The 54,460-nt window shown below is 41.0% G+C and overlaps 4 protein-coding genes across 4 annotated transcripts; all 4 read right to left on the reverse strand.

Annotated features, from left to right (window-relative positions):
• Positions 1-302: 302 nt before the first annotated feature.
• On the reverse strand, positions 303-11,116 carry LOC128399177 (vomeronasal type-2 receptor 26-like). Its single transcript, XM_053360425.1, has 9 exons — positions 11,008-11,116; positions 10,565-10,703; positions 8,866-8,970; positions 7,539-7,679; positions 6,061-6,352; positions 4,774-5,637; positions 3,345-3,572; positions 2,312-2,438; positions 303-1,204 (listed from the first exon to the last, which is right to left on the reverse strand). The coding sequence occupies exons 1-9, from the start codon at positions 11,114-11,116 to the stop codon at positions 303-305; spliced, it is 2,907 nt and encodes a 968-aa protein (XP_053216400.1).
• Positions 11,117-12,986: 1,870 nt separating this feature from the next.
• LOC128399178 (vomeronasal type-2 receptor 26-like) lies at positions 12,987-17,361 on the reverse strand. The gene is made up of 5 exons (XM_053360426.1): positions 17,071-17,361; positions 15,663-16,523; positions 15,257-15,484; positions 14,924-15,050; positions 12,987-13,888 (listed from the first exon to the last, which is right to left on the reverse strand). Exons 1-5 carry the CDS (start codon positions 17,359-17,361, stop codon positions 12,987-12,989), a joined length of 2,409 nt encoding a protein of 802 aa, XP_053216401.1.
• A 4,059-nt stretch (positions 17,362-21,420) lies between these two features.
• Positions 21,421-26,954, reverse strand: LOC128399179 (vomeronasal type-2 receptor 26-like). Its single transcript, XM_053360427.1, has 5 exons — positions 26,664-26,954; positions 25,494-26,357; positions 24,879-25,106; positions 23,582-23,708; positions 21,421-22,322 (listed from the first exon to the last, which is right to left on the reverse strand). Exons 1-5 carry the CDS (start codon positions 26,952-26,954, stop codon positions 21,421-21,423), a joined length of 2,412 nt encoding a protein of 803 aa, XP_053216402.1.
• A 7,192-nt stretch (positions 26,955-34,146) lies between these two features.
• On the reverse strand, positions 34,147-40,554 carry LOC128399180 (vomeronasal type-2 receptor 26-like). Its single transcript, XM_053360428.1, has 5 exons — positions 40,264-40,554; positions 38,708-39,571; positions 38,180-38,407; positions 35,388-35,514; positions 34,147-35,048 (listed from the first exon to the last, which is right to left on the reverse strand). The coding sequence occupies exons 1-5, from the start codon at positions 40,552-40,554 to the stop codon at positions 34,147-34,149; spliced, it is 2,412 nt and encodes an 803-aa protein (XP_053216403.1).
• Between the last annotated feature and the right edge of the window lie 13,906 nt (positions 40,555-54,460).

Here is a 54,460-nt window from a genome sequence, read left to right on the forward strand (position 1 = left end):
CTTCAGCTCCTGATTGTTCCTATGAAGTCCCCTATGATGTCATCTGAGAATAAGTTGGGTGTGGTTTGCCAGGAATGGCCTGAGAATTGAAAACTCAGCTGGTCAAAACAGGGCCCACCACCAAGTCGTTCCTCACTCCTGAGGTGAGAGAGGATTTTAATCTGCTTTAATTTCAAAAACCTAAATATCCCAAATTGATCCAACAAAACTGTATCACCTCAGAAGATGTATTCAAGGTAACCACTCTTACACATAAAGCCCTTATATATAAAAATACAATAGAATGTAGAAAGAAAATAAATTTACATCCTTCTCCTTATCAATTGCTCCCTGTTGTTCAAATCTGGCTTCAGAATAATGATGTAGCATTTAGGGGCAAAGATGCAGCCCAACAATCCAGCACTGGAGGACAAGATGGAGAAGATCTCCACTACCACCATAGATTTTCCTTTGGTGCTCAGATACGTTGGGACAAAAGACAACCAAACACTGCAGAACAGCAACATGCTGAAGGTAATGAACTTGGCTTCATTAAAAGTGTCTGGCAATTTGCGAGCTGCAAATGCCACAATGAAGCTGGCAATAGCCAGGAGGCCCATGTAGCCCAGGACACAGTAAAACATGGTCACCGAGCCTTCATTACATTGCACAATGGTTTCTTCTGTAAGTAAGTGCATGTCTTGATCTGGAAATGGTGGAGAGGTCATCAACCACCCAGTACAAATAATCACTTGAATGAGGGAGCAGGAAAGGACAACGGAGTTGGATAGTTTTTTCCCTACCCACTTCCTCATACTGGATCCAGGCTTGGTGGCCATGAAAGCTACAACTACAGTGACCGTCTTTGCCAACACACAGGAAACAGCCACAGAGAAGACAATGCCGAAAGTTGGTGGGCGAAGAAGGCAGGTCACTTTCCCAGGGTGTCCAATGAATAGAAAGGATGAGAGGAAGCAGAATAGGAGGGCAATGAGGAGAGCGTAGGTGAGATCCCTGTTGTTGGCTTTGACAATGGGAGTGTTTTTGTGCTGAATAAACATTGCAAGCACCAAAGTTGTGATCAGGGAAAAAGGAAGAGCAAGTGAGGCCAAGCTGATCCCTAAAGGTTCTTCATAAGAAAGAAAGTTGATAGTTTTGGGGATGCATCCATCTTTCTTCTTGTTTGCATACTGATCTTCAGGGCATCTGAAGCAGTCAGCCATATCTGACAAACAGAAGAAAGTTAAACTCCATTTGCAATTCATCTGTGTTTTATGTTGACTATGTAGCCATTATTTATCCTGTTGATCTATTTGGAGCCTTCTAGATTGTCAGAGAGCAGGTTGTGTATTTGAATTACTCATTACATTCCTGCTGAATCTGACACAGTTGTGTGTGTGTTTTTTTTTGTTTTGTCTTTTGCATCTTTTTAAGTGGCCATGCTGTGGCCCCAAGATGGCATAGTGAGTGGAACCTTGGTTTTTTGGGTGGACAGTTAACAGAGCCAAAAAAAAGGGGGGGGGATTTTGCTCCCATATTTAATTGTCTCCAATTTAGGATGTTTTTGCCTTTCCTTCAGTAAGTGCTGGTAGCCATTGTTAGGCATTCTAAAGCCTTTGTCAAAATGATGGGCAGAAATAGGGTGGATTGTAAACGGTCTATAAAGTGATAAGTGCAAGGCATGCCACTAGGTCAGATGGGGCCCAATGTTGCCTATCCCCCCCCCCACATATACAGTTCCCTGCTTGCCAAATACAAAGCTCCAACCTTGTTCAACTCTGAAGGGTGTCGTGTACAGCTACACCATCAAGTGGAATGCCATTTAAACAGCACATGCTGGTTGGAATTTCCTCTTCCTTGAAGCATAATGAATAATGTTCTGGCCTAATCACCCTGGATGATGTCTAGCATGTTTCATTCCGACTACACACATCATTTGCAAATCTACAACTTCTGTACCATTTTACCACTTTATAGGTTCACTCAGTGCTTTTTTTTCCTAAACCAAGGTTTAGGGGTACTCTCCTTTTCCTATGCATATTTAAATACTCCTCCTCAATGAGGCCAAACTTGGATTCACAAAATGTTTAGGGGTATGCACACTTGGAAAATAACCACTGGGTTCACTTAAATTATGTGTACAATGAAATCTTTTTTGGGAGTCTTACTTTCATATCCACCTGCTTGGGATTTCACCAGGCTCTGTTGTTTTTTTACATAATGATGACGTGTTACTGGAAAGTAGCAATAAAATATTCATACCACTCCAAGCAGGATAGTGTGGTTTTCAAAAGAGACTTGCTAATCTTGTACAATGAAAACTGTCACATACCATTTTGGTTTGAAATCTTCCCTTCTGGACATGGAGTACAATCATAGCAGCAAAATTTCTGCCCTTCCTTCCTTTTCTTCTGATAGCCCGCACGGCAGTAGTCATTGCACACAGAAACTGGCATCACCTATTAATAAACAGGAAATCATTTCAGAAGGGATTAATATTTGAAAGAATGTTTCAGCTTCTGAAGTTCAAATAAGAAAGGGGATCTCTCATCTCAGAAACATTGGTACATATATTGTCCAGCATTTCCGCCATATTAAGCAGTTGGTCCCTTACCTTTCTCGCCCTGATCTGGCCACATTGATCCATGTGACGGTCACCTCCAGGCTTGATTATTGAAACTCGCTCTACATGGGGCTGCCCTTGAAGTTGACCGAGAAACTCCAGCGGGTGCAGAATGCCACGGCAAGGCTCCTTATGGGGTCCTTGCCATGGGATCACATTCATCCAGTGCTTTACCAACTGCACTGGCTCCCGGTGGAGTACAGGGTCAGGTTTAGACCTTTAAAGCCCTAAGCAGCCTAGGACCACGTACCTACGGGACCGCCTCTCCTGCTATGCCCTGCAGAGGACCTTAAGGTCCACAAATGACAACATTTTGGAGGTCCCAAGTCGCAAGGTGGTTAGATTGGTCTCAGCTAGGGCCTTTTCAGTACTGAACCTGACTTGGTGGAATGCTCTGTCACAAGAAGCCAGGGCCCTGCGGGACTTGACATCTTTCCGCAGGGCCTGCAAGACAGAGCTGTTCCGAATTGAGTGGAGGAGTATATCACAATGCTCATAAGTAGGCGAATGTGGGACCTACAAGTAAACTCTAGAGTCTTAGGAGCCAACTTCTAGGGGCCAAAGTCACTTCACATACACCCTCAGTAAAATAATTGGGGGGCCAACCCTCTCCCAGAGGTGATGGGCATTGTCATTCAAAAGGTGTGCATGAGCCACGTCTTGAATTGATTAATTGGGGCAGGGCTTACCTCCCCCCCCCCCATATTTTATTCAAGTTGGAACCCCTGCATAGATTCCACACCTTGTTAAAATCATTGTGCCATAAAATCATGTCCTCATTAATGATGAATTCTTTTCCATCATCTGCATCAGAATCAACCCATCCAATCTTCAATCGAAGGAAGGACCTATTCGGGAACGTGACTATGTTCATGATGTCAAATCCCCCTCCCACTTCTCTTTGATCAGTAAAGGACATGGTTTCTCCAGCTGAGTTGTTAAATGAAATGTCCTGAAGAACAAGGTGCAGCTAATAGAAAGAGAAAATGGAGTTGAATGGGAAATAGCACAAATGAGATTTTGAATAAAATGCCATGGTTTACAGAAACATTTCTTCATGAAGCTTATTTAGGTATAGCAACATAGTTTCAGTTCACAAAGAACATGTGAGAAATATCTGTGATTTTGACACAACAGATGGAGACTTTATTATGCATTGGAAGCCCTTTTTATTTATCTCTAATATTTCTTTCTGTTTATTTTCTCCTTTCCCTCTTTTCTTCTTTTTTTCTTTTGAGGTCCTAGATTTGGGGCCCTTGTTAAGGTCCAGGGATTAACTATTCATAGGGTTGGTCATGGCGGGCGCTTGGCGGGAGACAGGGAAGCATAAGCCCCCCCCAAAGTAAGAGGTAGGGAGGAAATAAGAGGGTTCTCAGGTGAGAGCTGTGAATTGCCTCTAGGAAAGGACTCAGTATTCTTCCTGTTTTCACTGTAGTTTTTGTAGCTGTTATATTATTGTATGGTGAAAAACTCTAAGAAAAATATTATTTGGCAAAAAGAAGCACACAATTTAAGATGCAAAGATTAATTTTTTTCAGTGAATACAATTTGCAATGCCATTTAAACAGCACTTCTGAATCCTAATGTGATAAAGTCCTTTTTTTAAAAAAAATCTTTTAACAATAAATAAAAGAAATTAAAGGCAGCCTAAATAAATACTATTACTACAAGTTGAAAGCAGCATAAGCTTGGGCATTATAACTGAACTTGTTATGCCAAAACATAACAAAAAATTATGATTTTTTTCCCCATAGAGCTGTTAGGCTGGTTTATATGTATTCTTTTATAAGTTGGTTTAATCATAGTTACTATGAACCAAATTTGCTCAATTCATTCAGATATTCTTAGCTACTGTAGTCTTAGGAGCTGTTTCTGAGTCTGAATTAAATTTCTTGATAATTTTCTGGAATACTATCTTATAATCATAATCATCATTTATTATATATACCCCAACCATCTGGCAAAGTCGCCCCATCCACTCTGGGAGGCTACTAACACATATTAAAATATAATCAAACATTAATAACTTCCCGATACAGGGCTGCCTTCAGATGACTTCTAAATAATAATAGTTTTATTAGATAACCAAGCAGAAATGTCTTAAGTTCCAGTGGTAGATAAAGTCATGCAGATAATGATAATATTATTTCTCTTCATTCTCAGAATGATACCTGCCAAGGCTCCAGATCCTGAAGTTTTAATCGTTCACTTTTTCCCATTGCTCTCTGCTTGGATCTAGGGGAGTAAATGTTATGCAAGGCATGAGCCACAGCATAGACACCATTATAGATGCTGTAGCTGTGACCAGTCATGCTCATTTCAAACAGAGACCTTGGAAGACTCTGCAACCTCTCCTCTCCAGAACACATGCCACTGAACTCCATTGGCACATCAAGATTTGGAAATACACAGTCAAATGCTTGCTCCCAGAAGACTTTGATGAAACCATCTCCTTGTGTCAAGGAAGGCTTTATGTTGTGAAGAAATTCCTTGAATGCTGGAAGATTTTGTGAGTGGATTGTGAAGGAAAGGGAACCCTGGAAGAGCAGGACACCCCAAACCTTACTAAAACCCATAGTTATGAAATCAGTCTGTGCTGTAAAGATCCATACCTTTTTAAATGATGTGTTTTTCTTATTTGTAGGATCTGGCAGAAATATAATAATTCTCAGTGCTATAATTGCCAGAGATTCTCCATAAACAATAAATGTAGTGACTTTATTATTTCTGATTTGTGCATAGATATTCAAAGCTATATCATGCATTTCGTCCACATTATCATAGTGGACTTGTTTTGGGATTTTTTGTGTGAAGGCTGAGCAAATTCCATTTTCAGAAAGCAATGGTTCGAGGATCTGCAAGAAATGTTCCCCACTGTTGTCATTCAGAGCAAAGAGTCCGATCCATGTCCATCCAAAATGCTTAAGCAAGCGGATAATCCCAAGAAACTGGTGGGCTTCATTGGGCACCATGCGATAAAAAGAAGGAACCTGTCTTGTATCACTCTCTGCTGGGGGAAATGAACCATATGCAAACTGAAAGAAAATGTGAATATAATCTCAAATCGTATGGAAAACATTCTCTCTGTACCATTTGGCTTTTTATTCCACAAATTCTAAGCTTTCTTTTTTCTAATTGCACATTTTGATTTGAGCTGTGCGCAGTTCAATCTCACATCCCTAGATATAAAACAGAAAAGGCAATCTACAAGGAATATGGGATAAAGATGCAGGCTTGTATAGATCTAAATTTTAAATTAAGGATCATGACTAAGCTAGATGCATTAATTTTGATAAGTCTGTTCTGAGTAGAACTACTGGCTAGAATACTTCCCAATAGGTCTGCCCTGTGTAAAACAAACATGGAAGCAACCCATAGAGGCAGGAAGAAAAAATTCTCATTCGCCCCTTCATACCTCTTACCTGTGGTATCTTCATATCCTCATTTATGCATCTTACCTGTGGTATCTTGTAGAGACCTAATGTGTCTGCCATATGGAAGGTGGTATCATGGCCAAGTCCCCCAATGGTGGATATGAGGGTTTTCTGGGTGTCACATTTGTAGTTGGGGACAAATGTCCTCATTTTGTAGAGGAGGTCTAGAGTCGTGCGGTAGGTCATCCTTGCATCATAATAGCTGTCATAGATGTGGAAGCCAAGTGTGATATTGGGCAAGATGTTGGGATTCTCATTGACTTCTTTCACAGCAAATGCCAATGCAAGGACGTGCTGATAAAATTTAGGCACCATACTGCAAATAAAGTAAATTAGTTACAGATATGAACATACTACAATATTGGACATCTTCTGTTTCAAACTGAAATGAAAAGATTGCATTTGTAATTAACACATCTAAACTAATAAAATCCATACTGTCCAATGATCGGGGCATTACTGTTTTGCATGACACTTTCACACACCTGCTGTTCTTCTACTGCTTGCCATTTCCGTCACAGTTCATCAAGGAAAAAAATAAAATTCATCTGTTTCTCCTTAAGTAGGCGACAACTTCATTTAACTGAAAGCTGCAATGTTATACAGACTTACATGAAAGTCCCATTGAATTCAGATAGCTTTTTTTCTCAGTATACAGCTGCGGTTGGGGCAGGAAGGTTGCTTGCACAATAGAAGCAGTCATTGATCCTGCGGTGCATCAGATGGAAAGGGGAGTCAGGTGGCAATGGACTTACCTTCACACTGGAAGACACAGCCGGTGGCAAAATTAGTCTCCTATTTCTTTAGGTTTTCCAGCCCAATGTCAGCCTCTCTGGGCTAATACCCCATTCTGACAATCTCAGGTTTCCCTGTGCTATCTAACCTGAACTGTCTCAATCCCTGTCTGTCTCGACACAATTCAACCAATTTCCATATCCATCTGCATAGGATAACTTTCACCATGATGTAACTCCTCCCATGGAAGTTTTTCAGATCAGGAGCCATGAAAGAAATATTTAATGGAAAGACAAATATACTCATGAATGTCAGCGGCAATACAATTTACCTAAGCAATCATTTCAAGTCAACACACACTGAAACTTTAAAAGACCTAGAATATGTGGTAGTAAAATCTAATACTCTTTCAAATGGCAAGGAAGCTTTGGGGATATTGAAGGATGGTGTATGGTTTTATGTTTTGAATTCATCTGTAATGTAACCTTATCTATTTATTTACATTTTCACCCTTCTCTTCCCCACTCCTCACAATAAGTATACTGCAGAACAATTGTAAATACACCTTTTTATTCAAATCATTTTTTGAGAGCTGGTAGGCTTTAATTTTTTTTTAAAATTGAAATAACATTTTTTTCCAGGAAAATGTAGCTCCAATTGCAGCTTGAAAATGCCAGTGATAAAATTATCCCTCTCTTTAGGATTCATGTCTGTAAAACATGAGACAAAGGGAAAGGCAATTCAAAGGGGCAATGAAAAAGTCTTACTATGAAACATCAAACAGGTTCTTTGATGGGTGTTCCTTAAAGAAAACTTCATAGAAAATGTAATAGCTCTGAGAAACAACTCCCCCAATGATGACTTCACCTGGCTGGTACCACTCGTGTGGAACAGGAAAAGGATTATTCCTAGGGCAGCGGATAGAATTAGAGGTATTAGCAACAGGAGTTATTAGATTCAGCAACAGCCATAGCAGCACCATCCTGACAGCCTAGCTTATGGTATACATTTAATTGAAAGGTTGCAAATACATTCCTTGATAAGTAACAGAAATTATATTGTGCTAAATTGAACTGATAGAGCCCTGTCTGTCTCTCCCACTACACTAGCTCTCCATAACATATGAGCTTATTTTTAAGTACTTTCAGGCTTGCTTGTTGATTGTTTTCTTCCCTTCAGGAAGCCATCTGGGGATTTGACCTGGTGAAGAAATTGCAGTGATTTGAGTAATTGCAGAATAGGAATATTATTTGCTTATTCAGATTTTAGAGTTTGAGTTTTACTCCCAATCCTGATGCTTAGATGAAAGAAAAAAGTGGTAGAAGGATTTTTCCTCGGTATGCTAAGAACAACAGGAAACTCTGAGTGAAGACACTGTCATCAGGATATAAAGTAGCAGTTCTAAATTTTGAGATTTAGACCACTTTTCAACTCCAGTTCTCTGCAAGGAAATGGGACTCAGCACTTCTCAATAAGATAAAGCTATAGTTTAAAAATTAATAGCACAATTCATTTGCAAGAAACAGCAGAAGGCAGTGCTTTTTTTCTGGGGGGATGCAGTGGTACGCATACCCCTATATTTTTTGTGAATCTAACAGAAGAAGAAACTATTTTATTTTTTTCTAGCATGGTGAATCATCAGTTCCATTGCTACCCCCGATGGTAGCCTTTTGTCCATTTACTGTATTTATTTTCCCCGATTTGAACTATAAAATGATGGTTTTCTTGAGTCAAAATGAGAGGACCCTAAACTGGGAGAAGGTATTGGTATATTGGGAGGGGTGGGAATTCATTTTCAGCCTGAGTAATGAATTATCTTCTTGCTAACCTTAAATAAGCTATATGCCATTGGTGAGTGGGACCAGAAATGAAAGAGCACAGAACACCTTATCTAAACCTTAACAGTGTATCATGTCTACTTTATACTCTCTCACACATTCCCATGGCTCTGTTCCCCATTCAGAGTTTCACGAGACATTATCAGAGGTCATGTTCTGGGTAAGCAGAATATGAAGTGGAGCATGGGAGGGATATCTAGCTGTTGGTGGTGTTATTATTTATGATAATGATTAATCATAATCATAGCCATAATACATCATGGATGTTGAACCCACATTCAGCAAGATCGTGTGGTTCTCATTGATCTCTTTCACAGCAAATGCCAAGGCAAGTCTGTGCTGGTAGAATTTTGTCACCATACTGCAAATGAAGTTAATCAATTTACAGTTTCAGAGGAGAATTCTATAATGAATTATATCAGCATATCAAAATATTGTGCATTTCTGTCTCAAACTGTTTGCGATTTAAATGTCAATGTTTTATTCTTAATGGATGTCTCCAAGCGAAGAAGAAGAAGAAGAAGAAGAAGAAGAAGAAGAAGAAGAAGAAGAAGAAGAAGATCAGGAAAATGTATGATTTACTAGGGAAAAAATGACAACCGCATATCAGTATGAGAAACACAGGACAAATTAGGGGAACACTCTAATATCCTGGCTGACCCACCACCAACCACAAGCTTTCATAAACAATGCAGTAGCAAAAGCAGTAACCATCAGATCATGAACTAACTTTGAAAAACATCCTAACAACAGAGAGACACAGCAAAGGAGCCATTACCTACAGTATATAAAATGCTACTCCAAAGGCTGGAGCCATAGGAAAATCAGCAGCCATGCCCACCTCCTGTGTGATGTCCGTAGCTGGTGCTTCCTGTGAAACTCATAACTTCATGGGGGGGGGGGAAGGCAGCTTGGGTCCCAGGTTATGGGTGCCCAATGGCACCCGCGACGTAATGTGACAGCATAATGTTGTGACGTCATGATGTCACAGTAACGTACTGCAGTGGTGTTTCTGAGGCCTGGAAGGGCCTAGGATGTGATATCCAAGGTCTTGCAGAGCCTCAAAGTTCATGCCCGAGACCTCACAAGACCTTCAACATGACTTCCAGTTTGTACCGTGCCATGCACGGATGATGATGACTTGGGAGTCGCAATTGCAGCAGGAGCTGATTTCTATAAAGGCACACCAATATAGTCCTCCAGTCTTGCTCTTCATCTTCAGAGGAGGTGGGGTTTGACTGTGCATGCTTCCTCAAGGGTGGCAGGTGCATTTCCTTTGCCCTTAGGGCCCAACTTACACTTGCCTTTACCTGTAGCCATGTTAAAAAAATGCACCCCACATCCAATAATAATTCTGACAACCCAACAATTCCAAGTGTTGGTGGTGACCTTTAAAGCCTAAGGTAGTTTAATAGTTTGCCCTCTGCTTTTGAATTCCTTAGGCTAGATCAGACATGTGGAACCTGAGAGCAGGGCCCAATATGTGTCCCCAGGCTTCTCTACGTGTCCATTAAGACTTTCTCTGGACTATGGCCATCCTAATGCTGCTTCAAGGCAGTTCTGCCTCGAGCTCTTCTTAATGATGGGAATATGTCCTGGAACTGTGACATTTACTCATGTGGATGGGGAAGGAAGGTATGTTTCGGTGAATAAAACTTTGACTTCTTTGTGGCTGGTACCCATAACACAAAATGCTGAAGCTCTGTACAGAATAGCTCATTTAAATGCCCAGAATCCACCATGGCAACCTGGATGGGTGTCAGTTAGTATGGATGTGAGGTAATGAGAGGGAATGAGGGGAGTTGATAGAGAAATGTAACATCTGTCGATATTTTTAAACAAATATTTGTAATAAATGAATTAAAAACATATTTCCTCCTAAAACAATTAATGTTCACATAAAACAGACCAAAAACATAGAGAGAGATTCACTAATTTTTCTTCTAATCAGTTACTCTCTGTTGTTCAGTTCAGGCCTTAGTATAATGATGTAACATTTAGGGACAAAGATATAGCCCAATAACCCAGCACTGGAAGCCAAGGTGGAGAAGATCTCCACAGACACCATGTCTTTCCTTTTTGTGCTCAGATAGGCTGGAAGAAAAGAAAGGCAAACACCTCAAAACAGCAACATGCTGAATGTAATGAACTTGGCTTCGTTAAAACTGTTGGGTAATTTGCAAGCAAGGAATGCCACAATGAAACTGGTGGCAGCCAGGAGGCCTATGTAACTCAGGACACAGTTAAACATGGTGACTGACCCTTCATTACATTGCACTATGATTTCTTTCTGAGAATCGGGGAGAGGTTGACAACCACAGCATACAGATGTCTGCTTGAATAAAGGAGAAAGAAAGAACAACAACAGAGTTGGTCAATCTTTTTCCTACCCACTTACCCAGGTTTTTGGCCACTAAAGCTATAACCACAGTGATGGTTTTGGCCAGCATGCAAGAAAGAGCCACTGAGAAAACAATACCAAAAGTTGATGATCGGAGAAGGCACATCACTTTCCTCTGATGGCTCCAGAAGAGAGACAGATTGCCAAAAGTGGTGAAGTCATTGGCCACTACAGAACTGGACTACAGTGGTACCTCGGGTTAAGAACTTAATTCGTTCTGGAGGTCCATTCTTAACCTGAAACTGTTCTTAACCTGAGGTACCACTTTAGCTAATGGATACCTGCTGAAAACCTATATGTTTTGTGGGCATACCCAGACATTTGATTTGTTCTGTTCTTAAATTTGTGTGACCTATATTGCCCTGCTCAGGGTAAAAATATAAAGACTGCCTTTAAGGCATCGAAATCATTGTTCAGTGATTGAAGTACCATTTTAGATTAACCCAGTAAGAGCCACAACATTGTAGGGAGTATATACTCGTCCGTATTATCCTACAAAGTAGTTAGGAGTCTCAGTCCCTTAATCTTAGGCAATCAATTTATTTACTTAAGCAAATGTAGTTCAGCATTTCTGAAGAGAATGATATAAAATTACTCAATCCCATGAAAGAAATATATATTAATAAGTCAATACAATTGAAGTAATTCATTTGAAAGTGATTCATTCAATAAAATTGAAGTAATTCATCTCACACTGTCCAATGCATTTCCCTATTTCTTGCTTACCCATAAAAACTTAATTTTTATAATTGGGTATGTAGTGCTAGGGCAGAGATTAGAACGTGTTCCACAGCAGTCAGCCTGATTGCTCTTCCTCCTATCCCTTTTGAGCCAAAGGTTGATAAGTGGTTGGGGCCACCAACCTGTCACTCACTGAATGCCAAAATGCAATGAGTCCTTTAAAGGCACATCTACAAGCAGGCTTGCTATAGAAGGTGGAAGACATTTATCCTGCAAAAATGGAGTCCCTCATCTGTTTTTGTAGCAGTTTCAATGAAATCTGCCTCCCCCTCATAAGCAAATTGGGCTCCCATTACCCATCATCATCATCTTATTTGAATGCCAATCCCCCTCCCACAAACTAACAAAAGTGGCTTAAACCAATAGTAAAAGAACATGGGTAGGCAAACTAAGGCCTGGGGGCCAGATCTGGCCCAATTTCCTTCTAAATCCGGCCCACGGATGGTCTGGGAATCAGCGTGTTTTTAAATGAGTAGAATGTGTCCTTTTATTTCAAATGCATCTCTGGGTTATTTGTGGGGCATAGGAATTTGTTAATTTATTTATTTTTCTGAAATATAGTCTGTGCCCCCCGCCAAGGTCTGAGGGACCGTGGACCAGCCCCCTGCTGAAAAAGTTTGCTGACCCCTGTAAAGGAACATATCCCCCCCCCAGTCACAAAAATAAAGTAACAAAACAATGTGATAGCAAATATAAAATATACCCCCCCCCCAAAAAAAACCCATCAGAGTACTATAGATGCAACAAAAACTACATGATCAACATTACACTTCCTGGCAACAGCAAACTTAAGAAGGGAACGCAATGGTTTCACATGATCCCAGAAACAGCTGCCCCATGATCTTTCTTGCATTCTTTTCCTGCAGCAGGTTATTATCAGATATTCAAAAGTATTCGCTGGAATAAATGAGAACATTGCTCCAGGGAAAACTTCCTTCAGCAAGGAAAGAACTGGGAACTCACTTTAACCTCCTGATTGTGTCTTTGTGCCTGTGAGGCAGGTGGATGTGTTTTGTTGGGATTGATCTGCCAGTAAGAATCTTAGTTGGGCAAAATTGAATCCACTAGCCAGATTCCTCACCCCTGAGCTAAGCTAAGAGAGCATTATAACCTGCTTTTAAATCCATAAACTTAAACTTTCCAGTATGTGTTTTACTTCCTACTAGAGGCAACCACTTTTATACTAAAACCCTTAACATACAACATTGCAACAGAATAAAAAAATAAGGTACAATTTACATCTTTCTCTTTATTAGTTGCTCCCTTTTGTTCAGCTCAGGCTTCAGAACAATGATGTAGCATTTAGGGGCAAAGATGCAGACCAACAATCCAGCACTGGAGGACAAGATGGAGAAGATCTCCACCACCACCATGGATTTCCCTTTGGTGCTCAGATAGGTTGGAACAAAAGAAAGCCAAACACTGCAGAAGAGCAACATACTGAAGGTAATGAATTTGGCTTCATTAAAACTGTCTGGTAATTTGCGAGCTGCAAATGCCACAATGAAGCTGGCAATGGCCAGGAGGCCCATGTAGCCCAAGACACAGTAAAACATGGTCACTGAGCCTTCATTACATTGCACAATGGTTTCTTCCATTACTGAGTGCATGTCTAGATCAGGGAATGGGGGAGAGGTCATCAACCACCCAGTACAAATAATCACTTGAACGAGGGAGCAGGAAAGGATAACAGAATTGGTCAGTCTTTTCCCCATCCACTTCCTCATACTGGACCCAGGCTTGGTGGCCATGAAAGCTGCAACTACAGTGATGGTTTTGGCCAACACACAAGAAACAGCCACGGAGAAGATGATGCCAAAAGTTGGTTGTCGAAGAAGACAGGTCACTTTGCCAGGGTGTCCAATGAATAGAAGAGATGAGAGCAAGCAGAGTAGAAGGGCAATGAGGAGAGCATAGGTGAGATCCCTGTTGTTGGCTTTGACAATGGGAGTGTCTTTGTGTTTAATAAAAGTTCCCAGCACCAAAATTGTAATTAGGGAAAAAGCAATTGCAACTGCCATTAAGCTGATCCCTAAAGCTTCCTCATAAGAAAGAAAGGTTATTATTTTGGGAATGCATCCATTTTTGTTCTTATTTGCATACTGATCTTCTGGGCATCTGAAGCAGTCAGCCATATCTGAAAAACAAAAGAATGCCAAATTCCATTGACAATTTGCGTTTGACGTTTGCCCCCCATATAACAGTTTTTGCTGTTTTTCGTGTGAATCGTCTGATTATGTGTCAGCCAATTATCGTATTATCTGAACTACTCTTTGATTTGTCTGCTTAATTTGACATAGTTTTGTTTAAACATTTTAAATTGCCACTTGATGCACCAGAATGGCAGAAGGTATGGAATCTTGAATCTTTGGGTCACCAGTTTATTGGAACAATATATATATATATTACTCCCATACTTAATTTTCTCTGGGTTGAGGGGTTTTCACCTTTCCCTCAGGAAGTGGAATCAACCTTTGTTAGTTGATCTAAAACTTTTGTTGAAAAGCTGGGCCAAAAAGCCATTAGGCAGAAATACATCATTATTGTGGACCATATAGGGCCTAGCAACAGATAGTATCAAGCCATGCCCTGAGGTCAGTTGGAGCCCAGAATTGCCCAAACCCCTCCCACAGTTGTGACTGGGAACCTGAATGCTTGTTTTGCCAAAACAAAAAAGTCCAGCATTATTAAACTCTGAAGGGTGTTGAGTGCATCTGCACATTCAAGTGGAATATCATTTGAACAGCAAGTGCTGGCTGGAATCATGACCCTATCTTCACTCTAGTGTCATGCCATCCCCTCCATCCTGAAATGTAATGAATAAAGTTCTGGGCCAATTTCACCCACAATGGGTGTCTAGTGTGTTTCATTCTTGCCACAGACATGTTTCACACATCTGCAACTTCTGTACAATTGTAGTACTTGACAGGTTCTCTTAAATTATGTGCACAATGAAATCATTAATTCTGTTGTCTGGGGCTTCCTTTCAAATCCAGTTGCATGGGATTTCACCAGGCTTAACAGTCTTTGAATGTTTCACTGAAAATTTACTGGAAAGTAGCAATAAAATATTCACACCACTCCAAGCAGTGTGGTTACAAGCACAAGGTAATGTTTAAATTCCTTTCAACGGATACTTGCTAACCTTGTACAATGAAAAAATGTCATTTACCATTCTGGTTTGAAATCTCCCCTTCTGGACATGGAGTACAATCATAGCAGCAAAATTTATGCCCTTCCTTCTTTTTCTTCCTATTACCTGGGTGACAGTAGTCATTGCACACAGATATGGGCATCACCTTTAAACAAACAGAAACAAACAGGAAATAATTTCAGAAGGTAGAAATAGCCACTGAACTTCAAATACGAAAGGTAATCTTTGATTGGAAAGTTCATCGTTCAACTAGCTATTCAAAAATTTTCAATCAACCTATCCAGGAGAACAGTGATGGTTATTGCCTAATCTGGAGAATATAGCAAGATAATAAACCCCTAGATTCCAGACCTGATTAAAACCATTGTGCCACTGAACCATGTCCTCAAAAAGGATGAATTCTCTTCCATTTATTGCATCAGGATCAATCCATCCAACTTGCACGCGAATGAAGGACCTATTCAGGAACATGATCATATTCATGATGTCAAATCCACCTCCCATTTCTCTTTGATCAGTAAAAGTCACTGATTCTCCAGCTGAGTTGTTAAATGAAATACTATGAAGATAAGAGTGGAGCTAAGGGGAAAAGGGGGGGGGAGAGAGAAATGAAGCGAAAATAACAAATGCCATGATTTACAGAAACCCTTCTTTATGAGCAGACCCAGCCCACCCATGAGATAAAATAAGGCAACCTCCTTTGGTGACAAGATCCATAGGGGCAGCCATAGGGACCAATTCATTTTCAAAACATTACCTGCCAAGGCTGTAGATCTTGAAGTAAACTTTTACTTCTCCCCATAGCTGTTTGCTTGGATTTAGGTGAGTAAATGTTATGCAAGGCGTGAGCCACAGTGTAGACACCATTATAGATACTGTAGCTGTGACCAGTCATGCTCATTTCAAATAGAGACCTTGGAAGACTATGCAACCTCTCCTCTCCAGTACACATACCATTGACCTCCATTGGTGTATTGAAATTGGGAAGAATACAGTCAAATGCTTGCTCCCAGAAGCCCTTGATGAAACCATCTCCCTGGCTCTGGGAAGGCTTTATGCTCTGAAGAAATTCTGGGAATGCTAGAAGATTTTGTGAATGAATTGTGAAGGAAATGGCACCTTGGAAGAGCAGAACATTCCAAGCCTTAAGAAGACCCATAGATATGAAATCAGTCTGTGCTGTAAAAATCCAAACCTTTTTAAATGATGTGTTTTCTTTATTTGTAGGATATTGCAGAAATATAAGAGCTCTCAGTGCTATAATTGTTAGGGATTCTCCATAGACAATAAATGCAGTGACCTTATTATTTGTGAATGGTACATGCATATTTAAGGCTATATCATGCATTTCATCCAAGTCATCAAGATAGACTTGTTTTGGGATTCTTTGTGCAAAGGCTGAACAAATTCCATTCTGAGAAAGCAGTGGCTCCAGGGTTTGCAAAAAATGTTCTCCACTGTTATCATTCAGAGCAAAAATTCCAACCCACATCCATCCAAAATGCTTAAGCAAACTGATAATACCCATGTACTGGTGGGCTTCATTGGGCACCATGTGGTAAAAAGAAGGAACCTGACTTGTATCACTCTCCACTGGGGGAAATGAACCATATGCAAACTAAAAGAAAATTTACAAAAAAAAATCTAATTAAGCAGAAAGCATTCATCCTGCACCATATGACATTTTATTGAACAAATATACGTTGAACGCTTTTTAGTTGTTGTTTTTAAAACTTTTTTTTAGATTTTAAATGATTGTACCACTCCCTCCTTATGCTGGTATATGACCATAACAAAGATTTGTTCTATGTTGAAGTAATATATAAATTAAATCAAGAACCCTTCCAGTCAAGGCTTATTCTCAGCTTTATTTCTGATTGCACATTTTGATTTAATATTTGAACAGATCAGTCTCACATCCCTAAAAATAACAGAGAAAAAGCAATGTGCAGGGAGCATGGTGGAAAGATGTAAGTTGGTATCCAATTTAAGTTTAAATCAAGGATCATAACTAGGTCCATTAATTTTGATGAGTCAGCTCTGAGTAAACTACTGAGTAGAATACTTCCAAACAGATCTACTCTGTGTAGAACAAATATAGGATAAAAACCAAATATAAGGTGGGTGGGGTGAGATATCCCCATATCCTCATTTATGCATCTTACCTGTGGTATCTTGTAGAGACCTAATGTATCTGCCATATGGAAAGTCGTATCATAGCCAAGTCCTCCAATGATGGCTATGAGGTTTTTCTGGGTGTCACATTTGTAGTTGGGGACAAATCTATGCATCTTGAAGAGGAGGTCTAGAGTTGTACGGTAGGTCATCCTAGCATCATAATAGCTGTCATAGATGTGGAAGCCAAGTGTGATATTGGGCAAGATGTTGGGATTCTCATTGACTTCTTTCACAGCAAATGCCAATGCTAGGATGTGCTGATAAAATTTTGGCACCATACTGCAAATAAAGTAAATTAGGTACAAATATGAATATACTACAATATTGGACATCTTCTGTTTCAAACCGAAGGGAAATTGTTTTATTTGTGATTAATGCATCTAAACTAATCAACACCATACCGTCACAGAAAACCCATGGTTGATTAGGACATTACTGCTGTGTATAGTACTTTCAAACTTTACTGTTCATCTATTACTTGTCCTTCTCATCTCAGTTGATAAAGAAAGCAAAAGCAAACTTTCTGTTTCTCCTTACGTAGGTGACCACATCCTATTTCTAAAGAACCACGCTTGTGACACTAATTCTTCCTCATATGAAAGTCCCATTGAATTCAGTGGGGCTTATGTCTCTGTATAAAGTTGGAGTAGGGTTAGGCAAGATGCTTGTAAATCAGAATCACAGATTTGAGGTGTGCAGTCCTCAGTAGTCAAGCACAGTCATTGATCCTGTGAGGCATCAGACGGAAAGGGGAGTCAGGTAGCATTGAATTTATCTTCTCATTGGAAGACACAGCTGGTGGTAAAATTTGTCTCAGGTTTTCCTGCCCAATGCCTGCCTTTCTTTCTGACCTAATGTCCCATCCTGACAGCCTTTGGTCTCTCTGTCCAACCTGAACCTTAGCAATCCCTGTTTTCCTCAGTGCAACTCAACCATCCACAGATAACTCCAATTAGCCCCAGTAATGGAACTTCGATTACAGCCCAGGGAGTTTCACCATCATGTAACTTCTCCCATGGAGAAGAAATGTTTAATAGAAAGAAAAGTACCCTCAGGAATGTCAGCAACATCACACCCAAGACGCAAACTCAACCCAGCACACATTGAAACTTACAATCAACTTGAAAATGAGCTAATAAAACATAATTTCCCCACCATGTAAGCTTTTTAAAATTTATTTTCACTTTCACCCTTCTCTTCCTTGCTCCTCGCAATATTCATGCTGCAGAGCAGTTGTGAATACACCTGGAGTAAATAAAATAAAATATTCATTTACAAAATTGAAAGTATTTATTATGTGAGAAGAAAAATTGTATTTCCTGTCTAGAAGCTGGTAGCTTTTAAACAATGGAAACATCTTTTTTTAATCCACCTTTCAGTCAAAAAGTGACCCCTGTTGCAACTTGCAAATGCAGATGATAAGATAGCCCCTCTCCCCGAGATTCCTGTCAGAAAGGCATGAGACATAGGGAAAGGCAATCCAGAGGGGGAATGGAAGATTCTTACTATGAAACATCAAACAGGTTCTGTGATGGGTGTTCCTTGAATAAAACTTCATAGAAAATGTAATAGCTCTGAGAGGCAATGCCGCCAATTATTAGGTCACCCGGCTGGTACCACTCATGAGGAACAGGGAAAGGATTATTCCTGGGGCACCAGATAGAATTAGAGCTATTAGAAACAGGGGGTATTAGAAACAGCAACAACAATAGCAGCAACATCCTGGCAGCCTAGCTTCTCTCTGAGTGCAGATTCTGCTTTGTGCATCCATAGTAGCTACGTTTGAATAGGCTACAGTGAATGATACATGGCTCAGTCAAGCCACTCTTATGAGAGACATTACGGGCTGTATTTAATCAAAGCATTGCATCTCTTGAGTACTAACAGAGATTATAATGCCAGAAATTACACTGACCAAGCCCTGCCTGCCACTTGCCTCTACCCTTGTTCTCCACAGCACATGAAATTATTTATAACCATTTTCAGGCTTGCTTATTGATCTTTTTCTATTTCCTTCTAGAAAGCACCTGGAGGTTTGACCTGGTGAAGAAATTGAAGTCACTTGAGTAATTTCAGGGTAGGATCGTTAATTACTTCCTCTGAGTTTTGGTGTCTAAGTGGCACTTTGGTTTTTGTTTGTTTTTCAACTCCCAGTTCTAACCACAAGTCTCTTCTGCACCTTAGAGTCAGAAAACATGACAGACCAACAGGAAACTCAGAGTGAAGTCATTACCAAGGAGAAGTGCAGAATTTTGAGATAATGGCCACTTCCCAGCTCCAGTTCTCTCCAAGGGAATGGGGTTCAAGACTTCTCTGACTATAGTTCTTGTAGGGATGATCGCGGAGTGGGGAGTGGGGTCCGGAGGGAGCTCACTTCCCCACCAGCAGGCAGCCACAGTCTGTCTGCATGCGTGACCTTGGGGTGCGGGGTACACCCCCCCCCCAGACAAGCCACAGCTGTCTGTACATTGTTCCCTCTGTCTAACCTTTTGTTGTCTCAGTAGTCTGCGGTGTCCTGTCTGTAACCTTTGTCTCTGACACCTTTTGTCTCCTTCGTCATACACTGTGCAAGGGGGAAATGATGCGATGGAAACAGGTGCCAAAATAACTTTGTACCACCCCACAATCTCGGGACCAGAAGATGTGTAAAGGTCACAGCCTAAAATGTATCTGCTTGGGTTTGCATATTTGTCTCAATAAAAGGAGGCTCCACAGGGCTGGCCGGCAGCTTGCATGCAGCTCACCTGTGCGCAGCTCACCTGCTTTATCAACTCCTGCCTCATGTCCTTCACTTCATGTTCTCAAGACTATAGTTTAAAAACCGGTTGTTTGACTCACTTGCCTGAACTAACAGAGAATATTCCTGTATTGGAGGGTTGAGCAATCTTTTTCAGCCTGAAGACTGAATTCCCTTCTGAGTGAGCTTCTGAAGGCCATATGTCACTTGTGAGTGGGACCGAAGGTGAAAGTGTATAATGTAAATTTTACTACTGCATGGGGGCTAGTTTCTACACTCATACATAGACCCCTCTCTGATCACCAAGAGGCATTATCCAAGTTCAGGGAAATTCCAGGCAACCAAAAAACCCACCCCAAAATCAAGCAGACCTAGGAAACGATATAACCCGTAGGGAGTTCTGAGGTCCAGATATAATCTAATAAGGCAATACAAAATAAAGGCCATCATTCATTCTTTCCAGACTTTCCAATTCACACATTCTCATTCCACAGTTTCCTTATTTCCCAGGTACTGTTCTAACCACAAAAACACATTTTTTAATTTTTTTTTAAATGGGTTGTTGTGCTTGACAGTGCTCAAGAATTGTTCCCCTCCAGTTGGCCACATCTCCATCTGCACTACCCTACATCTTGGAGGTCCTGGGTCACAGGGAGGTTCAGCTGGCCTCAACCAGAACCAGGGCTTTTTTGGCCATGGCCCCAATCTGGTGGAACGCTCTGTCACAAGAGACTAGGGCCCTGTGGGACTTGACATCTTTCCGCAGTGCCTTCAAGACAGAGCTGTTCCACCAGACAAGGCACAGTCTGACCCCCTCCTTTGGTAATCCTCATAGAACTCTAGCCTAATGGTTGCCATTAATTTGATTTTGAATTGATTTTAGAATGTTGTGTTACTTTATTGTTGTTAGCCGCTCTGAGCCCAACTTTGGCTGGGGAGGGCGGAATATAAATAGCATATTATTATTATTATTATTATTATTATTATTATTATTACATGGGCCAAATTATTGATAAGTGAATAGGACCATTAATCTGTCAGCAAATTTTATAGTGATGTGCCTTTTGAAGGGACATATCAAACAAAAGCTTTCATCATAAGCAACTCCTCCCCCATCCATTTTAGCACCTGTTTCAAAGGTAGCAGCTTTCTTCACCTGAAGAAAGATGTGCTCCCATTCCCCATCATCATCATTTCATTTCTATGCCACCTTTCCACAAAATGTAATCATGTGGCTTACAAAAAGAGAGGGGGGATATGTTTCAAAATGAGTTGAGAATAATTTTATTATAACTTAAAAGAACAATGTCGTAATAGCAAATGTAACAACCTACAAAAACAACATTTCTGTACTATAAATGAAATGCTTCATTAGCAACATTACAGAATCTGGAAACAGCAGAGTATCCTTACTCTTAGATACATTGCTCACAGTCCTGCTCCTTCAGCAGCTTCTTCTAAGGCTTCTAAAAGCAGTGGGAGGGGTAGCAGGAAAGATCCCTCCCTTCAGCTATTGGGAAGTGGACATTCCTCCAGCAAAAGAACCATCAGGAAATACATTCAAGCTGCTACTTATTTCTGTGAGGCCATGTCAATACCTTCACTTCATTCTCCTTATTAGTTGCTCCTTTCTGTTAAGCTCAGGCTTTAGAACAATGATGTAGCATTTTGGGGCAAAGATGCAGCCCAGTAACCCAGCACTGGAGGACAAGATGGAGAAGATCTCCACCAACACCATGGATTTCCCTTTGGTGCTCAGATAGGTTGGGAAAAAAGACAGCCAAACACTGCAGAACAGCAACATGCTGAAAGTAATGAACTTGGCTTCATTGAAACTGTCTGGTAATTTGCGAGCTGCAAATGCCACAATGAAGCTGGCAATGGCCAGGAGGCCCATGTAGCCCAGGACACAGTAAAACATGGTCACTGAGCCTTCATTACAGTGTACAATGGTTTCCTCTGTTACTGAGTCCATGTCTAGAGCAGGGAATGGGGGAGACCACTTCAACCACACAGCACAAATGCTTGTTTGAATGAGTGAGCCGGAAAGGACAATGGAGTTGCTCAGTCTTTTTCCCACCCACTTCCTCATACTGGAGCCTGGCTTGGTGGCCATGAAAGCCACAACTACTGTGATGGTTTTGGCCAACACACAGGAAACTGCTACAGAGAAGACGATGCCAAAAGTGGGTTGTCGAAGAAGGCAGGTCACTTTGCCAGGGTGTCCAATGAATAGAAAAGATGAGAGGAAACATAGCAGAAGGGCAATGAGGAGAGCATAGGTGAGATCCCTGTTGTTGGCTTTGACAATGGGAGTGTCTTTGTGCTGAATAAACGTTGCAAGCACCAAAGTTGTGATCAGGGAAAAAGAAAGAGCAAATGAGGCCAGGCTAAGCCCTAAAGGTTCATCATAAGAAAGAAAGCTGATAGTTTTAGGGATGCATCCATCTTTCTTCTTGTTTGCATACTGATCTTCTGGGCATGTGAAGCAGTCATCCATGTCTGAAAAACAGAAGAATGACAAACTCCCTTGACAATTTGTGTGTGTGTTTTGTTCCTGTGAATCTTATGCTTCTGAATATTAGAGAGCATTTTGTATATCTGAATTACCATTTGAGTTTTCTGCCGAATCTGACATAGGTTTGTTTAAACCATTTTAAGTGGGCACGCGGTACTCACTGCAGGCAGCGGGTAGATGGATCCACGACGGCAGAGGGGTCAGAACTTTAGGTTTCATTTGATGCTTGGGGATTGCCAGTTACCTGTGACAATAATGTAATTGCAGTCTAGAAAAGGCAACTGAAGAGGAAGGAGAAGAAAGCACTCAAGCTATAAGGCTTCTGTCTTTGTAACCTATCCTAATAATATCCAGCTAAAGTCCAGTAGACAAGAAGGGAAGATTCATTATATTGGTGCGAATGAAGGGGTTAGAAACAATATGCTCAGTTTAGAGACTCTCAACTCCTATCCTGCTACCAATATATTTCCCAGTTTTGAGCCAGAAGACCAAGAACAGCAGTTGCAGACCTTAGAATGCTCTGAGGTGGCTTTGAAAGTTACAGTGTATAGAATAATTTCTGCCACTCCCCGAGGAGGAAGGGATGGGTGGTGGTAGTGGGTGACTCCCTATTTAGGGAAACAGAGGCAGTAGTTTGTGGAGATAACAGGATGTCCCGGTAGGACATTGATCAAGACATGGCTCTAGTTTGGATTGGATTCAGCCTTGCCTAAATCCCTACCATGTTTGCTTAGAGAGGGGGGGGGATTCTTGTTTTGCCACACTCTATGGTCCAACCCTGGCAAGCTCTGAAGGGTGTTGAGTGCATCCCAGCCATCAAATGGAATACAATTTTAACAAGCGCTGCCTAAGTGCAGAATCTTACATTTGTCCCTATTGAAATTCATTTTGTTAGCTTGCGCCCAGTTCTCCAATCTGTCAAGGTCATTTTGAATTCTGATTCTGTCTTCTGTGGCATTAGCTACCCCTCCCGGTTTGGTTTCATCTGCAAATTTGATGAGCATCCCCTCAATTCTTTCATCCAAGTCATTTATAAAAGACGTTGAACAATAACGGGCCCAGGACAGAACCCCGTGGCACCCCACTTGTCACTTTCCCCCCAGAATGACGTGGAACCATTAAAAAATTAATGGAAAGCAACAGAAAAATATTCACACTGCTCCAAGCAGGATAGTGTGACTACATGCACAACACTGAAACAATATTTTTTTACCAATCTTGCATGACAAGAAATGTCATGTACCATTATGGTTTGAAATCTTCCCCTCTAGACATGGAGTACAATCGTAGCAGCAAAATTTCTGTCCTTCCATCATTTTCTTCTGATTACCAGGGTGGCAGGATTCACTGCATGTAGAGACGGGCATCATCTATCCAAAAACAGAAAACAATTTCAGAAGGGAAAATGTTTTTCCACAAAATATTCAGTCATTGAATTTAAAATAGGTTAGTGGACCACTCATCACAAAAAATATTGGTGTTTGTATAATGGGGGGAAAGATTCACACCCTGTCTGAAGCCTCAAACTCTAAGCAAATGACACACGTTAACCTAAAAAGTCAGCCATACTCTGCTCCATGGGTCACAGAATCCTATGTACACATTTCTGGAATCAGAGTTCACCTGAGGACTAGCTCAGGATACTCAACATTTTTTACAACCTCTTAAATTTATTTCTTCTTCTTTTTTTTTTTTTGCACATACCTGGCAAGTAATGAGAAAGTAAATTCTTACAATTACATGTCTGCCAGCATTTATGTGGCACTGCTGGGTAGGAGTAGGAAGTGGATGGGAAATGTCACTCAGGCTGTCCCTGGCCCACCAATCACAAAGTTCATGCTTGTCACCAGTTGTGCCAACCAGACCCTGAGAGTGAGGGCTAGATTCCATGTATGAAGAAGGAAAAGGTGAAGAGGAAGGTGGAAGGAATTTTATATCCTAAACCATCTCCTCCACAGCACAATCACAAGGCTACAGAGCTGGAATTGGACACTTGATAAGCTTCTTGCCCCCCCCCCCGACTAGGATCAGACTAGTGATGCAATATAGAAATGCTTGGGGTTTTCAGCCCTACATTGACATGGCTCCCCTGTACTGGTGTACCTCCAGGATATAAACCAGAAGTGAATACTTTCCTGGCTTCTGGCACCTCTCACAAATCTACTTTCAACTGGACCCCTTTAGGACCAGACAGGGGGAGCAATATTAGCTCTCTAGAAATACAGATGAGGTTCACTTAGATCCAAAATGTGGAATCTTCAACTGATCTATGGCCACTTTTCAATGTAAACAGATACGCATCCATTTTTGGTTCAGGAGTCAATTTTATCTGGATCATCTGGAATCCTGCCATATATAAATATGGCACAGTAAATATTATTAGAAGTTCATTTCAATAAAGACCATAGCATAGTTACAAACAGCTAGCTATCCAGAGTCTTGCCATGACCCTGGCCAAGAGAAGAATGATAGCTATTTTGAGCATCTGAGTGACTGATCTGGAGAGAGTGGAGCCCACAAGAATACCCCAGAATTCAGACCTGGTTAAAATCATCGTGCCACCTAATTATGTCCTCATGAAGGTTGAATTCTTTTCCATCAAGAGCATTAGGATTCACCCATCCTATTTTCAAACGGATGAAAGACTTATTTGGAAATGTGATCATGTTCATAATGTCAAATCCACCTTGCATTTCTCTGTTATCAGTAAAGGACACTGTTTCTCCAACTGAGTTGTTAAATGAAATGGCATGGATAAAATGGTGGAGCTAATTGAAAGAGCAGGAGGGAAACATAATGGGAAAAGAATGTAATGCAGACTTTGAACAAAATGTCATGATTTACCAACACCCTACTTTATTAGTATTATTTAAGTATAGCTATGTAGCTTAATTTAACAAAGACAAAGTGTGAAAAATCAGCTCTTTTGACACAACAGATAGGAACTCTATCATGCATTCACTGAACACAAAACAAAATTTCAATAAAAATGTAGACAAGTTAAAATGCACACATAAATCTTTGCTGGTGAATAAGACATGCAGTGGCATCACACCTATACTTGTGGATGAAAATTGTGATACAGTCATTTGTTGCACTAATCTGTTTATTGGAATAATGATACATTTTGTTGTTCTTCATTTTCAAAACATTACCTGCCAAGGCTGGAAATCTTGAAATTTTAATCTTTTACTACTCTCATTTGCTCTCTGTTTGGATCTAGATGAATAAAGTGCATGCAAAGCATGAGCCACAACATAGACAGCATTGTAAATGCAGTAACTGTGGCCAGTCATACTCATTTCAAAATGAGACCCGGGAAGGCTCTGCAACCTCTCCTCCCCAGTACACAGGTCATTGACCTCCATTGGTGCATCAAGATTTGGAAATATACAGTCAAATGCTTGCTCCCAAAAGACTTTGGAAAAACCATTTCCCTGAGTAAAAGAAGGCTTTATGTTTTGGAGAAAATCTTGGAATGCTAGAAGTTTCTGTGAGTGAATTGTGAGGGAAAAGGCACCTTGAAAGAGCAGAACATTCCAAAACTTAGTAAGACCCATAGATATGAAATCAATCTGGGCTGTCAAAATCCACACCTTCTTAAGTGATGCATTTTCCTTATTTGTAGGATCTCGCAAAAATATAATAACTCTCAGTCCTGTAATTGTCTGAGATTCTCCATAAACGATAAATGTTGTGGCTTTAGCATCCATAAATAGTGCATACATATTTGAAGCTAAATCATACATTTCATCCAACTTATCAAAATAGAGTAGTTTTGGGATTCTTTGTGTGAAGGCTGAACAAATTCCATTTTGAGAAAGCAGGGGCTCCAGAGTCTTGAGGAAATATTCCCCACTGTTATCATTCACAGCAAATAGTCCAACCCACGTCCATCCAAAATGCTTAAGCAAACTGATAATACCCATGTACTGGTGGACTTCATTAGGCACCATGCGGTAAAAAGAAGGAACCTGACTTGAATCCCTCTCCTCTGGGGGAAACGAACCATATGTGAGCTGAGAAAAAATGTACAGATATTGCCAAGTTATGTGAAGAGCATTCATTCTGTGACTATGCGAGTTTCTTTCAACAAACATTTCTTCCGTCAATTTATAGATTAAATTCAAGGACTATTCCAGCCAGGGCATATTTAAGCTTCTTCTTTTCCAACTGCATATTTTGATTTGGGATTTGGACAGATTGGTTGTATAGATGGGAAACATGAGATTAAGTTTTAGGTTTGTATTCAACTGAAATGCATGGACAGAAATCCATGGAAGAAGCAAAAATTAAATCCTGATGCCCTTGTTCATACATCTTACCTGTGGGATCTTGTAGATTCTCAACGCATCTGCCATGTGGAAGGAGGTGTCAGAGCCAAGTCCCCCAATAGTAGCTAGGAGGTTTTTCTGGGTGTCACATTTGTAGTTGGGGACAAAGCTGTTTGATTTGAAGAGCAGGTCCAGCGTGGTCCGATAGGTCATCCTTGCATCATAATAGCTATCATAGATGTGGAAGCCAAGTGTGACATTGGGCAAGATGTTTGGGTTCTCATTGATTTCTTTCTCAGCAAATGCCAAGACCAGAATGTGCTGGTAGAATTTGGTTATCATGCTGCAAATAAAGTTAATCTTTTAGTAACAAAATGTACCACAATATCAATTCTGTTCTGTCTCAAACTGCTTTGGACCAAAATCAAAGTATTTAGTTTATCATTAACGTTTCTAAGCTAATAAACACCATACAGTCAAAAATGAATGGTGGATGATAGCTCTTCTATTTTGCGTAGTAGTTACACTTTACCTTCTGTTCATCTTTTTGTTTGACCTTCTCAGTTCATTTAGTCAAAACAATAAATCACCTCTGTTTCTCTTTAAGTATGTGACCATTTCATATATCAGAAGAAGCTTGGTCTAGACCAGGAAAACTGCAATCCCATACTTGCTTAACTGGAAATAAGTCCCATTGGAGTCAGTGGGGCTTATGTGTCACTAGACAGTTGGGAGAAGGCCATAGCTCTGTAGCAGAGCATCTGATTTTCATGCAGAAGATCCCAAGTTTAATCCCCAGCAACTACAGGAAAGGCATTTCCAAAGCAGCTAGCAACTTTGATGCAACATGTACGGCGAGACATTCTACCTCCAGAGTCTATGCATAATGTAAAGAAAAACACCTCACTGATGTCAGCCACCAATGGTAACCTCAAGCCCCCCAAACATGGAAACTTTAACACACTGTGAAAAAGAGGCCAAAACCACAGTAATTTTTAAAAGGGGATGAAAGCTGATTTGGCACATCTCTAGCTTTATGTTATGAATTTCTTCCCCATTATACTCTATTGAGTCATTTATTTTCATTCTCATGAACCTCCACAACCAATAGCTGTACCCATCCCTTTACAAAACAGAAAGCATTATGAGTGAACAATAGTCCTGCCACTTAGCAGACTGCACAAGAATCAGAAAGGAGTTAAAAATGGGGAGTGTCCTGGGGTGCATCATTGTTTTCAATTGTTTAAGGGATTCCCTGTTTGTTTTTACTTGAAGGATTATTTATTATCTTACACTTCTGGCGAGCAAAGTCTTGCATGGCAGCTAATAGCATGCTGATAAATGTGAGTGTTGAGACAGTCCCCAACTTAAGTGACATGAGCCAAAAGGAAAATGGATGTGGATTGGTGCTGGAGCAGGAGGTAGAGAAGCTCTTACTATGTAACATCAAACAAATTCTTTGCTGGTTGTTCATTGAAGAAAACTTCATAGAAAACATAACAGATCTGAGAAGCAATCCCACCAATGATGAGGTCACCCGGCTGGTACCACTCATGTGGAACAGGAAAAGGATTATTCTTCAGACACATGGGTGTTTTACACACAACAGCAGGCATTAGAAACAAGAGCACAAATAGACACAACATCCTGAGACCCAAGCTTTTCTCTAAATACAAACTCTGCTGTGTCCATCCATCGATAGAAGAGTCCACATTGGATCATGCATGGTTCTTCCAATACAGCTCTTTGAGATCTCGGAGGTGCATCTTGGGTTCCAAGGGTTACAAATGCATGACTCGAGTACTAACAGAGATTATGGTGTTAGAAATTAAATTGACCTCGCCCTGCCTACCTCTTGCCCCTACCCTAGCTTTCGATAGCACATAGGTTTATTTATAACCACTTTCAGACTTGCCTAGAAAGTCTCTGGAGGGTTGATCAGGTGAACCAATTACAGTGATTTGGATAAATGTGTGTGCACCTGGGGGGGTTATTGCTTCAGAGTTTGGCTCTGAGTGACTCCCCCCCTCCCCACAACCACCATTCCTCTCCTCCGCCCCTTAGAGACACAAAAAGTGGCAGGTACAATTTTCCATAGTGAGCAAACACCAACAGGAAACTCAGAATGAAACCATTGGCTTTAGGATGCAAACAGTAGCACCACATTTTGAGATTATGGTCACTGCCTAGTCCAATGTTTCTGAAGGAATCCAAGTCAACATTTTTCATTGCAGCTCAGCAATAGTTTAAAAACACCTGCGTCAACCAACAGAAGCTGTTGCTGTATTCATGGGGGTGGGGGTGGGGTGTTAGCCTGACTGTGGGCAGCAAATAAATAAAAGCTATTGAATTGAAGAGATGTGGCAAATATATTAATGACGTGGGTGCCAACTTCAGTTTATCAGCAAGGAAAGACTGACTTAGTACCAAAAAGATAGCAATATTTATACTCCATCTCTCCTTTGAAGAACATTCTATCAAAAAACAATTGAAAGATATTTTTAACACTCAGTTTTGTAGCATATGTGTATATATATTGAAATAAAGCAATATTTTTAGTATCAGTATTCTACATGCAAGTGTGTTAATCTAAATATCATTTACTTGTTGTATAAAGCAGGTGGTGGGGATCATTTGGCCCACCAAATTTTGCTGACCTATAACTCCCTATAAAGGGAGTTGCAGTTTCTCAGCATCTGGAGGGTCCCACCTTCCAATTACTTGGTGTCGCAATGCCAGGTAATGAGTTTATTTGAAGGCACATTTCCACAGAAACATCATCTTGCAGTAGGAAGTGTCCTCTGCTGCAAAATTGAGTTTTTGTCTGCATCTTAGTAGCAGTTGATGTCAGGCTGCTGCCATCAACTCCCACAACTGGTTGTCCAGGAACATACAAACACAAGGAAATGTTTCTAACTGTCCACTTTTTATTCAGTATTTACAGAGAGAAGCTTTAGAACCCAACCTCTTGGATAATGATGTTGTCCTGAATGAATCTCCACCCACCGTCTCTCCCATTTCCTCATTCATCATTCTCATCACCTCCTTGGGTGCTGACAATTGCCCTCTGCCTCCTCCTACTTTCAAGACTTGCCAGGTTCTGGGAGATTTGGGGGGGGGGGGACTGGAATACTTTCTAAATACACTGTGTCCATCTGCTGTTGCCCCCCAGGTGCTTCCTCTTTCTCCTCCTCCTCTCCTCTCTATCTTTAGTATATGCTTGTATATGCACAAAAGAGTTATAGACTAGAGGTACTTATTGTCAGATTCAAGCCAGCAGAGCCAGCGAAGTCCAGAGGAAAATTGGCCACCCTCCAGGTGCCCGGCTTGAATCCTTGTTGACCTCCCTGGCTGCATTCTCCAGCAGGATCAAGGCGAGGTCTCTTCGGCGATCCTTTTCAACGTGAAAAGGACACACCACTCCTCCCCCTCCCATAACCAGGGGGGGAATGAGACAGACAGAAATATATTTACATGTCTTTATTCCTGTCTTTCAGCAGTACAGAGAAAACACGTCTGTACCCTCTGATTCACAACTGCAGAGAGAGAATAACTCCACCCATGTACTTCCAGTACAGGGTCATGTGCCACTCTGAGCTAACATCCGGTGCTCAGTACACTGTCTCTTGTTCCCACGGTACATTTCAATAACATCAGTTTCCTGTTTACCATTCCAGCCACCTGGAGCTCGCTTCTGCATTGCTCCTTTTTCGTAACATCCTCCCCCAAAAGAATCAATGCGTGTTGCGGCAAGCAAAGCGTGATCCAGAGAAGAAAACAAACAGTTGTTATACACATAACACTCCCCTGTTGTTTCAGTTCCACCCTTGGAACTCCCCGCCACTGGTTTCCCCAGTGTACCTCTCTGGTTGTCTGGTTTCCAAGGAATGAGTGCATCTGCATTACCTTGGCTAGGAACTCTCTGTTGTGTCTTTGTCTCTGACTTAGACACAGCTCCAACCTGTCCTCGGTTGTTTACAACAGCAACACATGCAACAGCTAAGTTTGCAAACTCTTTTGAGTACCTCTTGGGTGGTTGACCCTTTGTGACTCTCTCAGACCTACGTATGAGGTGCTGATCTTCTCTGCTCACTGGTCCAGTCTCAGGACTCTTTGGAGAACCAGTTCCAATGGTAAACAGTGGTTCATCCTTCAGTTGTGAAGGCCTATCCATTGTGTGAGACTTCCTCTCAATGACTGTGACAACTGAGCTCTCCGAGCTATCAGTGTCATCACTCTCAGTACCACTGTAATCAGTAAAATCATCATCATCTGAATCATCCTCAGTGGGAAATGTGTGTACTATCACTCTCTCCTGTTCAGGAGCACTCTCTAGAAATTTTGTGAGAATCACCTGACCAGATTCAGACAAAATTACTCTGTAGAGACCCTTTTCATACCCCACAAAAATGCCTCTGGCATTCTTTACTCCACCTGGAGCTTCTGTTCTCACATGAGACCCAAAAACCTTGAAATGGGCAACAGAAGGTTTTCTGTGGAACAGTTTCTCAAAAGGAGAACTTCCCAACTCTTTTGAAACCTTTCTCACTTTCGTATAACAATACGACATCAGAGACTCGGCCCAGAACTCATGTGGCAGATGTGAACTAAGCAATTGCGCATTCATCCCCTTTTGCAATTCTCTGTTCACCCGTACACAGACACCCCTGTTCCACGCTTCCGCTGAAACAGCAACTTTGTGTCTTATTCCTTTCTTCTGCAGAAAACTCTGGAAATCCTGTAAAAGAAAAATCTGCTTCTCATCTGTGAATAGACAATCAATGTTAGCATCATGCATACTCTTAACCTTGTCACAAAACTCCTGAAACCTCTCCAAGGCTTCCTGTGGCTTTCTCAACACATAAACCCAGACATAGTTAGAGAAATGATCCACACACACAAGATAAAATCTTGCATTGCCTCTAGATGGTTCTAGAGGACCAATCACATCAGCATACACCCGCTGAAATGCTCTGTTGACCCCGGTCACCTTCTTGCTCACACCTGCAAGAGAAACTAGGTTAGACACAGATGAATTACATTCCATGTAATCACTTTGTGCAAAAGTCAACAAATATAGTCCATCTTTCTCTCTGGCCGAAAGAAATAACTCTCCATCTTTGTAGATCTTGCAGCTCTCAGCATCGTAGGACAGTCTCAGTCCTTTCTTTGCAATCTGCGAAACACTCAGCAGATTGAACTTCAGTTCAGGAACCAAATAAACATTGTTTATTGTGAAGTTCAGACTCTTAAGATAGACAGTCCCTACGCCGGCCGCTTCCAGCTCCTGACCGTTGGCCTGTTTCACAGTGAAGCTTTGCTTCTTAAACGTTGAAAAGAGCCCTCTGTGTGGGGACATATGGACGGTCGCTCCAGTGTCAATAACAAACGAGTTCCCAACATCTGGCGTGGTTCCTTTCGCCATCAAAGCCTTTCCAGGTCTCACCGAAGGCTTGGTATGACCTTTGCCTGACGCCTCAGCTCCTTTTGGCTGACGTGGCTTCTTACAGTTCCGCTGAAGATGCCCAGCCTGTCCACAATTGTAACATCGGACAGCGTTCAAAGCTAGAGCTTTCTCTCCAGTAGCTTCATCTGCGGGGGAATTAGAACTCCGTTCCTCCCTCCCCCTGTCCTTTTCTTCCAGTGCAGCAAGTCTGTCATGTTCATTCAAAACGACGGCAGACACCCTTTCCGCGGTCAAATCTTGAGCCGGGAGGGAACCAAGCTGACTGGCAACGGTTTTGTAAGTCCGATTTAGGCTGTTGATCATCATGAAGCAAAACACTTCCTCCTGCAGACGGAAATTGCGTTCCACCATCTGCTGGCGCAGATATTTCATCTCCGTCAGGTGCGCTTGAACATCTCCATCAGGCGCAAGCCTCAGATTGGTCAGCTTCTCAAAATACAGCAACGCTGAAGAACCAGCATCCCTCTGATGTGTTCTACGCAGCATTTCCCAAATTTCCCGTGCATATTCCAAACCCTGAATATGCACCAATTGGTCATCTGACACACACAGAATTATAGCCGTTCTGGCTTTCAGATTCTGTGACTTCCAACCTCGGGTTGGTGCTGCAGGGATGGGGTTCTCAATCACGTCAAAGATCCTCTGATTCTGCAGCAGGGCCTTCATCTTTATAGACCAAGATGAATAATTGTCATTAGTCAGGGGAGGTGGATAGGGTAACCCTCCCCCCTTCTTGAAATCCATGCTGAACTCAAGTCTTTGCACTCAATCTCAAGCCAGCTTTCACTTTCAAGCCAGTAAAACCCAAAAGTTCCTCTTTTGGCTGTTTACTGCTTCACTGGCAGGCAAACTTTTGGGCTGTATTCAAAATCCTTGCACATGCTGCGCAGAATTCAAAACAATTCCACTTCTCAGGCTCTTTTTGAGCCAGTCCCATTTGTCAGTAACTTTCCAAGTACTGGCGGCCGTTGCCTAGCAACCTGCTCAGGACGGGAATTCTTATCTAACCACAAGAATGCCTGGTATGCAAGCCTTTCTTTCAGAGCTGTTTTTCTCAAACGCAGCTCTCTCGTGAACAGAGAATTAAACCTTTCTGTTCACTCTCTTTAGCTCGAAATGCAGCATACCTTTTTGGCTCCGTTGCCTTTCGGTGTCCAGCTGTCTGTTCTGTTCAGCTTCTGGCTGCAGGCAGACGCTTTCTTTATGTCCTTAGGTGCAGAGGATGGCAACGATTCATCGACCTCTCACCTCTCGTGCTGATTCTCATAGATCTTTAGCCATCGGCATTGCTACCAGATGTCGGATTCAAGCCAGCAGAGCCAGCGAAGTCCAGAGGAAAATTGGCCACCCTCCAGGTGCCCGGCTTGAATCCTTGTTGACCTCCCTGGCTGCATTCTCCAGCAGGATCAAGGCGAGGTCTCTTCGGCGATCCTTTTCAACGTGAAAAGGACACACCACTCCTCCCCCTCCCATAACCAGGGGGGGAATGAGACAGACAGAAATATATTTACATGTCTTTATTCCTGTCTTTCAGCAGTACAGAGAAAACACGTCTGTACCCTCTGATTCACAACTGCAGAGAGAGAATAACTCCACCCATGTACTTCCAGTACAGGGTCATGTGCCACTCTGAGCTAACATCCGGTGCTCAGTACACTGTCTCTTGTTCCCACGGTACATTTCAATAACATCAGTTTCCTGTTTACCATTCCAGCCACCTGGAGCTCGCTTCTGCATTGCTCCTTTTTCGTAACACTTATACAGTGGTACCTTGGGTTACAAACACCTCAGGTTACAAACACTTCGGGTTACAGACTCTGCTAACTCAGAAGTAGTACCTTGGGTTAATAACTTGGCCTCAGGATGAGAACAGAAATCGCATGGCGGCGGCACAGCGGCAGCAGGAGGCCCCATTAGCTGAAGTGGTACCTCAGGTTAAGAATGGATTCAGGTTAAGAACAGACCTCTGGAACGAATTATGTTCGTAACCAGAGGTACCACTGTAGTAACAACTTTATACCAAACTCCTTTATAACAGTGCAATCAAATAAAAAAATAAGGTACAATTTACATCTTTCTCTTTATTAGTTGCTCCCTGTTGTTCAGCTCAGGCTTCAGAACAATGATGTAACATTTAGGGGCAAAGATGCAGCCCAACAATCCAGCACTGGAGGACAAGATGGAGAAGATCTCCACCACCACCATGGATTTCCCTTTGGTGCTCAGGTATGATGGGACAAAAGAAAGCCAAACACTGCAGAACAGCAACATGCTGAAGGTAATGAACTTGGCTTCATTAAAACTGTCTGGTAATTTGCGAGCTGCAAATGCCACAATGAAACTGGCAATGGCCAGTAGGCCCATGTAGCCCAGGACACAGTAAAACAGGGTCACTGAGCCTTCATTACATTGCACAATGGTTTCTTCTGTTAGCGAGTGCATGTCAAGAGCAGGGAACGGGGGAGAGATCATCAACCAGCCACTACAAATGCTCACTTGAATGAGTGAGCAGGAAAGGACAATGGTGTTGGTCAGTCTTTTCCCCACCCACTTCCTCATAGTGGACCCTGGCTTGGTGGCCATGAAAGCTGCAACTACAGTGATGGTTTTGGCCAACACACAAGAAACAGCCACAGAGAAGATGATGCCAAAAGTTGGTTGTCGAAGAAGACAGGTCATTTTGCCAGGGTATCCAATGAATAGAAAGGATGAGAGGAAGCAGAGTAGGAGGGCAATGAGGAGAGCATAGGTGAGATCCCTGTTGTTGGCTTTGACAATGGGAGTGTCTTTGTGTTGGATAAAAGTTCCTAGCACCAACATTGTGATCAGGGAAAAAGCAGCTGCAACTGTGGTTAAGCTGATCCCTACAGGATCCTTATAAGAAAGAAAGGTTTTTAATTTGGAAATGCATCTATTTTTCTTCTTGTTCACATACTTATCTTCTGGGCATCTGAAGCAGTCAGTCATGTCTGAAAAATTGTCAATTCATATGATCAAATTCCAATGATATTTCATTCGTGTCCTTTGCCGCTTACGTAAAAGTTATCATTCCTGTTTATTTCAATCTTCAGAAATTTAGCTAGTTAGTAGTCATGTAATATCTGAATTACCTTTTGAGCTTAATTTATGATTGCTTTGTTTAAAACAATTTAATTAATAGTTATTTTTGAAAGTTTTTATAAGACGTTACTGGAAGGCAGCATACAAAATGTTCATGCCACTCTAAGGAGGATAGTATGGTATTTAAATTCTTATAAATCAATGTGACTCATTAATCATTACTATTCTTGTAATAAAATGTCATTTACCATTCTGGTTTGAAATCTTCCCTTCTGGACATGGAGTACAATCATAGCAACAAAATTTATGCCCTTCCTTCCTTTTCTTCTGATTACCAGGGTGGCAGGGTTCATTGCACACAGAAATGGGCACCACCTGTCAACAGGAAAGTGTTTCATTTTTGGGAGAGGGTTGTTGAATAAACTTTTATTAGGGTTTATAGATAAAAATACAAAACTTAATATCAAGTATTTTCCCTCTCTTTTTTTGTCCAAACTAAGACTTTGATATTAATACAATAAAAACATAAAGAGATGTGGGAGGAAGGAAAGGATAAAGAAAGAGAGAGAAACAAAGGGGGGAAATAGAAAAGAGGTTAAACAAGAGAGAGAAATAAAATTCAGAAGGGAATTCTTATTCTTCCTCTGTCCACTATAAAATAAACAATATTCCCTTTATCCACTCCAATATAACACCCAGAAAGCCACTTTCTACTGTATACAAAAACATTATCTTCAATCCTGAAATGCAATTATTATTATTATTATTATTATTATTAATTATTATTATTATTATTATTATTATTTTGTTTTTCACGCAAAACGTCTATGAGAGGTTTCCAATCTTTAACAAATGTTGTGGATCGTGGACCCGACCCCCGCTATGTGAAATAAACACACAAGGACACGTGATATAAGGTTAATGGGCAAGAAAAGGCCACAAATTTATTGATTACAGCAGTGAAAAGGTATTGGCTTAGGCATTGGATGACTAGAGGAGGTGGGTTTATTCAACAGTAGGTGGAGCCTGTTGATGCTCATCCAACTATAGGCTCACCCCTGATGTCACCGAGGGTCCTGCCATGGCCTCCCGCCAAGCAGGCATCGGACGGAATACACAACCGCCAGATTCCTTTAACGGAATAACCCACGGTAGATAGCATAGGCGATGGCCACACCTAGCCCTTGACACACATGAATCCAATGCCTAACCTACCCACCAATACCACAAAAGTTGTGACGATTGCTACGAGGTAGGCGAAAAAACCAAAAAGCCTAATGCCAAATGGAAAAATTCCTACCAGGCCCCCCAGACAACCGGGGCGACCAACCTAAGGTCCATAGCAAGGCCAAAAACCTAGACCCTGAGCTAAATGGGAGTGGAGGGTGGGTGACTCGCTGCGGGACGACGACGACTGAGGAGGAGGCGGAGCTGGAGCCGCAGCATTAAGCTGCTAAACACGCCCCCTGGAGACACCTGGTTGGATGCCTCCAGTGGGCGTGGGCGCCAGCCAGGTGAGGAGGGGCGGGGATTAAGGCCCCCGGCCAGGGGCGGAGCTCAGGCTCCCGCCCACAACCACTCCCCTCTCTTCCAGGGAGGAGAGTCTTTAACAATGACTTTTCTCTGAACAAACATGTCAGATTTGCCATCTTTGCTAACTCCATTAGTTTTATCAGCTATTCCATTGTTAGAATAGTGGATCCTTCCGTCTTTGCCTATATAAAAGTCTTGCAGCTGTAATCATATATTGAAGCAAAGTTCCATAGTCATTTTCTAACTGTATATCCATAAGTCCCAGCAGGAAGAGTTCTGGCTGAGGATCAAAATAAATCTTCAAAATAAACAGAAAACTGTTTCAGAAGGGGAAAGTGCTGGGGGGCGGGGGAGAGAAGGAATTCATCTGTTGAACTTCAAAAAAGAAAGTACACTTCTCATCCCATATATATTTGCACAGGAAATCAGATCAGCCATTGGCCAATTTGAATTAGGGATCCAGAAAAATGCAAGAAAGAAGACATGAATTAAACAAGGGCCTCTGTCCTAACTTTAACTTAGCCCAAGTCACTTTTCTGAGTCAGATATGGGGAGCGGTAATAACACTTTAGGAATACAGAAATGGTTAGGGTTTTGTCAGCCCTGATCTGTCTCAGGAGACAATGGAAGAGGGGACCTTCAGGGTGAAGTCAAACCATTGGAAAGTTACACCACAACTTAAATATAAAAACATGTGCCCTTCAAAAGTGCTATGCCCACTTACCATTTAAAAGAGAACCACCTATTTTCACCTCAGTTTTTTAATTTGTATCATCTGAGCCTTGCCGTATATAAATGTGGCATAGTAAATAGTTTTAAAACATTATTAAAAGAAAAACATTAGGTTTGTTTTGGAAGTTTATAATTGCATCCAGTTAGATATCCAGTTTACTTCCATGAGTTTATGAAGGAGATCATTGATGGTTATTCTGGGACACCTGAATGACCCATCTGAAGAATAAATACTCTTGGCTTCTGATTCCACTCTCCCTTAATGGAGACAAACACCACAACAGCGGGAGATCGTGGTGAAGGATAAACAAGGATGATTGAGAGTAATTATCCTTGCGAGTTCCCCTCAGGAAGAGGGGAGAATGGGCTTCACTCGCAGTTCATCTCAGTACCTGGCTCTCACTCCGGCATGGAATGCGAGGGGGCAGTGAGGCACTGAGATGCAAAAGCATTTCACCTGCTGACAACACTCCAAGGTCGCCATTAAGAAGCAGACGGTTTCCTGTTAACTAGAGCTTAATTGGACTAAAGTAAGGGCACCCGCAAACTGCGAGGACTTTCAGGTTTGAATTTGAGATAAAATTTCATTTGGTGCAAAACACGGTGTGGGGAGGGGAGTCTATGGTTTCTTTATTTAAAGTATTATTCTCTAAATTCATGATTTGGTACTGTTATAATGAGGCTATTAATCGATTGCAATTGAAAAAAATATAAAAAAAAATATTATGAAAACGAAGGAGGAGGAGGAAGAGGAGGAATACTCCTCATGCCAGACCTGGTTAAAACCTTCGTGCCACATAATCATGTCCTCATTAATGATGAATTCTTTTCCATCAAGTGCATAGGGATTCACCGATCCTATTTTCAGTTGAATGAAGGACTTATTTGGGAAGGCGATCATGTTCATAATGTCAAATCCACCTCGCATTTCTCTGTTATCAGTAAATAATACTGTTTCTCCAGCTGAGTTGTTAAATGAAATGTCATGGAAAAAATGGTGCAGCTAATGGAAAGAGACAAAATACATGAAAGGAAAATAATGCAATGGAGCTTTTGATAAAATGCCATGATTTTCTACCAACATTCTTTAGGAATATTATTTACCTATACTCATGTAACTTCATCTAACAAAGACCCAGCATTAACCAGCTGTTTGATATTAAATATTCTTCAGTGAATGAGACCCATAATGGCATTTCAGCAGCTTCTTGTGAATGACAATTTTGATCAACCTTTTACTTTTTACTAATCTGTTCATTGAAATTGTACGATATTTTGATACTCTTCAATTGCAATGCATTACCTGCCAAGGCTGTAGATCTTGAAATTTTAATACTCCACTGTTTCCTATTGCTCTTTTCTTGAAATTAGTCAAATATATGCCTTGCAAAACATGAGCCACAACGTAAACAGCCTTGTAGATACTGTAGCTGTGGCCAGTCATGCTCATTTCAAATAGAGACCCTGGAAGACTCTGCAAGCTCTCTTCCCCAGTACACATGTCATTGACCTCTGTTGATACACTGGGATTTGGAAATGTACAATCAAATGCTTGCTCCCAAAAGTCCTTGAAAAAGCCATCTCCCTGTGTCCAGTGAAGTTTTATTCCCTGAAGAAATTCTTGGAACTGTGGGAGATTTTGTGAATGAATTGTGAAGGAAATAGCACCTTGGAAGATCTGAAGGCCCCAACTCCTTTGAGATCCTGTTAATATGAAATCAATCTGAGTTGTTATAATCCACACCTTTTTAAATGATGATGTTTCCCTATTTTCAGGATCTCTTAGAAATAGAATAGTTCTGAGCCATATAATCATCATAGATTCTCCATACATCATAAAAGCATTGGCTTTGTCATCTGTTAAATGAACATAAATATTTAAGCCTATATCATGAAGTTCAACCCAATTATCAAAACGGGCTACTTGTGGGATTCTTTGCGTGAAGGCTAAACAGATTCCATTATGGGAAAGTAATGGCTCCAGGGTCCGCAAGAAATGTTCTCCACTATTATCATCGACAGTAAAGAGCCCAACCCAGGTCCATCCAAAATGCTTAATCAAACTGATAATCCCCATATGCTGATGGGCTTCATTGGGCACCATGCGGTAAAATGAAGGTACTTGGCTTCCATAATTTTTATCTGGGGGAAATGATCCATATGTGAGCTAAAAGAAAATGTAAGTACGTTAAAGAGATTGGTTAGCAGCAGATGCCTGTTTATTCAAGAAACACTTGTTTAAGCAACTTATGAATTAAATCCAAGTATGTATGTATCTTGGGAAGTGGGTGGCGCTGTGGCTTAAACCACAGAGCCTAGGACTTGCTAATCAGAATGTTGGTGGTTTGAATCCCTGCGACAGGGTGAGCTCCCGTTGCTCAGTCCCTGCTCCTGCCAACCTAGCAGTTCGAAAGCACATCAAAAGTTCAAGTAGATAAATGGGTACCGCTCCGGCGGGAAGGTAAACGGCGTTTCTGCGCGCTGCTCTGGTTTGCCAGAAGCGGCTTAGTCATGCTGGTCACATGACCCGGAAGCTGTACGCCGCCTACCTCGGCCAATAAAGCGAGATGAGCGCCACAACCCCAGAGTCGGCCACAAATGGACCTAATGGTCAGGGGTCCTTTTACCTTTACCTTTATGTATGTATCTATTTGTTTAATTTCTATATTGCCCTTCATCTAAATAACTCAGGGTGTTCCCAGCATTAAAATGTCAAATAAAAACACATCATATAACCAAGACAACAACAACTTCAGATTTAAATATCAGTCATAAACTCTTCCTCTTTCAAAAGTTCATAATGACTCCCAGAAAGGTAAGGCAAGAGTTTATTTTGAGATACCCTTTCATAGATCCTACCTGTGGAATCTTGTAGATGCCTAATGTGTCAGCCATATGGAAGGAGGTGTCAGCGCTAAGTCCCCCAATGATGGCTATGAGATTTTTCTGGGTATCACATTTGTAGTTGGGAACAAATCTATGTGATTTGAAGAGCAGGTCAAGAGTGGTACGATAGGTCATTCTGGCATCATAGTAGCTATCATAGATGTGGAAGCCGAGGGTGATATTAGGACAAAACTTGGGGTTCTCATTTACCTCTTTTACGGCAAATGCCAAGGCAAGAATGTGCTGGTAGAATTTAGTTAGCATACTGCAAGCAAAGTTGATTAATGTACAACTTTGGAATTTGAAATCAACATGCCACAATGCCATTTTTAGCTCAAATTCATTTAGATAAACATAAAATTATTTTATTTTTCATTAATGTTTCTAAGCTAATAAACTCAGTGCACTTCATATAAAAATTATGCTCTCTCAGGGGATGCCTAAAACTTTGAATCACCAGCTCTTAATCTCTTTCTTGACCTTCTCAGTTCTCTTGGTTCCCCAGGGGGAATCTTGGGATACAGTCTACTATACTCCTGAAATTTATCCAATGTTACATATTTTAACGTCCTTTTCTTTATTTATCAAAAGGGGGGAAATTGTTTATTTAGGCAAAATGAAGGACGTTCCTTTATAAAGTAAATCAGGAAGACCAGCAATCACAGGGCTTGTCCAAGAGATTTTCTCTCAATAATTAAAAATGAATCATTGAGGAATGGTAGATGTATTGATTCAAGCATTTTTTAAATGCCTCTCTTCAGCTACACGTCTCCCACAGCACCTGAAAAAAATATATAAAACGCTCCCTACCTTCAGGTTTGCAATCTAAAAAACATGACACAAAAGCAAAGGAGATTTGGAATGATGCAAAGACAGAAAAGGCTCTTACTATGGAACATCAAACATATTCTGTGAAGGGTGCTCCTTGAAGAAAACTTCATAGAAGACATAATAGACTTGAGAAGCAATGCCACCAATGATGAGGTCACCCGGTTGGTACCACTGATGTGGAGCAGGGAATGGATTCATGGGACACCTAAGAGTAACTACTTTGCACACAGCAGGAGGGGGAAGAGATAACATCAACAGCCACAGCATCCTCATGGTCAGACTTTTCTCTAAACACACCCCGTCCTCTTTCCATTCAGAGCAGCTGCATGATTTGAACAGGCTACATTGGATGATTCCTAGCTCTGTCAATACAGCTTTAGAAGAATGGTTTACAACCAGCATTTGAGAATCAAAGGGTTAAAACTGCATACCTTATTAGCCAAGATTGCCAACACTGTGATGCTAAATCTGATCAATATTATATATGTGTGTGTGTGTGTGTGTGTGTGTGTGTGACACGTGAGCATTGAAACCGACAGAACCTTGACTGCTTCTTATCCCTGTGTCCTGCTCCCAATAGCACGGGGTTTCTTTATAACCACTTTGAGGTTTGCTTATTGACTGATTTCTTGAGTTCTAGGAAGCCTAGGAAGGTTCAGAGAAGAGAACAAAGTATAGTGATTTGGATAATTGCTGGGTGAGATAATTACTTTTTCCTTGCTTTGGCTGTAAGTAGCAGTTTTGCTAACAAACATGCTGAACTGCCACGACTTTCATCATCTGCTCCTGAGGAGCAGAAAAGGTGACAAATACAATTTCCCATGGTGAGCAAACATCAAAAGAAAAGTAACACTGAAACTTTCGGCTTTGATGAATTCAGAGAAGTAGTAGATGATCCTGAAATGAAACGAGGCTGGTCAACTGCAGTTTTATCAAAGAAATGTGAAGCTACAATTTCTTTTTGCCAAAAATAGAGAGCCCGTGGGGTTCCAGGTGCTGCTAGAATACAGCTTCCAACATTTCCCACCACTGACCATGTTGGCAGTGGCTGATATGGTGCGGGGCAAAGTTTCCTTATCTCCCCTCTAAGAAATAAATCTCAGAGAGGGAGAGAGAAAATGAGGGGCAATAGTAAATTTTAATCTTAAGGAATGTGAACAGTCATGTTACAGATGGAATAACCATTTGTATTATTTATTATTATTATTATACTATTGCATATTGAAATAAAAAACTATTCTAGGGTGTCATATTCTTTTTGTAATACTTATTATTCAATTTATATCCTACCCCAAGAGCCCAGGGTGGCGAAACATAAATGCTTTAAAAGGTAAAACATCAGATGCATACTGGAAAGATCTCTACTTAAAAGGCTTGTTGAAAGAGGTAGAGTGTCACTAGCTACTGAAAAAGCATCATATGTCCGGACAGTCTCAAACAAACATGTTCTTTCCCAAGTAAACACTGCCAGCATGTCCACACTCCTGTCTCCATCATGTCTACTCTGGCTTGGTCATGTCCACAGAATAGAAAATGGCAGGATCCCCAAGGCTGTGTTTCATGGGGAACCAGCTTCAGGTACCAGGCCCATTCTGACATGAAGGTTGGCAACATCAAGCCCACCACGTGGGAATCCCTTGCAGATGACCACAGTGCCTGGAGACAAATGACCAGGTCATGCATCTATAGCAGTGACCGGAGGAGGAATGACCACTAGGAGGAACACAGAGATATGATGTTCCATGGTGCATCTGCAGCCATGCAATAGGTTGCCTACATCTACCCCAGCTGCAACAGAACTTGTCTCTCCTATATTGGTCTCTACGGCCACAGCAAGTGCTGTAAACTTCCAGCAGTTCAACTGTAGCCGCAAAGGTGCACCTCTCCATTGTTTCTCAAGTCAAATTGATGCCAGCAACCAAAAGTACAACAGAGGTGGTACCTATCTAATATTTAGCCAGAAGGGATTTCAAAGGGTAGATGATATGAATAAATAATGTGTTGTGGAAGCCGCATTCAAACAATGACAAAGTGGCTCAATTCACCATATAACTGAATGGGAAACTGTCCCAATATAATGACATCATCATCATGGGCTGACAAAAGTTTCTACTTCTTTTCTGTGCAGTGCGTTCCCAATCCAAATGTCCACTCAGCTCTCACAGAGCTATTTATAACAATAAAAAAGGTTTCAAGGATTTTGCATTGATGTGTAATGTGCAGTTTGATCCTCAGTTGAAACCCTCAAGATGCCACAAAGCGGTTTCTCTATGTATGGCATTTCTAAATTAATAGAATCAGTTTACAATTGCCCAGAAGTGTTTTCAAGATGTTGTTCTTGTTTATTTGCTGCTCTGGGAGGGAGAGTGGGGTATAAATATATATGAATGAATAGTAAATCTCTTTAATCTGTAAAGTAAATCTGCATCCATCATTTAAAATGTATATCCTACCTAATTCCCCACAGTGGTAATTAAAATGTGTTTGGCAGTTCAGCTGTGGGAAGGTGGCTGGAGGGAACTCAGTGTGGAAGAAAACCAATAGAGGAAACCACAAGTTTGACTACTTTGCTGGTCAACCGATAAACCAATATGACTTGCTATGGACAATATGTTTTGAGGAGGAAACACCAAGTCTCCATTGGTTTGATTTGTTGTTGTTTAGTCGTTTAGTCGTGTCCGACTCTTCGTGACCCCATGGACCAGAGCACGCCAGGCACCTCTGTCCTCCACTACCTCCCGCAGTTTGGTCAGACTCATGTTTGTGGCTTCGAGAACACTATCCAACCATCTCATCCTCTGTCGCCCCCTTCTCCTTGTGCCCTCCATCTTTCCCAGCATCAGTGTCTTCTCCAGGGAGTCTTCTCTTCTCATGAGGTGGCCAAAGTACTGGAGCCTCAGCTTCACGATCTGTCCTTCCAGTGAGCACTCAGGGCTGATTTCATTAAGAATGGATGCGTTTGATCTTCTTGCAGTCCATGGGACTCTCAAGAGTCTTCTCCAGCACCATAATTCAAAATTGGTTTGATTTGGAACCCTTTAAAAGCAGGAAATGGAGAAGCTGGCTTGCATTCTTGGACATCACAGAATTTTAGAGTTGGGAGAGACCTCAAGAGTCATCTAGTACAAACTCCTTTAAGGCAAAGTGAGATTGTGGCTGACAGGAAAATAGGATAACCTTTATCAATGTTATCAATAACATTTTTAAAAAAAAAGTTACACATATTGCCAGCACACCTGGAAATGAATCTCATGAGACATAAACTGTCACTTTATTAACAATAAACTTGAGGGTGTGACATAGTACACTGAACAATAAATTAAACAATAATGTTAAAATAAATATTCTAAATGCAGGCGTATTAATCTAAATATCATTTATGTGTTATACAATGCAGGTGGAGGGGAACATTTGGCCCTCCAAAATTTGCTGACCTATATCTCCCATTCCCCCTAGCCACTAGCCAGACCTGCTTGAGATAAAAGGAGTTGTAGTTTATCAGCATCTGGAGGGCTCCACCTTTCAATCACTTGGTGTCGCAATGCCAGGTGATGAGTCTTTTTGAAGGCACATTTCCACAGATGCATCCTCTTGGAGCAGATAGTGTCTTCCACAGCAAAATTGTGCCTTTGCATCCATCTCTCTTGCAGTTGCTGCTTCTTATGGCAAATGCACAATCAGGAACTCATTTAAGCTCTTGGATATTCCTCTGAAATAACTGGTACCTTTACCACACTTACTGTCAATGATATAGTAAGATGAGGGGTAAATGGGTGTGGATGGTCAGGAATGGTCCGGCAATAAGAATCATTCCTAGAAGAAATTTGGCCCACCAGCCAGAGGTTCCCTTCCACTGTGCTAGGTTGACGTAACATTTAATTTCACAAATCTGAACTTATTAGTACATGCTGGTACTTCTCCCACAAAAGAGTTAGAGACTAGAGGTATTTATAGTAACAACTTTATACTAAACTCCTTAATATATAAGAGTACAATAGAATGTAGAACTAAGATGCAATCTTGAGGAGAAATCTTTACATCTTTTTCCTTATTAGTTGCTCCCTGCTGTTCAGCTCAGGCCTCAGCACAATGATGTACCATTTGGGGGCAAAGATGCATCCCAGCAATCCAGCACTGGAGGACAAGATGGAGAAGATCTCCACCACCACCATGTATTTTCCTTTGGTGCTCAGGTAGGTTGGAACAAAAGAAAGCCAAACACTGCAGAAGAGCAACATGCTGAAGGTAATGAATTTGGCTTCATTGAAACTGTCTGGTAATTTGCGAGCTGCAAATGCCACAATGAAGCTGGCAGTGGCCAGGAGGCCCATGTAGCCCAAGACACAGTAAAACATGGTCACCGAGCCTTCATTACATTGCACAATGGTTTCTTCCATGACTGAGTGCATGTCTTGATCTGGAAATGGTGGAGAGGTCATCAACCACCCAGTACAAATAATCACTTGAAAAAGAGAGCAGGAAAGGACAACGGAGTTGGTCATTTTTTTCCCTACCCACTTCCTCATACTGGAGCCTGGCTTGGTGGCCATGAAAGCTGCAACTACAGTGATGGTTTTGGCCAACACACAGGAAACTGCCACAGAGAAGACGATGCCAAAAGTGGGTTGTCGAAGAAGGCAACTTATTTTGCCTGGGTGTCCAATGAATAGAAGGGATGAGAGGAAGCAGAGTAGGAGGGCAATGAGGAGAGCATAGGTGAGATCCCTGTTGTTGGCTTTGACAATGGGAGTGTTTTTGTGTTTAATAAAAGTTCCCAGCACCAAAATTGTAATTAGGGAACAAAGAACAGCAACTGATGTTAAGCCAATCCCTAAAGGTTCCTTATAGGAAAGAAAGATTATTAACTTGGGAATGCATCCATTTTTGTTCTTGTTTGCATACTGATCTTCTGGGCATCTGAAGCAGTTGTCCATATCTGAAAAAATAGCATAAAGCCAAAATCCAGTTGCAATTCATGAGTGTTCTTTGCCTCTTACATATAAGTTATCATTCCTCTTGTCAGAATCCAGGTAATTCTCTCCCTCCTCCGGTGGATGCAAGGAGCAGAGAAAAACAAGAAAGAGTGTCAGCTGGCTGCTCTGTCTCACCTGGCTCTTCTCCCAACAGCTCCCAAGTCTTCTGTTCATCTGTCTCTGAGCTGTGACTTTCCTAAATCAACCAGTGTTATTCAATACAGTGGTACCTTGGGTAAAGAACTTAATTCGTTCCGGAGGTCCATTCTTAACCTGAAACTGTTCTTAACCTGAGGTACCATGTTCACTAATGGGGCCTCCTGCTGCCACCGCGTGGTCACCGTGCAATTTCTCTTCTCATCCTGAAGCAAAGTTCTTAACCCAAGGTACTATCTCTGGGTTAGTGGAGTCTATAACCTGCAGCGCCTGTAACCTGAAGTGTCTGTAACCCAAAATACCACTGTACTTCCTTCCTCTCCATCATTTTCCTCCTCCTCAATCTGGTTCCCTTCAGTCCAGTCCCTGCACCTGTTTATCGCAATCTTCCGATATTAAGGTAATTGGTGGTTGTGTAATATTATCTGAATTACCTTTTGAGCTGAACATATTACAGCCTTGTTTAAAACATTTTAATTAATATTCATTTTTGAAAGTTTTTATAAGAAGTTACTGGAAGGCAGCAGAAAAAAAGTTCATGCCACTCTAAGGAGGATACTACACCCCAGGTAGTGTGGTTGCTGACCTTGAGCCAGACATCCTGGAGAGTGAAGTCAAATGGGCCTTAGAAAGACCTGCTAATAACAAGGCCAGTGGAAGTGATGATATTCCAGCTGAACTATTTAAAATTTAAAAAGATGATGCTGTTAACGTGCTACACTCAATATGCCAGCAAATTTGGAAAACTCAGCAGCGGCCAGAGGATTGGAGGATTGGAGAAGATCAGTCTACATCCCAATCCCAAAGAAGGGCAGTGCCAAAGAATGCTCCAACTACTGCACAATTGCACTCATTTCACACGCTAGCAAGGTTATGCTTAAAATTCTACAAGGCAGTATGTGGACTGAGAACTCCCAGAAGTGCAAGCTGGATTTCGAAGGGGCAGAGGAACCAGAGACCAAATTGCAAACATGCGCTGGATTATGGAGAAAGCTAGAGAGTTCCAGAAAGACATCTACTTCTGCTTCATTGACTATGCAAAAAGCCTTTGACTGTGTCGACCACAGCAAACTATGGCAAGTTCTTAAAGAAATGGGAGTGCCTGATCACCTCACCTATCTCCTGAGACATCTCTATGTGGGACAAGAAGCTACAGTTAGAATTGGATATGAAACAACTGATTGGTTCAAAATTGGGAAAGGAGTACTACAAGGCTGTATATTGTTTCCCTGCTTATTTAACTTATATGCAGAATTCATCATGCGAAAGGCTGGGCTGGATGAATCCCAAGCTGGAATTAAGATCACCGGAAGAAATATCAATAACCTCAGATATGCAGATGACACAACCTTGATGGCAGAAAGTGAGGAGGAATTAAAGAACCTTTTAATGAGGATGAAAGAGGAGAGCACAAAATAAGGTCTGAAGCTCAACATCAAAAAAATGAAGATCCCACTGGTCCCATCACCTCCTGGCAAATAGAAGGGGAAGAAATGGAGGCAGTGAGAGATTTTACTTTCTTGGGCTCCATGATCACTGCAGATGGTGACAGCAGTCACAAAATTAAAAGATGCCTGCTTCTTGGGAGAAAAGCAATGGCAAAGCTAGACAGCATCTTAAAAAGCAGAGACATCACCTTGCCAACAACGGTCCGTATAGTTAAAGCTATGGTATTCCCATTAGTGATGTATGGAAGTGAGAGCTGGCCCATGAAGAAGGCTGATCGCCAAAGAATTCATGCTTTTGAATTATGGTGCTGGAGGAGACTCTTGAGAGTCTCATGGACTGCAAGAAGATCAAACCTATCCATTCTGAAGGAAATCAGCCCTGAGTGCTCACTGGAAGGACAGATCGTGAAGCTGAGGCTCCAATACTTTGGCCACCTCATGAGAAGAGAAGACTCTCTGGAAAAGACCCTGATGTTGGGAAAGATGGAGGGCACAAGGAAAAGGGGACAGAGGATGAGATGGTTGGACAGTGTTCTCGAAGCTACTAACATGAGTTTGACCAAACTGCGGGAGGCAGTGGAAGACAGGAGTGCCTGGCGTGCTCTGGTCCATGGGGTCACGAAGAGTCAGACACGACTAAACGACTAAACATCAACAACAAGGAGTTTTTATAAGAAGTTACTGGAAGGCAGCAGAAAAAATGTTCATGCCACTCCAAGGAGTATAGTGTGGCTACATGCACAACATAGTATTTAAGTTCTTTTAAATCAATATGACTCATTAATCATTACTCGTCTTGTACGATGAAAAATGTCATTTACCCTTCTGGTTTGAAATCTTCCCTTCTGGACATGGAACACAATTGTAGCAGCAAAATTTCTGCCCTTCCTTCCTTCTCTTCCGATTACCGGGGTGGCAGTAGTCATTGCACACAGAAATAGGCACGACCTGTCAACAGGAAATTATCCTATTTTTTTGGAGAGGGGTTTTTAAATACACTTTATGAGGGTTTATAGATAAAAATACAAAACTTAATATCAAATATTTTCCCTCTTTTTTTTTGGTCCAAACTAAAACTTTGATCTGAATACAATAAAAACAGAAAAAGATATGGGAGGAAAAAAGGGATAAAGAGAGAGAAAGAGAGAAACAAAGAAAAATAAATAGAAAAGAGGTTAAACGAGAGAGAGAAATAAAATTCAGAATGTAACTGACTTCTGGTTCTTCCTCTGTCTGCTATAAATAAACAATATTCACTTTATCCACTCCAATATAACACACAGAAAGCCACTTTCTATATACAAACATTATCTTCAGTCCTCAAATCAAAGTGTAATTATTTCTTTTTCTTTTTCATGCAAAATGTCTATGAGAGGTTTCCAGCCTTTAACAAATGTTAAGAATGACTTTTCTCTGCACAAACATGTCAATTTTGCCATCTCAGCTAGGTCCATAAGTTTTAACACCTATTCCATTGTTAGAATAAAGGATCTTCCATCTTTGTCCATATAAAAGTCTTGCAGCCATAATCCTATATTGTAGCAAAGTTCCATAGTCATTTTCTAACTGCATATCCATAAGACCCAGGAAGAGTTTTGGCACAGAGAAAATTGCATAGAGAAAAGACCATGTGTGGGAAATATTTAAAACTTTTATAAGCTCCTAAGCCTGTCATGATAGGGTGAGGTATTCATGATTCACGAAATTAAAAGACGTTTGCTTATTGGGAGAAAAGCAATGACAAACCTAGGCAGCATCTTAAAAAGCAGAGACATCACCTTGCCGACAAAGGTCTGTATAGTTAAAGCTATGGTTTTCCCAGTAGTGATGTATGGAAGTGAGAGCTGGACCATAAAGAAGGCTGATTGGCGAAGAACTGATGCTTTTGAATTATGGTGCTGGAGGAGACTCTTGAGAGTCTCATGGACTGCAAGAAGAACAAACCTATCTATTCTGAAGGAAATCAGCCCTGAGTGCTCACTGGAAGGACAGATCCTGAAGCTGAGGCTCCAATACTTTGGTCCCCTTATGAGAAGAGAAGGCTCCCTGGAAAAGACCCTGATGTTGGGAAAGATTGAGGGGACAGAGGACAAGATGGTTGGACAGTGTTTTCGAAGCTACCAACATAACCAAACTGCGGGAGGCAGTGGAAGACAGGAGTGCCTGGCGTGCTCTGGTCCATGGGGGTCACGAAGAGTCGGACACGACTAAACGACTAAACAACCACAATTAATGATTCACACACCCTTTAAGGCCAACACCAGCAAGCTAATGGAACAAATTAATGTAAAAGTCATCCTCGCAGGTCAAAGAGCCTTTGGAAAAGTCTCTGGAACTAGGATTCATCTGAGAAGCACTTACCAGACTGGCTCCACTAACTGTACCTACCCAGTATTGCTTGTAAGGTTTCCAATGAAGTTGGAAAATCCATGCCCCACCCAAACCATCAAGACAATCATAGGAGAGAAAAAACCTTCTTGGCCTAAACAATGGTGATGACTTTACCTCAAATTGCATATGGTGAAGAAGAAGGATGGGGAGGGGAGGCAAATGATAGACAATCTACATTATATGACAGTGCGTCTCTGATGCTGGTACACATCGAAAACATAGCCCAATTCACTTTTCCAAGCCAGACTGGGGGAGCGGTAATAACACTTTAGGAATACAGAAATGGTTAGGGTTTTGTCAGCACTGATCTGTCTCAGGAGACAATGGAAGAGTGGACCTTCGGGATGAAGTCAAACTAATGGAAAGTTACAGCACTACCTAGATTTTAAAATGTGCCCTTCAAAAGTGGTATGCCCACTTACCATTTAAAAGGGATATCACCTATTTTCTCCTCAGTTTTTTTATCTATCTAATGTAAGCACTGCCATGTAAAAATTTGGCATAGTAAACATTATTAAAACAAAAGATTAGTTTTGTTTGGGAAGTTCATAATTGTATCCAGCTGGTACCAAAATTACTTTCATGCATTTATGGAAGAAATCAGTGATGGTTATGTTGAGACACCTGAATGACCCATCTGAAGACATCTGAATGACCCCAGATGCCAGACCTGTTTAAAACCTTTGGGCCACATAATCATGTCCTCATGAATGAAGAATTCCTTTCCATCAAGAGCATAGGGATTCACCGATCCTATTTTCAATTGAATGAAGGACTTATTTGGAAATGTGACCATGTTCATTATGTCAAATCCACCTCGCATTTCTCTCTTATCAGTAAATGTTACTGTTTCTCCAGCTGAGTTGTTAAATGAAATGTCATGGAAAAAATGGTGCAGCTAAGGAAAGAGACGAAATACATGAAAAGTAAATAACACAACAGAGTTTTTGATAAAATGCAATGATTTTCTGCCACCATTCTTTAGGGATATTATTTACCTATACTTATGTAGCATCATCTAACAAAGACCAAGCATGAATCAGTTGTTTGATATTAAATATTTTTCAGTGAATGAGACACTCAATAACATTTCAGCATCTACTTGTTTCTGGCAATTGTGATCAACCTTTTACTTTTTACTAATCTGTTCATTGAAATTGTCCAATATTTTGCTATTCTTCAATTGCAACACATTACCTTCCAAGGCTTCAGATCTTGAAATTTTAATATTCCACTGTTTCCTGTTGCTCTTTTCTTTAAGCTAGTCAAGTATATGCCTTGCAAAACATGAGCCACAATGTAAACAGCCAGATAGATACTGTAGCTGTGGCCGGTCATGCTCATTTCAAATACAGACCCTGGAAGACTCTGCAACCTTTCCTCCCCAGTACACATGTCATTTACCTCTATTGGCACACCGGGATTTGGAAATGTACAATCAAATGCTTGCTCCCAGAAGTCCTTGAAAAAGCCATCTCCCTGTGTCCAGTGAAGTTTTATTTCCTGAAGAAATTCTTGGAACTGTGGGAGATTTTGTGAATGAATTGTGAAGGAAATAGCACCTTGGAAGATCTGAAGGCCCCAACTCCTTTGAAATCCTGTTGATATGAAATCAATCTGAGTTGTTATAATCCACACCTTTTTAAATGATTATATTTCCCTATTTTCAGTATCGCTTAGAAATAGAATACTTCTGAGCCATATAATTGTCATAGATTCTCCATACATCATAAATGCATTGGCTTTGTCATCTGTTAAATGAACATAAATATTTAAGACTATATCACGAACTTCCTCCAAGTCATCAAAATGGGGTATTTGTGGGATTCTTTGTGTGAAGGCTAAACAGATTCCATTATGGGAAAGTAATGGCTCCAGGGTCTGCAAGAAATGTTCTCCACTATTATCATCGACAGTGAAGAGCCCAACCCAGGTCCATCTGAAATGCTTAAGCAAACTGATAATCCCCATATGCTGATGGGCTTCATTGGGCACCATGCGGTAAAATGGTACTTGGCTTCCATAATTTTTGTCTGGGGGAAATGATCCATATGTGAACTAAAAGAAAATGTAAGTACGTTAAAGAGATTGTTTAGCAGCAGATGCCTGTTTATTAAAAAAAATACATTTTAAGGAATTTGTGGGTTAAATCCAAGAAGTTAGTTATGTAGGTAGTTAGGTAGTTAGTTAGCGTATTGGCCTTCATCTGAAGATCTTGGGGTGTTTTCAGCATAAAAATGTGAAATGAAAACACAAAATAGCAAATATAAACAAGAACAAAACAAAACAATGGCCCCTACTCACTCCCAAAAGGTTTTTATAACTGAAAGGAAAGGGGGATATTGAAAAAGTAAATGAATGGAGGAAAACAGATAACTAGAACAGACAAGGAAGGGACAAAGGGCCAGGAAGGAAAAAAGGGCCAGGAAGCTTGGGATGAAGTTGAAGAAGGAGCAACGACTTTGAAAGAATTGAGATCGTAAGTGCATGTGACAGAAGGATGTTAGAAGGCAGTGATTTCCCTTTTGTTTCAGTGAGTGTGGCAGGGGAGGAGGTTGGGAGCTGTAATTTCCAGCCCCAGATTTCTTCATGGAGCAAGCAAGTGTCCTCCTTATGGCTGACATGGAGATGGGAATGGATTGGCTAGAAATGGAATACTAGGGAAATGGCGCTTGTAGGGGGATACACAGAGATGTACTAGACCCACTTTAAACCAGATGGGATGGAGTTGCAGAAAGCTCAGGTCAACTTAAAGCTCTGCAATCTGAAATAAAAATAAAAATAATAGTAACCGCAGCGTCAATTAAAAAAAATCAATTTAAATGTCAGTCAAAAACCCTTCCTTTTTCTAAAGTTCAAAATGACTCCCAGAATGGTAAGAAGAAGAGGAAGAGTTTGGATTTGATATCCCGCCTTTCACTCCCTTTAAGGAGTTTCAAAGAGGCTAACATTCTCCTTTCCCTTCCTCCCCCACAACAAACACTCTGTGACGTGAGTGGGGCTGAGAGACTTCAAAGAAGTGTGACTGGCCCAAGGTCACCCAGCAGCTGCATGTGGAGGAGCGGAGACGCGAACCCGGTTCCCCAGATTACGAGACTACCGCTCTTAACCACTACACCACACTGGTAAGGCATGTGTGTATTTTTTTATACCTTTTCAGAGATCCTACCTGTGGAATCTTGTAGAGGCTGATTGTGTCAGCCATATGGAAGGAGGTGTCAGCGCTAAGTCCCCCAATGATGGCTATGAGATTTTTCTGGGTGTCAAATTTGTAGTTGGGAACAAATCTATGCGATTTGAAGAGCAGGTCAAGAGTGGTACGATAGGTCATTCTGGCATCATAGTAGCTATCATAGATGTGGAAGCCTAGAGTGATATTAGGACAAAACTTGGGGTTCTCGTTTATCTCTTTCACGGCAAATGCCAAGGCAAGAATGTGCTGGTAGAATTTTGTTACTACACTGTAAGCAAAGATAATTAATGTACAATTTTGGAATATGAGATCAATTTGCCACAATGCCATTTTTAACACAAACTGATTAAGATGGACTTGAAATTATTTTAAATGTCATTGATGTTTCTAAGTTATTAAACTCAGTGCAGTTCATATAAAGATTATGCTCTCTCAGAGCATGCCTAACACTTTGAAACACATGCTATCAATTTCTTTCTTGACCTTCTCAGTTCTCTTGGTTCCCCAGTGGGAATCTTGGGAGACAGTCTACTATACTCCTGAAAGTTGTCGATTGCTACATATTATAAAGTACTTTTATTTATTTATCTAAAGGGGAGAAATTGTTTATTTAGGCAAAATGAAGGCTATTCCTTTATAAAAAAATATCAGCAAGACCACTAATCCCAGGGGCTTACCAGCCAGACTCACCATGTCCCAACATTATTTTAAAACTCAGGGAAATACAACATGAGTTATCTCCTTCCACAGAGGAGGCAATTTGAAAGCATTGTATAAATGTTTACTAGAAAGAAAAACATGCACACATTTAGCTTTTTAATATGGCTTTTAACTTTGCTTACTGCTTGATTTTATGTATTTCTGATGTAAGCTACTTTGATATTTTTTATAAAATGATATATAAATATATATTTAAAATATATTTGTAAATAAAATATATACACACATAATGTCCACGAGATAAGCTTAACCTCATACCTTGAAAAATTACTAAAGTTCCCCGCAAATGCAGAAAAACTTAGAATTCTTTAATGTGGGAAGAAAACTTTTGAGAAATTGAAAGACAACTTTAGACATGGCTCTAGTCTTATCATTTGAATTTTTCCCCAGATTACCACAGCACCTGAAAAAATAACTAAGACAATATCTGTCTTCAGATTTGCAATCTAAAACACATG

Source organism: Podarcis raffonei, chromosome 13 (assembly GCF_027172205.1).
Source record: "Podarcis raffonei isolate rPodRaf1 chromosome 13, rPodRaf1.pri, whole genome shotgun sequence".
In the NCBI taxonomy this organism is placed as follows: domain Eukaryota; kingdom Metazoa; phylum Chordata; class Lepidosauria; order Squamata; family Lacertidae; genus Podarcis; species Podarcis raffonei.

Excerpts from the sequence above, each read along its gene's own strand:
- LOC128399177 (XM_053360425.1), bottom strand. The coding sequence starts at position 11,116 with ATGTGCCTTCTCCGATCATCAACTTTTGGTATTGTTTTCTCAGTGGCT. Across the intron at positions 7,680-8,865 it reads GTGGGTTCAACATCCATGAT|GAATAATCCTTTTCCTGTTC; the intron begins GTATTATGGCTA and ends CCGCTGCCCTAG. Across the intron at positions 3,573-4,773 it reads AGGATCTGGAGCCTTGGCAG|CTGCACCTTGTTCTTCAGGA; the intron begins GTATCATTCTGA and ends TCTTTCTATTAG.
- LOC128399178 (XM_053360426.1), bottom strand. The coding sequence starts at position 17,361 with ATGGTGCCAAAATTTTATCAGCACATCCTAGCATTGGCATTTGCTGTG. Across the intron at positions 15,051-15,256 it reads GGCACAATGGTTTTAATCAG|GTGATGCCCATATCTGTGTG; the intron begins GTCTGGAATCTA and ends GTTTGTTTAAAG. Across the intron at positions 13,889-14,923 it reads GGAGATTTCAAACCAGAATG|ATATGGCTGACTGCTTCAGA; the intron begins GTAAATGACATT and ends TTTGTTTTTCAG.
- LOC128399179 (XM_053360427.1), bottom strand. The coding sequence starts at position 26,954 with ATGATAACCAAATTCTACCAGCACATTCTGGTCTTGGCATTTGCTGAG. Across the intron at positions 25,107-25,493 it reads AAGATTTCCAGCCTTGGCAG|CTCCACCATTTTATCCATGC; the intron begins GTAATGTTTTGA and ends TCTTTCAATTAG. Across the intron at positions 22,323-23,581 it reads GAAGATTTCAAACCATAATG|ACATGGATGACTGCTTCACA; the intron begins GTACATGACATT and ends TCTGTTTTTCAG.
- LOC128399180 (XM_053360428.1), bottom strand. The coding sequence starts at position 40,554 with ATGCTAACTAAATTCTACCAGCACATTCTTGCCTTGGCATTTGCCGTA. Across the intron at positions 39,572-40,263 it reads GCATCTACAAGATTCCACAG|CTCACATATGGATCATTTCC; the intron begins GTAGGATCTATG and ends ATTTTCTTTTAG. Across the intron at positions 35,515-38,179 it reads GGCACGAAGGTTTTAACCAG|GTGGTGCCCATTTCTGTGTG; the intron begins GTCTGGCATGAG and ends TCCTGTTGACAG.